This window comes from Doryrhamphus excisus, chromosome 15 (assembly GCF_030265055.1).
Source record: "Doryrhamphus excisus isolate RoL2022-K1 chromosome 15, RoL_Dexc_1.0, whole genome shotgun sequence".
NCBI lineage: Eukaryota > Metazoa > Chordata > Actinopteri > Syngnathiformes > Syngnathidae > Doryrhamphus > Doryrhamphus excisus.
This window is the reverse complement of record NC_080480.1, coordinates 10434463-10506551: the sequence shown is the minus strand read 5'-3', so window position 1 is coordinate 10506551 and position 72089 is coordinate 10434463. Positions and strand designations below refer to the sequence as shown.

The 72089-nt window shown below is 41.2% G+C and overlaps 2 protein-coding genes across 3 annotated transcripts; both read right to left on the bottom strand.

Moving 5' to 3' along the window:
- Positions 1–13387: 13387 nt before the first annotated feature.
- LOC131103686 (transmembrane protein 235-like) lies at positions 13388–26865 on the bottom strand. Its single transcript, XM_058050147.1, has 4 exons — positions 26496–26865; positions 25757–25834; positions 24410–24547; positions 13388–17476 (listed from the first exon to the last, which is right to left on the bottom strand). Exons 1-4 carry the CDS (start codon positions 26659–26661, stop codon positions 17232–17234), a joined length of 627 nt encoding a protein of 208 aa, XP_057906130.1. The 5' UTR covers positions 26662–26865; the 3' UTR covers positions 13388–17231.
- Positions 26866–37753: 10888 nt separating this feature from the next.
- LOC131103720 (fascin-2-like) lies at positions 37754–51383 on the bottom strand. 2 transcript variants are annotated; one of them, XM_058050207.1, is made up of 5 exons: positions 50262–51373; positions 45027–45183; positions 41592–41713; positions 41346–41513; positions 37757–41259 (listed from the first exon to the last, which is right to left on the bottom strand). In XM_058050207.1, the coding sequence occupies exons 1-5, from the start codon at positions 51082–51084 to the stop codon at positions 41054–41056; spliced, it is 1476 nt and encodes a 491-aa protein (XP_057906190.1). In that variant the 5' UTR covers positions 51085–51373; the 3' UTR covers positions 37757–41053. The 2 variants fall into 2 exon arrangements, with proteins under 2 accessions (XP_057906189.1, XP_057906190.1); XM_058050206.1 differs by having other exon boundaries at positions 37754–41259; positions 41346–41713; positions 50262–51383.
- Between the last annotated feature and the right edge of the window lie 20706 nt (positions 51384–72089).

The following is a 72089-nucleotide window of genomic DNA, read 5'->3' as shown; positions in this document are numbered from 1 at the left end:
CGGATATATCGGAAATTCGCTCACAACGGACAGATAAAAAAGAACCGATTTTTCTGTAATGCATTTCCAATAAAAATTCATTGCATATATCGGATTTTTTACAACGGATTTCGCCTATTTCGGACAAAATCTCCAGTCCCGTTCCAATGCATTTCCATTAAATTTCCCTCGCATATATCGGATGGCCGCATCGTGGCGCTCCGATTCGCCGAATCGTGACAGGCCGCTATACGACGTCATTTGCAGCGTTTGCAGCGTTTGCAGCGTTGCCTGCGCGTCCAGGTACATTGGAAACATAGTCAAGGAAGTGCCTTTTTATAACGGATAAAATCCGATTTACGCATATACCGGATATAAATCCGATATATGCGTAAAGCGGACATTTTCCGCTATACGCATATAACGGATTTCGCTTATATCGGACAAAACCAGTGGGAACAATTGAATCCGATATATCCGAGGTTTACTGTATAAGAGTTCACGGGTTCCATTTTTCCTAGTCCAGTCAGCTACAACTTTTACACAATTAATTATTACAATTAATAATAAAATATTCTTATCCTTGATTATAATATAATAAATATTATCCTTCACAAGTGGCTGTTAGCACACAGGCCACACAGCTGTTCGATTCCTCCTCCTCTCTGTGTGGAGGTTGCATGTTCTCCCCGTGCATGCGTGGGTTTTCTCCGGGTACTCCGGTTTCCTCCCACATTCCAAAAACATGCTAGGTTAATTGGCGACTCCAAATTGTCCATAGGTATGAATGTGAGTGTGAATGGTTGTTTGTCTATATGTGCCCTGTGATTGGCTGGCCACCAGTCCAGGGTGTACCCCGCCTCTCGCCCGAAGACAACTGGAATAGGCTCCAACATGCCCGCGACCCTCATGAAGATGAGCAGTAGAAAATGAATGAATGAATGAAGTTTTTTTTCCTCAGAAGAGGAAGATAAAAAAATCCCTGCTTATGAAAGTTACCTTAAAGAGGCGTTGTGTAGTCTTCTGTGAAATTATAGCAGCTCAGCTTTACTAATGAATTTCACAGGAACCTCGGACACCTGCCAGCAAATGTTTCCTCTTTCCTAATAAGCGGATATGAGCGACACACTCTGATGGTTGGCTTGAATAACCAGATGACGGTACGAAGGTTGATCATTAACTTTCGGCCTGTAGTAGCTAGTAGCTGAGATCACTGGGTGGTGAGTCAGTGGGTGAGTTATATGTTCAAACTAGCACCTCACGTAACATCATGACGGTGCTATGGCGTCATGGTTTGTCGGGCACCGTTCTCTTCTCTTTGATGCCACCTCCACTGCAGTCGTTGTTTCATGTGTTAAAATAAGGTTGTTCAGCTTTATTTCCTTTCCTTTATTTCTCAGTAACAGGAGAAAGTTAAACATAGAATGCTCTCTGCAGTGTGAAATCCGAGTTTCCAGCTGTCACGTTGAGGGCACATGGTATAACTCTGACACATGTTGTTGTTTACTCCTTGCTACAAATAGTCTATTAGTTTTGTTGACATCCACCTGTTCTGTGGAAAGTATATACTGTACGTGGGAATCTTCATCACACATTGCTTATCCACTATAGCAATGTTGCATTGTTTGTTTGTTTGTTTATAGGCCTTAATCATTGGCGATTCTAACAAAAAAAGTATTGTTTACGATTGATGCACCTGAGAAAGGACAGTGACACACATCAAGAGGACACTGAAGTTTTTTTCATCAAATTCATTCATTCATTCATTTTCTACCGCCTTTCCGCATGAGGGTCGCGGCCGTGCTGGAGCCTATCCCAGCTGTCTTCGGGCGAGAGGTGGGGTACACCCTGGACTGGTCACCAGCCAATCACAGGGCACATATAGACAAACAACCATTCACACTCACATTCTGTCACGTTCGGGCTTGCGGGCTATGCGATGTGACCCCAGGATGCAGAAAGCAGGACCAAACGTGCAGATAAAGGGTTGAGTTTAATGCAAATACGGCAGCAGCAGGATAACACAACAGCCATTACAAACCAAAGACAATTCGTAATGAAGCCACAACAGAAAGAGCACGCACCTGAACTAAATAGGGATAATGAAATAAGAAGCAGGTGCGTGAAAAAAGCAGGAGCAAGGAAAACGGAAGGGAACAACAAAGGAAGTGGTTACCAAAATAAGGGCATGGAAACCGGAACAGAGGCAAAGAAGGAAACTAAGAGAGCACATTCATACCTATGGACAATTGGAGTCGCCAATTAACCTAGCATGAATGTGGGAGGAAACCGGAGTCACCAGTTATTAGTCATAACCTCTACCTTACGTAACAGAAATAAACAAAATGTCTCATAAAAACGCTCACACACAAACACATGCACTTGCATAACATAGGCCAATTATATTATATAATTAATGCCATCGCTCCTCTGACTGGCTATTAGTGATAACCACCATCGTGCTCATTCACAGCACATGGCATATAATTCATAACATTGCCCTTCCAATTATTTATGAATGATAAAGGAGCAGTTATGATGCCTTGTTTAATGAACTGATGCATGCGGGGCAGCGTGAGTGCACCCCAAGAAACCGATTGAGGAACCACCAATGTTGAATCCAGTGCTTGAGATGTCACTGTGGGTTTTCAGTTCAGTTTTTTCACAAAGTGTAAAAATAGAGATGACTCATGTCATGATAATATTTTGTGAACCGGGCTATCCATAGCTTGTGGATGTGCTAGGAGGAAGCTTCATGTCAATCAACTGTTGCCGCTAATTCAGAATGTTTTGCTTTAAGTGTCTTATTGTTGTGCGCGGCATGTTATCAGCCAGACATGGAGAGGTATCGGGGGGGGGGGGGGGTCAGGCAGCATGTGTAGCAGTGACGCCAATAATGACCTCACGTTGGCTCTTCCCGTCTTCGCTTCAAATATGCTTCATCTCCTTTGCTCTGCTAGTACAAACTCGCCACGGGGGGCTGGGATCTTGCCTGTGGATCAAGTCTGCAAAGGGCACATAGTGAACATTCTTCTCCACTGTTTGTTTTGACAGCAGGAGTCACATCAGCACTGGTTTGGAGTCAGAGCACATATTACATGTGTCCATGGAAACATTGCTAGCGCCATTGTTTGGTTACATCAAGTCTGAGCCTACATAAGCCAAGGTTACATTTGCTGAAATTAAACGGGCAGTTCAATTCACTTGAGAGATATTTTGAAAGTGGCTGCATCTGCTCGGCATTTTATGCAAATTAAACTTAAATTTCATTCTCACTTGAGACCTTACTTACTGTAATAGAAAGACAACAGGAGGAAATAAGACTCAGGGTCTTACTGGAAGTCACCTTGTGGAAAGTAACTGTACATTTACTGCTAATAAATGCCATTTTGACAGCCTTTTTTTTGAAAAGGGGCCAATATTTCTTACGGTATATATTATGAGCATGTACAGTGGTGTGAAAAATGTTTGCCCCCCTCTTTTTTGCACATTTTTCACACAATATGTATCAGATCATCAAAAAAATTTAAATATTAGCCAATGACAACGCAACTGAACACAAAATGCAGTTTTTGAATGAATCTTTTTATTGTTAAGGGAGACAGAAAAATCTAAATCTCCCTGTTACAACATAACATACCTGATCTATCAGTCTGGAAAAGGTTATAAAGCAATAAAGCTTTGGGACTCCAGCAAGCCACAGTGAGAGCCATTATCGACAAATGGCAAAAACATGGAACAGTGGTGAAACTTCCCAGGAGTAGCCAACCAAAATGACCCCAAGAGCGCAGCGACAACTTTTTCAAGAGGTCACAAAAGACGCCACAACAACATCCTCACTTGCCTCAGTTAAGGTCAGTGTTCATGACTCCACCATAAGAAAGACACTGGGCAAAAATGGCCTGCACGGCAGAGTTCCTGAATTAAAAGAACATTAAGGCTCATCTAAATTTAGCCAGAAAACATCCTGATGATCCCCAAGACCTTTGGGAAAATACTGACGAGAAAATTGTCTGACGAGACAAAAGTTGAACTTTTTGGAAGATGTGTGTCTGCCATTAAAGTAATGCCACATTTCAGAAAAAGAACATCATACCAACAGTAAAATATGGTGGTGGTAGTGTGATGGTCTGGGGATGTTTTGCTGCTTCAGGACCTGGAAAACTTGCAACCATGCAACACACCAGCAAGTCCGAATGGCTGAAGAAAAACTTTGGACTTTGGAGTGACCTTAAAAAGGCGCTTCATGCTGGAAAAGCCTCCAATGTGGCTGAATGACAGCAATTCTGCAAAGATGAGAGGGCCAAAATTCCTCCACAGCGCTGAAGGAGACTCATTGCAAGTTATGACGCTTGATTGCAGTTGTTGCTGCTAAGGGTGGTCCATCAAATTATCTCGTATATCAACAACAGTCTATCTGTTCTGCACCCCATCGCCAACAATAGCTATACTTGCATCGTCTCATGTTAGTACAAGAGCTGAGTCAAAACTACCTTCACATTGATGTACAGCTACTGCACTGGATTTCATGTGCAGATGATGAGTGTTTTTGCTGGAAAACTGTAAAGTAAAGTAAGCAGTCTACAGTTCGGACATGCTGACGAAGGGCATCCAAACTTTTGTCTGGTACTGTATAGTGCAGTACATTGAGAAACTGAGAAAAACAAATCTGAAATTCTTACAGTACATATTTTCTGTAAAAGTAGCTTGTGTTAGTGTAATAGTGTACAGTACTAGTCAAATGTTTGGGCACAATTTATAATGCAGTTAATGAGGAAGCGGAGCCAAACGTTTGTCTGATACTTGTCTCCAATTGGTCTACAGTAGCAGTCAAATGTTTGGACACAATTTCTCATGCAAGTGAATGAGGAAGTGTCTCCAAACATTTGTCTGGTGGTGTATAGTCACACAAGTTTCTCATGCATAACAAATAAGCATATTTCTAATTAAAAGTTGTGTAATGGCTTATATAAATTATGCAAAACTGAAAAAAAACATTTGTGCATTTTTACTTTATTCTACGGCCCGAAAGGCGTGCAAATTTTCTTTAAAAGTATTCCTAAAAAAATAAAACACATGACATTTCAGCAAATCTTCTGAGACTTTTGGTCACTTAGCATTTAAAGAATTAGTACTTCAACAAGTGTTTTTTTGTGTGTGATGTCCACACAGAAAACTGTAGAAGATTATTATTGACATTCCTTGTTTGTACCTTTCAATCTAAAAATAGAAAAGTACAGGCATGCCGAACCTTGCCAGCAATACCAGGTAATCTGTGTACTCTAGATGGAGGACAAAAGCAGATCCTGTGTGATGTGTGATTGAACCACAAACAATACGAGCTCCCATGACTGTACTTACACACAGGATACAAAGATGAATAGGTGGGTGAAAGGGCCTTGACTGAACAAATACATCATGTTAAGGCCGGTGACACCCTATAAATAAGAGAGGCCATGTCGTACGGTGAGAGGATGATTGGATGCTGACACCTAGTGGATTATGGGATCCCTGGTAAAAGAGAGTCAGCAGATCAATGTGATTGCTGAAGCGTGGCCAACTGGCTGATTAATTACTGGCTTGCAGGCTTTCATAATGATGTCGTGATACGGTTTGTGTAATCTCCCGCTCATGAGAAACGAACCAGGCGATTAATCTTTACAACAGTGTTAATTGTTAATGTGGTTGTTTATAGTCCAAGCTTTGCCTTGGTGTGTAAAATGTCATCAAGTGTGAGTTTACAATACGTACGTATGCCAACAGTGCCCAGTTTGACTCCACCCGCAGGCTCAAAATATCCACTTAACTTCTCTGAGATATACTATACGGTCATGGAAGCTGCCACGGTATTTTATGACTTGATCATCCAAGTTCCTTAATTTGAATTCATGATATTCTCTCCTGCATAAAAAAAACAAACATCCCCAGACACCAGCAGAGACCTAAACTGGCAGTAATTCATTTTAACTACACTTGTCCCCCAACCTCTAAGGTTTATTGCTTTACCACAAAGTTTCCCCTGAACCTCAATATTTTTTTTCAACATCCATCATATCAGCATGTCATTGTTACAGTTCCGAATCCAAATAAACACTTGACACACTTGAGGTATTATTTTTTTGCTAGAACAGCACACTGTGTGTTTTTTAGAGTCCTTTGGCATATTCTAAAATTATATTCAAGCCGGCTGCACGGTGACCGAGTGGTTAGTGTGCACGCCTCACAGCTAGGAAAACGGAGTTGGATCTCTGTGTGGAGTTTGCATGTTCTCCCCGTGCATGCGTGGGTTTTCTCCAGGTACTCCGGTTTCCTCCCACATTCCAAAAACATGCTAGGTTAATTGGCGACTCCAAATTGTCCATAGGTATGAATGTGAGTGTGAATGGTTGTTTGTCTACGTATATGTGCCCTGTGATTGGCTGGCGACCCCGCCTCTCGCCCGCAGACAGCTGGGATAGGCTCCAGCACACCCGCGACCCTGGGATAAGTGGTAGAAAATGAATGAATATATATATATGGTTTATTTTTTGTGTGACTTGAATACATTCAAGTATATATATATATATATATATATATATATATATATATATATATATATATATATATATATATATGTTAGCAAAAAAAGCTCCTCAGTCGTCCCTCGCCACTTCAGGCTTCAAAGTTTGCTGCTTCAGTCTATCACAGGTTTTCAAAAATACTATGTTAATTAATAAGTCATGCTATTTTGTGGTTGAATATGGCTTATCATTCAAAATATTCTTGATCAAGTTAATTTTTTGCCTAAATTAAGCACTTTCAAGCATAAAGATTTCTTCTTTCTTTTTGGGCTTTTCCCTTCAGGGGTCGCCACAGCAAATCAATCTCCTCCATCCAACCCTGTCTTCTGCATGTGTCTCTCTGACACCAACTACCCTCATGTCCTCCTTCACTACATCCATAAACCTCCTCTTTGGTCTTCCTCTACGCCTCCTACCTGGCAGCCCAAAACGCAGCATCCTTCTACCAATATATTCACTATTTCTCCTCTGGACATGTCCCAACCATCTCAGTCTGACCTCTCTGACTTTATCTCCATGACCTCTAACATGTAATGTCCCTCTGATGTACTCCTTCCTGATCCTATCCATCCTGGTCACTCCCAATGAGAACCTCAGCATCCTCATCTCTGCTACCTCCAGTTCTGCTTCCTGTCTTTTCCTCAGTGGCACTGTCTCTAGACCAAACAACATGGCTGGTCTCTCCACAGTTTTGTATCATGCATAAAAATTGTAAAAAAGTAAAATACAAATACAATATATATGCTGTGAACGATATGTACTCTTCTACACTGGTCACTAGGTGTCCCTAATGCTACAGTAATGTTTGGTGAGACACAAAGTTTGGAATTATTGCACAAAAGGTACAATAAACCTTAAAAAAATCACTACTAATAACCCATGGCAAGCTGAACTCAACCTGAACCCCCGACATCACTTCCTGTCCACCGACCACTTTGCTCTCTAAACATTTATAGCAACTAGGGGTGTCACGAGACACCCAACTCATGAGACGAGACGATGCATGAAATTGGGTCCATGATCACAAGACAATATTTTTAAAATTAATTAAAACAAATCGTCCATATTGGCTTGTTTGTCTTGACGGGATCACTTTGCTAATTATCAATATTCCCATACCAGGCTGTGGCATTTGACTTTGCAATCATCTTTTGTTCCTCCTAGTACATTACCTTGCATTGCTCCTCATGGTAGCAGCCTCCACATCCCAGACAGAGAAAAAGCAACTGTATAACTGACGTTTTAAATATTCATTCATTCATTTTCTACCGCTTTTTCCTCACGAGGGTCGCGGTGGGTGCTGGAGCCTATCCCAGCAGTCTTTGGGCGAGAGGCGGGGTACACCCTGAACTGGTGGCCAGCCAATCACAGGGCACATATAGACAAACAACCATTCACACTCACATTCATACCTATGGACAATTTGGAGTGGCCAATTAACCTAGCATGTTTTTGGAATGTGTTTTTGGAAACCGGAGTACCCGGAGAAAACCCACGCATGCAAGGGGAGAACATGCAAACTCCACACAGAGTTGGCCGAGGGTGGAATTGAACCCTGGTCTCCTAGCTGTGCTAACCACTTGTCCACCGTGCCGTCCCATTTTTAAACAACATTATTTAAAATAAATAACAAAAATACCCGAATTATTTCTAAATAAATAATCAAAAATTAAATTCCTAGTGTCTCAAGAAGGTCACAACATAAATCATTTACAAAATGTGTTATTTCACATTCAGCATTGTGAAGGTGCAGGTCACAACTTGAGTGTTTTGGCGTTATTGGATTTAGTATTTGCTGAGTTTTTATTAATCTGTTTATGTGGTGACCCTTGTCTATACTTGCCCTGCGATTGACTGGTGACCCGTCCAGGGTGTAACCCGCCTCTCACCCACAGACAACTGGTAATAGGCTCCAGCATACCCGCAACCCTAGTGAGGATAAGCGGCCTAGAAAATGGATGGATGGATGTGGTGACCCAAGACATTCACCAAGCTTCTCTTCCATTTGCACGTCATGTGACTGTTGTGGCAATTAAGCTGTTGCTTGTTTGTATGCAAGACAGCAAGGTACTTCCTGGTTCATGAAGATGCTAATAATTGCAGTCAAGTAGTCATTCATTTGAAAGTAGGTCTACATGTGTAACGGTGGTCATCCCTGCCGTCCAGCCCCGTACACGACAGGTTTGAATGAATGGCCACCTAAGTCCACTGATTGATGGGATCCACAGACAGGAGGTCGAGTCCATTCATTCTTAATGGAACCTGCATGACAGGTCCATTATTGCGAGTCTCTGCAAAAGTCTTGCGTGTTAAATTCGATGGTCATGCATGTCATTGTGCACAAGCTGGCTTGTGAAGCCATCTCAGAAAGTTGAAAAAATGTCTGTTTTTCATCTCTGTTGCCCAAACAAGAACCAATGAGCAGGAGCTCAGAATGCAATTTAGTATGTTTGCGCAAGTAAACACAAAATAATAGTTGCCGTGTCAGATTTTTCGGAAGTATTTTACATTTCTAAAAATGACTGTGGAGATATAACGAAAAAAAAAAAAACTAGAGTGAACTAGACTAAACAGATCAGGTACGTTTACATTAGTTGACATGGACCTTTAAGTAAAAGGTCTGAAAGTTGCCAGCGAGCTAAAAGAAACAGGCTGTCAATTCACTGTTCTGCACATTTCTTCAGGTGTCAGGTAGTGAGGTTTAACCAAGATGATACTGATGATCACAACCCTACTAGTTGGCATCTGTTACACACGCACACTGCACTTCTACTTCATTTAAATCCTATGTTCCCATACGGGTATGCAGATTGCAGTTGTGGGTATGTGAATAAAAATTAAAAACAGCTTGATTACATTAACGCCAAATGCAACGATTTACATAATGCACTTGAACGCCTCATGTGAACAGCCACAGCAGATGAGTACAGTGCAGATGAAAGCTGACAGCACAATTATTACGTTTACGTGTAGCATTAGTTGGATGATTATTTCCATGTTGTTGCAGACCAAAGCACAGCAAAAGAGCATAAAGATCACAGGTTACCACATCTTGTCACCACTTGAAATCACCTAATGTCTCATACTAAATGGCTGTGACCTGTGGTGTTCCCCAAGGGTCAATCCCGGGGCCGCAATTTTTCAATATGTACATGCTTCCTTGAGGCCAGCTAATAAGCAGCTGCATTATGGCCTATCACAACTACGTAGATGACACTCAGATCTGCAGGTTTCCTTTGTCACTGGGTCAAACAGATCAGAGTGCGTATGCAAAATGAACACATACACAAATGCATTCACTTTTTGGTGTTTTGTTTATGTTAATACAGGTTTCTCAACAAGAAAAATAATATAATTGTGTTTAAAAAAAAGTAAAACACTTCTTAGTCCCATTTCTTTATTTGTTTCATTAACTGAAAAACATTTGGGATTGATCATGTTTTGTGTATGTGCCCGACAGCAGCTCCTGTATCCTGTGTCACTGCATATGTTTTCTCAGCTTTTTAATAAAGCGAATGAAGTGCATGTTGAGTATCTCCTTGACCACAAGCATCAACATTACAGTAGGATTCTACACTGGCCACGATGTGTCAGTCATGTTACATGTATGAGACATCAGTGTGAGTCTATGTCATCTCTTATTCATGTCTAAAAGGTCTTGTCTATTATTATTTGTACTATATTGCGTACTACACATGTCAAAGTGATTATTTTATGTCTAAAACCAGTATTTAGAAGGTTGTGAACCAGATTGAAAGATGAAATTTCTATGCTCTAACTATGAAAATAGGGTAAATAGGGCTGCACGGCATACGAGTGGTTAGCACACAGGCCTCACAGCTAGGGCACAGAGTTCAATTCCACCCTCGGCCATCTCTTTGTTCTCCCCGTGCATGCGTGGGTTTTCTCCGGGTACTCCGGTTTCCTCCCACATTCCAAAAACATGCTAGGTTAATTGGTGGCTCCAAATTGTCCATAGGTATGAATGTGAGTGTGAATGGTTGTTTGTCTATATGTGCCCTGTGATTGGCTGGCCACCAGTCCAGGGTGTACCCCGCCTCTCGCCCGAAGACAGCTGGGTTGGGCTCCAGCACCCCCTGCGACCCTCGTGAGGATAAGCGGTAGAAAATGAATGAATGAATGAATGAAGAAAGAATCCTACTTTGCGGGATTCACTTACCACAGTCGGATCTGGAGCCAATTAACCGTGATAAATGAGGGATTACTGTATTAAAAAATGAAACGACACCATGCTGGGCTCATCAGACTGCCAGAACCTGAACCCTCTAAGAATGCTAATGAAGCTGTAAGGCAGCTAACAAGCTCAGCTCTTCAAAAGAAAGGTGAAATGTCATTGTTTTTTCACGGTGAGAAACAGCTCCAAATGGGTTTGTGCTTCACAGCAGGTGGTGTCTGTCATCCAAATGTGATCATGCATTGTTGGTTTACATGTATGGCCACGCTGTCAATCCTGCAGCTACCTTTTTGTGCAGTTAAAACGAAAATACGCTTCATTTAGCAGCCTCACATGGACTCTTGGTAATGGTGCTCGGTTATGAGACCACTACTGCACCGGTGAGATAAGAGTGAGTTCTGAAAAGAAAGCAATACAGTATTTCACTGAAAATGAAAGCTGGAGAAGGACAGGTTCACAAGAGTGACAATGGTGGAGGCGGTTGGTGTGGCCCTGCAATTTCATCATACAGAAAATTGTGCTGCTTCCATTAATAGTCAGAAGGAGATGCCACCCATCACACTGTACAGTATATTGTTAGCACACAGAACACAATGTAAAGGCTATATGTTAGTAATAGACACACAGCTAATGCATTTGGACTACATAGAATTTTCCATCAAAGTCATCTCGAGGGATGAGTATAAACAAGTATCTGTTAAAGACAGATACAAGTACAAAACAAGTACATTTCATCATTAAATGTATTCGTGTTTAAAGAAAATGCTCATTATGGAGGCACTGTTTGTGCTCTGTGATTGGCCAGTGACACACAGAGACCACTGCAGCCACAGAGGAGCTCAGCGGTGCCTCATTCACGTACATGGTGCAATTGGGAAGTTCCAAATGTTTGTCACAATGCCTCCACTTTACTAGGTTTTCTTCAGCTCGCCACTATTTTGATTATTATCTAAAGTTACTTGGTAAACTTATTCAGTAACGTGCGCTGTGCAGACACTCAAAAACTCATTTTCGGGTAGCATGACCGCTTTTTTCTTTTTCGTCTTATTCCATGAAGTCATCATAAAACAGGCATGCTACCTACAATATAAGAATTTTGTTAAATTTCAGTTAGAAGTACACAGTCAGTGGTAACGTTAACCTGCATTGACTGGCCACAACATTAGGTACACTTGCAGAGTAGAGAGCGGCATCAAGCATCCTGCAAGTATTGCTGACATAGGCGAGCTCAAATTTTACACCCCACTCGATACGTTGCAGTGTGCACCTTGCAATCTTAAACTTGTTTCATAATGTACACGGTGCATTTTTTTCCAAGACAGCGGGCACGACCGGGCATCAGTCAATGTGGGTTTTTTTTTTGTCTGTTTCGCTTTGGGTGGTTTGGCTGGTGATATAAAGTCAGTTGTAGTATTGAATGAGTGCTTTTGAGAAAAATACAGTCAACTGTCAAGGCTGACAGATTATTTCCCTGTTTGCCATGTTTGCATGAATCACCGAGTTCACACAGCTCATTAAAAACAATTAAAGAATAAAGTCTCAAGGACCACTTACAAACATACATAGTACACATATAGCTGAATAATAAACAATACATATAGCAACTTACGATCCAAGTCAATTTCAGACTTCAAATAATGTACAGAAGAATCCCAGTTAAACCACACCCACTTCCAGTGTAAGCTCCACCCACTCCGAGTATGGCTACCGGATACAGATAGTTTAGATGGACAAACAGATACAGATAGTGGTGAACTCAATGATCCCTATTTATTTTATTTAGCAATGCGTCACAGCCAGTAACACACTTGGTTGAAGTTCTTCAAGCCAGCTTACACTGGAACATTTAGCTGCTTGAAAATAGGTCCTATTTAACAGCCCACAAAAATGTAACTTGAAATTTCATCCACCGTGTTTCACGGGGGTCTGTCCTCTGACCACAATTGTGGTTTTATTGTCTCATCTGTGTGACTTTGCCTTGAGTTTCTATTTACTTACTTAGGTCAAACTATTTTCTATTTTCTTCTCAATTCATCCAAAGATTCAGAGAAACTAATCTGCTTTTCTGACTTTGAGGCTTATGCAATTCATTTTAAATAATTCACCCAACTCTGGCTTCAAACTTCCTGTCGGGAAAGGCGTGTGCCAGTTCTGGAACCCAAGATGCAGAGTTACAATCCACATAACAAACATCTTTATTGAACAAAAGGTGTCCTTGACAGAGGTAAAAGTACAAAGAAAGAAAATGCATGATGTGGGAGTCCAAACAGAAATAGGACAAAGCCACACACAAAAATACAAAAACCCAAAAATCACTACTTGGAAAAAAAAACTAGTAGGCAGGGAAACAGGCACAAGAAAAAAAACAGAAAACAATGCTAGAAAAACCAAGCAGAAAAACCAACATTAACAAAATCAAAAACACCACTGAATAAGTCAAGCAGGCAGGTACTTACAACACAAGACAGGTTAAAAGCCAGAGAGCAGGTACACAATGCCGAGCTGAGCAGGGGGCATGAAAAGCATAAGGGACAATCTGGCAACAGGTGAGTCTTGCTGCCATGCTTAGGAAGTGCAGGAATTAGCCACAGGTGCTATTGGGAAACACATATTATATAAAATTTAATATTTACAATTGAAGATGTATTGAGGAATGAAGAGGAACATGTTAATTTTTACAAAACAAAACTATGTAGGTGCTCATATTCAAAAATGTCAAATTGTACTTCCACAGGGCTCTGTCCTTTGACCATTGCTATTGTTGGAGTTTAAATCTTCTTTTGGAAAAGAAACACAGAACACTTCATTTTCATCGACAGCTTTATTTTTAGGATGAAATTCAGTTGGATGAAAGCCAGTTCACCAAACAACAAAACAAACACTGTACATATTCCACTTCAAATTAGAAGTTATTGTAATTGGCATCAAACACCCCAGAAAGATTTAGTTTTGCACTACCTGCTTAGTGCTGCCTTTAACCGTATTCTCTAGTAAAAATGACCTGCCATTGTGTTAAAACAAAGAAATTCCCTAAACAATAATTTTGTAAACTTGAAATTTGATGACTTTTCCTAGATTGAACCCAACATGAGACAAAGTGAATTGTTGCTTTTATTGACATTTCCATCTAAGCTGTACAATGGTACAAAGGTACAAAGATCGTCTTCTGGTCAAAATGACCAGTCAAACTGAAGTGAAATCACAGTCACAGAGTTAGTTACACACCACAAAATAGGACAATGTTTTGGTTCTGTCACGGATTAATCAGCAGCAAACGTAAACAAGACAAGACAGACGGTCTCCTCCTTGATCTGGACCAAATGTAACAATAAGTAACAAAAAAACATTGAACGCTAAGTTCTATGGACAAGGAACAAACTTCCGCAAGATTTTCAACGGGACCAAGCACTAGCGAGTCCCAAGCACGGGACTCGCTACGACTTTCTGCAGTTTTGCATGATTTTTTGTATGAACCGTTCTAAACCGGTCTGAAGATTAGAAAAAGCGTTTTTGGGAAATATCTCCCAAACGCTACGTCCTATTGACTTGGAACCAATTACCACCTGCATAATTGGGGCCAGCGCAGCTCAGGTGGAAGAGTGGTCGTCTCCCAACCTGAAGGTTGTGGGTTCACTCTTCCCTCCTGCCGTGATTATGTCAAAGTATCCTTGAGCAAGAAACTGAACCCTCAGTTGTTCCTCATGCTGCGTCATCAGTAGGTTAATGTACTGACAGTGTCAAAACGCTGTGAGCACCATGGAGGTGGTAAAGCGCTATACAAGTGAAAAACCAAAGACCATTTACCACCTGCATATTTATCCGCAAGCTTTCCAACAGTACAAAGCAGGACTCTTTACGACCTTCAGCTACCAATAAAAATGCAATCAAAACTCCTCTTTGTCATTCAATGTCTTTGCACAAAGTTTGGCAGATTAACAGAATAACAGTGCATCCCTTTGAAATAATGTGACCTAACTGTGTGAATGTGCATGGTGTGTTGCAGAAAGACACCAAATAGTTGAAAACAAGGCGATCAAACAGTGGTAAATATCAGCAGCAATAAACAGCAGCATTTTCGGCGTCAGACATATCGTGACCATGATAATGAACATAGCAAATGAAAATAGTGCTTCTAACATGTTTATCTGCGTTCTTACACAAAGTCATTCTGCATGAATACATTCTTCGATGTGTCCTTCAATGAGTCTCTGTTTGACCATGGATGTTTAGCATATGAATTTGCTTGGTAATTCATTTGTTGTAAAAAACACATTTGTTATGTTGCTTCCTAGTAGCCCACAGTTGACATGGGCAGTCCATATTTGCTAGAACGCTAGTTTATTTCGAGAAATATTAGTTTTAAACAGATTTAGGCATGTGTGGTCGTACCTTAGTCGGTGTGAATATGTGGTGTGGACTTTTTTCATCTGATTTTCTTGGAGGCTTTGTAGTATATTTCGTTGGGCACTTATACTGATGAAGCATTGAGATGAAGTGGTACTAGGAAATGACGCATCTGTACTTTTCTGTTATGAGGCAATTATTTCTGGAATTATTATTTTTAGGAGCATTTTCGAGTTCCAACAATATTTTAACCTTGGTTTCAGTATAAACACGTGTGTTCAGACTCAGCTCCACTTAACGGGAGAGACAGGGTCAGCAGCCATCCTTCTATGTGTTATTTTCCCTTTAGGATGGGCTATTTACAAATGACCTTTTAAGAAATTTCCATTTGAACAATTGCACACATTTTCATTCAGACTTCACATTCCACAGTCCACAAGGGTCTGTCCAAGTCGTCACGGTAACCAGTGTTCCAGCTTTAATCCAGTAGGTAAGACACAATCTTGAAATTTAAGACCAAAGTTACTATTAATATTCAGTACATTTCCTTAAGCATATGTGATGTGTGACTCATGCTGGGGTATTTCTCCATGTGGCATTGAGTTTCTCCCTGCCATCTGTTCATATTTATATTCATTTAATGCATGTGTCAATGTGTGTGGATGCAGAACTATTTTCTCCAAGCTAAACTAAGATAAAACTGAAATCATTGCCTGTGGCCCCCCGATAAAAATTGTATTAGTTACCTCAAAACTCTCTAAAAACGTAATATTTTGCTCAGTAACATCAGCAGTTTCACCTCCTAAGAAAAGTGCCTGAGCCAGATTTAGAGAGACTAATCCATGCCTTCATCTCAAACATGCTAGACGAGGGGTCAGCAACCTGCTACTCCAGAGCCGCATGTGGCTCTTCAGTCTCTTTGTTGTGGCTCCCTTTGCAGTGCTCGAATATTTTTTTTAATCACCTGAGTGGGGGAAATGCACGTCTTTGTAATGAGTAAAAAGAATACATGGCTGAGTTCTAATTGGACGTGATTGGATGAGCACGAGGAAGGCGAGGGAAGCCAGTGTTTGGCTTATATCAATAAATTAGAGATAATTTAAACAGCAGAATGGGAACTTGTTTGCGGCAGAGGAAACAAATCACTTAGGTTTACAGTAATTTATACATACATTATGTAAGTTTATTTTCAATACTAGCAAGAGTACTCAACACATCAACTCGTCTATCTGAACTCCTTTGATACCCCAGAATTCCGGCCAAATTTGACAGCCAAAACCGTGAGAGACTCATAATTGGCTCCGCATGTGAACTCATCATAGCTGTTGGTCGCCAGCTAAAAGAAACAGACTGTCAATTCACTGTGCTATACTTTTCTTCAGGCGGTCAGGTAGTGAGGTTCAACCAAGATGATACCTTGGTAACCCTACTAGTTGGCATCCGTTACACATGCACACTCACTGCACTTCTATTTGTCATATTCTCTTGCTAGAGTTTATAATGTGTTTTATAATATGTTTTGCAGTTCCAGGCTATTTTTCTTTAGGAGGCAAGAGGGTAAAATGGCTCTTTTCATAGTAAAGGTTGCCGACCCCTGGGCTACTGTGACAGCTTTCTCAGTGGGCTATAAACAAGCTGTAAAGCAGCTCCAGTACATGCAGAATGCTGCTGGAAACATAACAACATTAGTCCAGTGCTCAGCTCTTGTTTCTAAGAGAACTGAGTTTTAAACAGCTTTTCATGGTCTCGCACCACAGTACATCTGTGACATGCCTCTGAGAACTTCAGGGAGCGGTCTCCTGTGGATACCCAGAGTCTGGACTAAACTTTGGCACTGTTCAAATCCTTATATTTTTTATAGAATGGGTTTCATGAAGTGATGTTAGACTTCTTTTCTGTAAAGCACTTTGAATTCCCTTGTTACCAGTTTCCTTCCTCTATAAATAAACTTGCCTTGCTTTGCCTCACACACCCTCTGTCCTCTGACAGGTATAGTTTAAGTACGAGTGCAAATGCCTTGTCTAATAACGATAAATAATTCTGAATTGGATGTACAACATATTTATGTACAACAAGATTTTTCTTAATCTCGTTTTGCTTAAGGATACAATTCTCTTTTATGGTATTCTTTTTTTAAGATGGATTCCGGACATTCACAAAGTGGCGACAGCAACACCACAGTCGTAACGTCCTTTCATTTGGGTGATTTTGGCAGCGAGCAGAAGCAGTAGGCCGGTGGCCAATTCCAAAGAGTAAGAGAGCCACGCCATGGCAAAGGACCAGCCGAATGACACGTCCACGTAGGCCAGGTCCTCCGGGGATACATTGCGCTGGAACTCCTCCATGGCCTTGTTGTGGTACTCGATGTAGAGGCTGACCCCAGTCAGGGTGAAGAGACCTGGTGATGAAAAAGAACATACAGAAAAGCAACTGAAGAATCCTTGACTACAAACAGCGGCATTATCTCCATGGTATCTATGTAGTGTTCTCCACTGGTCACTTGGCTAGTCCTATATGAATTTTTGTTTTTTCATGTGAGCATGTGCTTTAGAGACGAGCGAGTACACCAATATCTGTATCTGTACTTGTTCACCCATCTAAATGATCTGTATCCGTATCTTTACTCGGAGTGGGTGGGGCATAAACTATATTTATTATTATTCCGCTACATGTGTACTGCGTATGTGTGCCAGTGATCTCTAAGACTTATTATTCGTTTGTTTTTTTAATGATCTGTGTGAAGTTGGTGATTCACGCAAACATGGAAATAATCTGTCAGCCTAGTTCACTGTATTTTTCTCAAAAAAACAGCATTCAGTACTTGAAGCAAAGTTTTCCAAGTGACTATCTATCCACGGGAAGTGGCACAACGAGCCGTATACATCGCCTATGGAACAAGTTTAAGATTGCAAAGTGCATACTGCAACATATCGAGATGGGGTGTAATATTTGACCACAGGGGTGTAATAGTGTTTGATACAGCTACTGTGCAGGTGTACCTAATGTTGTGGCCAGTCAATGCAGCAGTCAACGGGTTCATGTTATCACTGTGTACTGCCAACTGAAAATCAACATAATTCTTATATTGTAGGTAGAACGCCTGTTTTATGATGACTTCATGGAATAAGACAAAAATACATTTCAAGGAAATATCGCTCATGCTACCCCTGATGCACAAGTGACGTCACAAGCCTGCATACAAGTTACGTGACAAGTTTACCAAGTAACTGATACAAACCCAAATAGAGGCGAGCTGAAGGTGAATAGAAAGAGTGAATACATAATGAGCATTTACTTTTAACACGAATACGGATAATGACCAAATGTACTCGTTTCATACTCATACCTGGAAAAAATGCATTATGTGTAACGGAGTATTACATGAGTATCATATGATTCCTGTGTCTGAACACTGACTTCTATGCACGTGTGGAAGAATTGCACGATATACAATTTCTCTAAAAATACCAGTGTTTGCGGTGAAAGGTACATACACAATAATAATAATAATACATTTTATTTGTATAGCGCTTTTCAAGATACTCAAAGACACTTTACAAAAGAATGAAGTTGAATAGAGCAAGTAAACAGAAAAAAAGACACACCAAAATACAACATTCATTGGTTAATACACAGTTAAAAAAGTGGGGCGGGGCACAGCAGTCAGATATAAAAGGTTAGACATTAAAAACAGATTTAAAGAGGTGGGTTTTGAGTTGTTTTTTGAAGGTGGGAAGGTCAGGGCAAGCACGGAATGAGAGTTCCAGAGAGTGGGGGCAGCGATGGAGAAGGCTCTGTCTCCCCAGGTTCGGAGCTTGGTCTTACAGGGGAGTGCCAGGAGGTTTGAGTCTGAGGAGCGAAGTGGACGCGGGGGATTATGTGGACCGAGGAGGTCTGTGATATATGGGGGGGTCAGATCGTGGAGGGCTTTGTAGGTGATGAGAAGAACTTTGAAGTGAATGCGTTGGGGGACGGGAAGCCAGTAGAGGTTTTGGAGGAGGAGGCGGGCAGCGGAGTTCTGAATATATTATAGTTTGTTGAGGGTTTTGGATGGTGTACCGTAGAGAATACTGTTGCAGTAGTCGATTCTGGAGGTGATGAATGCATGGATTAGAGATTCAGCGGCAGAGAATGTAAGTGATGGACGGAGTCGGGCTATGTTCTTAAGATGGAAGAATGCAGTCCGGGTTAACTGTTTGATGTGGGGTTCAAATGAAAGGGTGGGGTCTAGGAGGATACCAAGGTTGCGGATGAGCGGGGACGGAGTGAGGGTGGCGCTGTCAAATTGAAGATGGAAATTATGGGTGGGCGCTGTGGTGTTTTTGGGACCGATGATGATAATATCTGTTTTGTCACTATTAAGTTTGAGAAAATTTTGTTTTGATATCAGCTAAGCAGTTGGTGAGGGTGGAGTAGATATTGGAGGTGATAGAGGTGGTACAAATGTATAGTTGAATGTCATCGGCGTAGCTGTGGAAATTGAGGCCATGTCGACGGATGATATTGCCAAGTGGAAGGATGTAGAGGATGAAGAGAAGAGGACCAAGCACCGAACCTTGGGGAACACCTTGAGGTAAAGGGGCTATGGAGGAGGAGCAGCTATTTATGTGCACAAACTGTTGACGGTTGGTGAGGTATGATTGGAGCCAGGACAGAGCAGAATCGGTGATATTGAGGCTGGTTTTGAGGCGGGACAGGAGGATAGAGTGGCTAATGGTGTCAAAGGCTGCGGTGAGGTCTAGGAGGATGAGGATGGTAAGATGGCCGGAATCGGAGGAGAGAAGATCATTGGTGATTTTAAGAAGAGCTGTTTCAGTACTGTGTTTGGGACGGAAACCGGACTGGAAGGATTCAAACAGGCTGTTGGAGTTGAGGTGAGATTGAAGTTGAGCAGCTATGACACGTTCAAGGATTTTGGACAGAAAGGGGAGGTTGGATATGGGACGGAAATTGGAGAGGTTATTGGGATCGAGACCAGACTTTTTGAGTGTGGGGGTGATTGAGTCTGAGCGGGTTAACGAAAGACAAGAAACTGTGAGTCCTGATGAAGCACTACTCAACCATCTCTATTGCAGTAGACAACAAATGAAGGCCCCACAACCTTAGTGAGGATACGCAAAATAGGAAAAGGATGGATGGCCATGTGAAGGTAGCCACAATCCCCACGTCGTAACCTGCTCATTAAATGAGAAATTTATCACCAGTCAGCTTTTTCTAAAAGAACTGAAATCATCTGTCCTTCAGCCTTGAGCTTTTGTTGCAGATTAGTGACACAGAATAAATTGACAGAGGCAGATCCATTTGGCTTGGCATTTATCAGCATATTGCCCCTGACTTCCTCAGTCAGCACAACCGGGGTTCACGAGTTGTGAATAAATACTCAAAGCTAACTAAATAAATAAAGCTTATTTCAAGCCAAACAAAGCAAATATGCTTGTTTTACCAGAACATGAACAAAATGCTGGTATCCACAACTCACGTTTTGTATTTCACAATGCATTTATTTCTAGTCTTCTCACGTTATTAATTGAAAACCTGAATGAAAAGCAGGTTTATCCACCTCTGCTGGTCCCTCCAGCCGTATATGCTGCCTTCTTAACCGGAGATGCAGCCAACTTCCTCTTCTGTGCCCAATATCAGTGTGATATCGGTGCGCACACTGGCTGTTTCAAGCGCGGTGCAAACGCTCACTCACTCACATGTTACACTCGTTGTGCATCACGCATCTATGGAGTCCGACGCAGCCCCGCACACAGCGAAAGTTCCTCCTGCACTAAAAGTGCTACATAGTGTCCGCATGCTCCCAAATCCGTACTGAGGCGGGTTGGGACGGGGTTTAGCTGCTGCCTGACGGAAGATCACATTGCAAACCTCAAACTCGCAACACCCTGCCTTCTTTTTAAGGCCTGTTTTGGAGGATGCAGAGCTTATATCACTCTCACAAACACAGGAAGTCCCACACACGGCAGACATGCTTGAAGTGGGGGCAGAACTGATCGGTGGAAGAGATCGGCATGTTAAAACAAGTATTGTATTGATATCAATACCATCCTTTTCACTGATATCGACCAATACTAATCGATGAGAGCATCTCTGGTAAATACAATTACATAAAATTTACATAGTGTTACATTTCGAGACCATCCACTACTAGCAAATAAATAAAAAGTAATTAAAACATAAAAATGTCTATTTTTGACACACTAATGAAGTCTGCTGCCTCAAGGCGCAACCTTATGCTAGGCTGGCTTGCTCCTACCCCTTCCAGACCCTTCTGCTAACTTGATTTGATACAAATATATATACATTCATTCTGTTTATTAACATACGTTCGCTGCGTTTTTGCTGCTTATGTTTTGGGACTAAACTAATAAACTTGACTGATACAGATCTTGCACTGATGCAAAAAAGGTCAGAGCAGACTGTACCTGCTCAGGAGGCTAAGGCTAAGGCTAAGGCTAAGGCTAAGGCTAAGGCTAAGGCTAAGGCTAAGGCTAAGGCTAAGGCTAAGGCTAAGGCTAAGGCTAAGGCTAAGAAAGGAATGACAGGCAAGGTGTCCTCCATAATGAACAAAGACTCCCACCCCCTCCAACACACAGCTCCATTAGTGACAGGATGATACATCCAAAGTGTTTAAAGGTGATATCTGAGGTCTTTCCTTCCTGAGGTTGTCAGACCCTACAATAGAAACTGCTCCAAAAATTCTGTACAATAACCGTGTAATTAACCATTCAATAAACGAAATTAAACTGTATGCTATATTATTATACTGTCCGCTATATGCTTTGTATTCAGATATTTATAAATTATTACATACTTGGGATGAATGAGATTTATTTTTAGGAGCAGGAACAGAAAATCATGCCCTTGATGTAGACTGAATTTTGTCATTTAATCGTAACGAATAGCAGTAGTTGTCGTCAATGATATAGACATAGAGTCAATTATGAGGCAATTGCTTCTTTTTATAGGAAGCACTTCCTCTGAAAAATACATTCATGCATTCATGCATACGTTCACGATAAAAACTGCATTGAAAAAGAACAGCATGCAGTGGTGGTGCTTTCAAATACCATATTGACCCAACAGCCAAATGTTTTCATTATAAGGGTATAAGGGTCTGAAATAAAGAGATGAGATATAAACTGTAATTGTACCTTTTAAAAGAGACAACATCAGTGCAAAGCATCACCTCATCCTCATATTAGAGCCTATCTTTTGATGTGGACGGGAAAATTGTTGCTATGCATGAAATGAAGTGCCTCTGCTCTGCTGTGTGACATTGTGGAGGCTGAAAAGCGTCAGGTAGGCAAAGTGCGAACCCTCTCTGTGACAGATTTGTGCATTAGGGGCTGAAGCCATGGCCTCTCTCGAGCCAAACAGCCTTTCCTCATGACTTAGTTTATGCACAGTGTATTTTACTCATTTCCAAAAAATGGCAGATTGCTAACAAAAACTTGTTATGATATGACCCATTTAGCAGCATGTCATCTCTTACCTATAATGAGTCTTCCAATCATTCATGACAATGGAGGGAAACAGCTATTCCTTGATATGGCCTCTCTTTTACAGCGGCAACTCATTTCATTGCTTGTATACTACTTGGAACGGAACGTGTATTTGTAATCTGATTTTTCAGTACACAACATTCGGTACGGGCTGCACAGCGAACGAGTGGTTAGCATGCAGGCTAGGAGACCCAAGTTCTATTCCACCCTCGGCCATCTTTGTGTGGAGTTTGCATGTTTTCCCCGTGCATGCGTGGGTACTCCGGTTTCCTCCCACATTCCAAAAACATGCTAGGTTGATTGGCGACTCCAAATTGTCCATAGGCATGAATGTGAATGTTTGTTTGTATATATGCGTAACCTCCCTCGCGTACACAGCTCGAAGCCTTTTCACTTTTCACTCTTTTACAAGGTCAAGATGCAGGCTGTGTGTTGCATCATCGTATAAATACGTCTTAGGTAGGGGTGTAATGACTCATCTACTCCATGGATGTATCAATTTATATTCCGATGATCCAACTACATCAATCTGTGTTCGGCAAGTTGCAATTCCAGACAACATATATTTATATACAGCATGTTTCAATCAATTGTTTGCATCAATACCAGGAAATAAAGCATTGGATTTAAGCACAGTAGGCTTTACATGGATGTGTGTTATTGTTTTTTTTTTCACTTTTAATGCAAAAAATGTTAAACGTTACCTGAGTCAGTCTGTGACGTCATCGCAGACAAAAACACTTTGTAAAGAGGGAGATGTTAGTAAGTTGGTCACTGTTTATAAAGGTCAAGTAAAATACCACGGCAACACAACAAATCTGTGCCACCACCCACGGAGGCGCCATGAGATTTCACACAACGCTGACCGTCCAGGCACCTAGCAAACAGCAGGTAAACCTCAAGAGGGATCGGGGGGACAGTATTGTTCTAAATGAACCAATATCATCCTTCAATCCTATCAACAACCACCAATCATGAATCGAATTGTTATTAAAATGAATCATTACACCCCAAATCTGGATCGGTGATATCTTTGACAACAAATGGACTTCCATTAACCGTTGATGCTCCAAGCGCTTTGTAGCGTTCCCTGCTTCCTTCCTAATGTGGGGTGGGATGGAAGTCACTGATTGCATGAGACAGGATGTTCTCCCTAAAGTAGGCTGCCCCCCAACAGTTCAAAAAGGGCTTGAAGGGTGCTTCAATTTCTGAGGCCTGGGGATATTTCGACGACGCACATAATAATAATCTACTATGAGAAACTGCTAATATCGTAATTTATCTATACTGTACAGACTGGACTCAAATCTGAAAACAGTGAAATGCAACAAGGGAGAACAATGACACATTTTAAGAAGTAGGAATCACGTTGTCCAGACAACAACCACAAGTGTGAGTCCTTCTTATCCTGTTTTTATAGGTATGTAACTGTGACTCTAACAATGGAAAAACCTGTATTGAGGAGACCACCAGCCAACCGTTTTCCTTTGTCACACACTTCCATAATATATCTTCTTTAACTGTTTCGTGTGTAATTCCTCATCCAACTGTACAATGCTACACCTGTTCTCATCACTTTGCCACACTGTGCATTAGCAGAGTATCGACAAGGCTGATATGAGGCCCTTGCCAAGCCAAAGGCAAAAAATAAAAAAGGTGAATTGTATTCTCCACGTGTACACACTCATACTAATCCACTCGGGCGGCTTTTTCTTCATACAAAAGCCTCTTCAACCCACACACCACACAATTGACCCAAAGGATATTAAAATAATTTCTATGTGTGTGTCTGTGTGTATGCGTGTGTGTGTGTTTGCACATACTGCAGACGAAAAAGTAGAATGCAGTCCCAGTCAGCAATTTGGGGCTGCAGGCCAACGAACTGACGAGTCCAAAAATCCACCCAAACACCAGCAGCACCAGGCTGAGGGGCAATACGATGACCACCGCCCTGTGCAGCTCTGTAAACATAAACCACAATGACGGTATAGGATTCCTATTTGTCACCCTGGAGCCCGACATCGGACTAAACACACTTACAAATTGCCCTAATACACATGCTGCATGCAGAAAATGTGACTGTAATTGTATTGTATTAATCATTGCTTGCTAATTGTCCATTCTAGGGTTGGGTGATATGGACCTTAGCATAAATCATATATATTTTTGGGGATGTATCTCAATATGACCATATAAAAAGATCTAAAATTTAAGCTACAAAACTTAAACCATATAATGAAATACACTTTTTGTATTGTTTATTTATTATAATGGGATGCATACATTGCAAAGATGTATTAATTGTGAAGATGTAGTCACCCATGCAATTCCTACTGCATTCGTCCATCCATTTTCTGTACCGCTTATCCTCATGAGGGTTGCTGGAGCCTATACCACCTGTCTTCAAGCGAGACAGTACACACTGGACTGGTTGCCAGCCAATCACAAGGCATTTTCATTAATTTTCTTAGCTTATTTCAAGCCAAACAAAGCTTTTTCTTTTTACCAGAACATGAACAAAATGCATTCCACCCTCGGCCATCTCTGTGTGGAGTTTGCATGTTCTCCCCGTGCATGCGTGGGTTTTCTCCGGGTACTCCGGTTTCCTCCCACATTCCAAAAACATGCTAGGTTAATTGGCGACTCCAAATTGTCCATAGGTATGAATGTGAGTGTGAATGGTTGTTTGTATGTTGTATGTGCCCTGTGATTGGCTGGCGACCAGTCCAGGGTGTACCCCCCCCTCGCCTGAAGACAGCTGGGATAGGCTCCAGCACCCCCGTGACCGTCGTGAGGATAAGCAGTAGAAAATGAATGAATGAATGAATGAATGAACAAAATGCTGGTAGCCACAACTCACCTTTTGTATTTCACTATGCATTTATTTCTAGTCTTCTCCCATTATTAACTGAAAAACGGAATGAAAAACAGGTTTGCCGGTCTTCGCTGTGCACCCACCACCGAGTCAGAAGACGTTGCAGATGACACGCACGTCACACCTCATCTGTAGCCCGAGGCAGCCCCGGACTTTTACATCAGAGTTCATTCATTCATTCGTGCTGGAGCCTATCCTAGTTACCCCAGTTCAGGATTATTTGCTTGACGTTTTTTAATGTCTTTTCTTGCCAGCAACAAAAAATCTGTGACTGCTGATGAAAACAAACACTCACCAAGAAGGTGCCGCTCAACCTCGGACAGGGCGGACATGTTGGCAGTGAAAGAAGGGATGACGGAACTCCTGTTTGTTCCTGGAAATGTCAGGAGATAATGTTAAAAGGAGAATGCACTTTGAGAATAAAATACATCAACCAATCAGCCTGTGGATGTCTTGAAGAGAGCTAAATCTGGCATGGATGAAAAGGTTGCTGTGTGGTATGTTCATGAACTCATTTGACATGAAAAGGTTACATATGATGGAAAATGTCTGCAATCAAGATTTGATTGACATTACCTTCATGGCGATGGTATAGCCCATATTTGCAAGGATCATGCTATAAGCACTGTGTCTCTGATACAGCTACCATCCTACTTAATATGATCCTTCCGGATAATTTCATACAGACAATTGTCCTGCAGGATTCCTCTTCATCCCCTCAGCAGACTAGCACTTGGAGGGGAAATTAGATTTTCAATTGCAGATTTAAGTCTTGCTCACTCTCTGCAGTCTAAACTCATTATGCTTTATTTTTATTGAAAAGAAAATGATCTTCTGATCCCATATACAACATATATAACATATATAACAGCCTAAAAAGCAAACCAAACAGGACTTGGGAGATGATACACGGCTAGTGTTAGGTTATTTAAATAAACATGCATAGGGTGGCTGTCTTAATGGAAAATATGCACAGTGTCATGCATCGGTCTTCTCTTTAGGACACATGAAGAACTTTCATTAAACACACAAACCTTCATTAATCGTCCACAGACCGGAGTATGAACTCAGGTCCTCGGAGTTGGGCTTATTCACATCGATGATGTACCAATAATCGGTTCCGATTGATACTGCCAGGAGGGAAAAGCTGAGCAAACCTGTAAAGCCCGCCGACAGAACCACCAAGCCGTACCTCATCATGCAAATCACTCTAGTTCCTGTAATATCCCGCACATTTCATCACAACAAAAAAGAAATCCAATTACGCTGGAATCCGCACCGACGCTCAAAAGCTCTGTTTAAACCACTCCCTTAAAACACTCGAGTTCAATTATGAATTAAAAAAGCACACTTTCCGGTCACTTTCCCCCTCAAACAACAAAAATGATATGCTGCTGCGCTGTAGGTCCCTGACAGGTGATACAGAAAAGGATGAACAGTGCCGAAAGAAGAGGAGTGTCAAGCTTAACAAAAGAAACAGCTTCGTTTCCGGTTGCACACTTCAAAATAAAAGTAATTGCATTACGTGGAATGTATTTAGTAAATCACGCTTCCGGGCATTATGTCGCTAGGTGACAATCATTTCAAGTGATTAGTAGTCGTCACGTAGTGTTTCCAAAGTGTGTGCGTTGCGAACGATTATTGGTTACTTCTATTAGCTACTTTTATGTAGTTTAATTTAATTTATTCTTCCTGTGTACGATTAACCATGCTGCAGCTTATGGGGTACTATGTGCATATCGTCAAAAATCAGACATAGGCTGCAGAAAATGAATTCAGGAAGACACATTATATATTATGCAGCAGCATGCCTTAAGGCACCAAGAAAGTGGCACTCTATAATGTAACCAGAACTACATCCCAATCAGCACAAGAAGACAAGGATCAATAAACACAGGAATCTCAATAGACTAGAGCAGGGTGCCCTGAAGACGCTTTATTTGGAAATAAAGATGTTTATTTTGCTAAACATTGTGTATGTGGTCATATTTTCTCACATTTTACATTGTAATCTAAAAATATAATACATTGGTATGCTATTAGGGCAATTATTGGTGTTTCTGTTTCCACATCAATCATATGAGGGGACTTGGGGGGCGTAGGAAGTGAGGGGGGTGGAGGATCGAGTGCATAAGGAGCTGACAGGCAGAGAGAAATAGACAGGATGGAAATACACTGTCTGCATACTCGACTCGACTGTCAATAAAGGCTACAATTCATCAAGTACAGGTGCACCGAGCTTTCTATTTTTAAATTGCATTCAAGATTAGTGGCATCAACGATGCATTCAGTTCACAAGACGAGACGGTACATAGAATTGGGCCTGTTGAAGCTAATGAAGCTAAACTCATAACCTGGACTTTCAGCTAACTCATTTGGTGATGCTGTCACCAAGTATTGAGGTGGGAGAAAGAACAATTCGGGCAGCACTGCAGCAGGAGTGGTTATTTTCAGATCACACTGATTCGCTAGCATTCCCTGATTCAATTCTCTATAAGAGATTTGGATTTTCCGCCGAGAAAATACACTACATTTGCTCACTCGTTGAACCTTGCTTCAGGAATAAAATGCAATATGAAATATTAACTTGGTGTGTCGGCAGTGTTGGCAGAGTGTGAAAAGGTGATTTGTTTTTTTTGTTTTTTGTTTTTTTTTGCATGTTTCACCAAATGTATCACCAAAAAAATTAAATGACAACAATATTCATCCATTCATTCATTTTCCACCGCTTATCCTCACGAGGGTCGCGGGGGTGCTGGAGCCTATCCCAGCTGTCTTTGGGCGAGAGGCGGGGTACACCCTGGACTGGTCGCCAGCCAATCACGGGGCACATATAGACAAACAACCATTCACACTCACATTCATACCTATGGACAATTTGGAGTCGCCAATTAACCTAGCATGTTTTTGGAATGTGGGAGGAAACCGGAGTTCCCGGAGAAAACACGCATGCACGGGGAGAACATGCAAACTCCACACAGAGATGGCCGAGGGTGGGATTGAACTCGGGTCTCCTAGCTATGACAACAATATTGAACACAAAATGTAGTTTTTAAATGAAGCATTTTATTATTAAGGTGCTGGTTCAGGACCTGGAAGACTTGCTGTGATAAAAGGAACCATGAATTCTATTGTTTAGCAAAAAATCCCAAAAGAGTATGTCCGGCCATCTGTTGGTGACCTCAAGCTGAAACCAGCTTGAGTTCTGCAGCAGGACAATGATCCAAAACACACCAGCAAGTCCACCTCTGAATGGATGAAGAAAAACAAAATGAAGACTTTGGAGTGGCCTAGTCAAAGTCCTTACCTGAATCCTATTGAGATGCTTTGGCATGACCTTAAAAAAAGCGCTTCATGCTGGAAAACCCTCCAATGTGACTGAACTGCAACAATTCTGTAAAGATGAGTGGGTCAAAATCCCCCAGTACTGTTAGAGACTCATTGCAAGTTATTGCAAACACAGTTGGTGCTGCTAAGAGTGGCCCAACAAGTTATTAGGTTTAGGGGGAAATCACTTTTTCACACAGGTGCATTGATTACTGTACCCACACCTAACAGTACAACAACTGTATTTTCCACCACATGAATTGTGCTCCAAAAAATCCTGAGCCGTCATTAAAATATTTGCCAAAGGAATACACATTCTGGGGCATCAACTACAACAAAACACTTTATTGTCAACACTGCCAACACTGTCAACACTGCCACCTAGAGGTCATAATAGGATACAACATTTTTTAAATTTATCGACCACAGATTTACAGTAGGGGGCAAGAGAGCCCAGATTAGGGACGGCACCACAGAGCAAAATTGATCGAAATGAGAGAGGCGGGGTACACCGTGGACTGGTCGCCAGCCAATTACAGGGCACATAAAGACAAACAACCATTCACACTCACATTCATACCTATAGACAATTTGGAGTCGCCAATTAACCTAGCATGTTTTTGGAATGTGGGAGGAAACCGGAGTACCCAGAGAAAACTGACGCATGCACGGGGAGAACATGCAAACTCCACACAGAGATGGCCGAGGGTGGAATTGAACCCTTGTCTCCGAGCTGTGAGGTCTGCGCGCTAACCACCTGACCGCCGTGCCGCCCGTTTCCAAATCATTTAAATATAAAAAACTATGTGAGAGACATTTCTTGATGTCTCCGATGTAGTTGCCACCCAGTGAGTTAGCATTGTTTGGAAAAAGTAGAGTTGGAGGTCTTTGGTATGAAAATTAAAGAAAAGGTTGCATTTGTCAAAAACTGTACTGAGAGGTAACAGATACAAGGAACTGTAAACCACTGGTCCAAGAATGGATCCCTGTGGCACACCAGAGGACAGTGGAGCAGCGGAAGACACAAAATCCGACCAATGAGCCAAACATTGGAAGTGGATAGAATAGGTATGAAATGAATAATGTATGATAAATGTATGATAAAATATGTGTTTAATATGAAGTGGGAACTTCACAAGGAAGTATCATAAGTCCTGTATTATTTTTACTAATGATGAATGAAGCTTATGGTGAAGTAGAATGTTCTGTGGATGTTGACCTTATTGGAGATGATGGAGTCATGTGTAAAAGTGTAAATACAAGAAGGTGTAATTTGAGTCCAAGAATGGGCAAGAGAGGATTAAGTATTTCTGTTGGGAAAACTAAAGTAATTAATTTTTTGTGAAGGCAAGTTCAAAAGAATTTGAGACTGCAAAGATGAATATATGTCAGATTAGCTTGAAGATATTTCTTCTACAGGTTTGGTGGAGGAAACCTGGAGACGTGAAGCTCATGATGATATGGAGGAACAGACTGGACATCGAGGGAGGTCGTGTTTGTTTTGCTTGTCTGTGTAATGAGTAGTGGAAGCATCGATGGAGACAGAAGCCTTTGTGTGCATGATTTGAACACCTGATTTCCCTTTCACTATTAGAGCCATTTCCAAACAACTGCACCACCAATTTGGGATATTTTGAAATGATTCCCGTGTAGTTTTATGTATTTGTTGATGCTGCCCTAAGGGAATATGGACATTTTCAAGTTCTTTTTCAGACGACAGCTCTCAAAATTCTCCCTACAGCTCATAAAGCTGACTTTTAAGAAAAATATCTCTGTTCAATATCTAGTGAGTAAATCTAGAAACTGACATTTTACAGTGTTGGTCTGACAGCAAATTGATTTTCCTCACTCCTCTCAGAGTCAGCCAGTTTGCCTCAGTTCAAGCGGCTGCATCTTGATTCCCAAGTGTGTTTTGTTTACTTTGCCAGTGGAGAAGTCGGAGGTCAGATGATGATTACAGCTGCATCAGCAACGTGTGTCCAATCACTCAAACGTGATCTCGTAAATGTGAGGGAAATGTGCTGCGAGCTGCTGGAAAGAAAAAAAAAGGATATCCATGCCGCTATAAAGCAATCTGCGGTGAACACAGAAACTACAGTGAAGAGACAGGATTTGGCTTTCATCCTGACCCAAACCGATCATCTGAAAATAAATTAGCACCATCTTAGCAGGCCAGGTCACGGAGAAGTCTGTCAAAGCCAAGGCAAACAACAACAACAATGTTTAATTTGGGAGTAACACATGGCTTATACGCCATTTTGAACCAACTCCTGAACTCTTGGGTTTGGCTGAGCTTTCAATGCTTTAAGACTTCTGCAAAATCACATGGTTGGTTTCGCTGTTTTAGCTATCCGACAGAAGAGCCAAACAGGCCGCTGAAGATGCACTGGACATGTACTGCATGTTGAAGAGCATAAAAACCTCACATTTTGCAAGACAACCTAACACAATCCGTTCTGGGTTGCTTTAAAATTGTTCTCTGTCATAAAAGTGTACAAAAAGTGAAACATAAAATGAAGTCTCGAATGACAAGTGATGGACAGGTAGTATTTAGGCAAGTGGCAGGCAAGTCGACGTCATGCATCTTTCTTGTCTTCAAGGGGACCTATTATGCTCCTTTTCCGGCCCTTTGTATTGAGTTGAGGACTCCAATAGAACAGCTACACACAATAACCAGCACAAAGCTTTATAATTCTTCCAGAATCTGCACCTATTCAGCTGTATTTCTTTGGATTTCGATTTTCTGACACTTCTTCTCCATAGCTGCAACGTCCTGGTAGAATTGTTCCTTTGGAATTGTTCCTTGGAATTGTTGCTCATCACTTACTTCTCCACAGTTCAATGGAAAGAAATCTTAGATGGCAATGCAAAAACCGTATCTTCAGTATCTTCAATGACATGTTGCAGTCAAGGGCTTTGTGGGAGGTCTGCCATCAGCTGCTTATAATTATCTTCAAGAAACTCTTATGCAGGCTGCACGGTAACCAAGTGGTTAGCGCGCAGGCCACCGGAATGGAGTTTGCATGTTCTTCCCGTGTGTGCGTGGGTACTCTGGTTTCCTCCCACATTCCAAAAACATGCTAGGTTAATTGGCGACTCCAAATTGTCCATAGGTATGAATGCGAGTGTGAATAGGTGTACCCCGCCTCTCGCCCGAAGACAGCTGGGATAGGTTCCAACACAAATGAATGAATGAACTCTGATGCAAAAGTCCGGGGCTGCCTCGGGCTGCAGATGAGGTGTGATGTGCATGTCAGCTGCAACGTTTTCTGACTCCGTGGTGGGTGCACATCGGTCTCAGCACTTCCCCAGTTGGAACGTGACGAGTGAACTTTTGTGCTGCACTGAAAACACCCGTTGTGCACAGAAGAGGGAGTCGACTTCAGAAGGCAGCAGATGCACCTGGAGGGGCCCAGCAGAGACGGGCAAACTTGCTTTTCATTCAGGTTTTCCAGTTAATAATGTGAGAAGACTAGAAATAAATGCATTGTGAAATACAAAAGGTGAGTTGTGGATACCAGCATGTTGTTCATTCATTCAGCCGAAGACAGCTGGGATCGTAATTTATCTGTACTGTACAGACTGGACTCAAATCTGAAACCAGTGAAATGCAACAAGGGAGAACAATGACACATTTTAAGAAGTAGGAATTAGGAAGTAGGAACAACAACCACAAGTGTGAGTCCATCTTATCCTGTTTTTATAGGTATGTAACTGTGACTCTAACAATGGAAAAACCTGTATTGAGGAGACCACCAGCCAACCTTTGTCACACACTTCCATAATATATCTTCTTTAACGGTTTTGTGTGTAATTCCTCATCCAACTGTACAATGCTACACCTGTTCTCATCACTTTGCCACACTGTGCATTAGCAGAGTATCGACAAGGCTGATATGAGGCCCTTGCCAAGCCGCCTCAAGGCAAAAAATAAAAAAGGTGAATTGTATTCTCCACGTGTACACACTCATACTAATCCACTCGGGCGGCTTTTTCTTCAAACAAAAGCCTCTCCAACCCACACACCACATAACTGATCCAAGGGGTATTAAAATAAATTATGTGTGTCTCTGTGCATACGTGTGTGTGTTTGTACATACTGCAGACGAAAAAGTAGAATGCAGTCCCAGTCAGCAATTTGGGGCTTACTGGGACTGCCAGGCCAACGAACTGACGAGTCCAAAAATCCACCCAAACACCAGCAGCACCAGGCTGAGGGGCAATACGATGACCACCGCCCTGTGCAGCTCTGTAAACATAAACCACAATGATGCTATAGGATTCCTATTTGTCACCCTGGAGCCCGACATCGGACTAAACACACTTACAAATTGCCCTAATACACATGCTGCATGCAGAAAATGTGACTGTAATTGTATTGTATTGATCATTTGTTTGCTAATTGTCCATTCTAGGGTTGGGTGATATGGACCTTAGCATAAATCATATATATTTTTGGGCATGTATCTCAATATGACCATATAAAAAGATCTAAAATTTAAGCTATAAGCCTTAAACCATATAATGAAATACACTTTTTGTATTGTTTATTTATTATAATGGGATGCATACATTGCAAAGATGTATTAATTGTGAAGATGTAGTCACCCATGCAGTTCCTACTGCATTCATCCATCCATTTTCTGCAACTTTTCTCTTCATGTGGGAACTGGGCACGCCTGTGTACTGTACCGAATGGTCATTCATTCATTCTTTTTCTACCGCTTATTCTCACGAGGGTCGTGGCCATGCTGGAGCCTCTATCCCAGCTGTCTTCGGGCGACAGGACACCCTGGACTGGTTGCCAGCTAATCACAGGGCACATATAGACAAACAACCATTCACACTCACATCCATACCTATGGACAATTTGGAGTCGCCAATTAACCTAGCATGTTTTTGGAATGTGGGAGGAAACTGGAGTACCCGGGGAAAACCCACGCATGCAGAGATGGCCGAGGGTGGAATGCAGTTTGTTCATGTTCTGGTAAAAAAAAAAAGCTTTGTTTGGCTTCAAATAAGTTAAGAAAATAAATGTCTTGGTCATTTTTATTTTGTAAAAGTAGTTCTCAAGAAAAAACCTAGGTGACGCCTAATATAGCCAGTAGTACATTTAGACATTTACACTGCATGTATGTGATCGGTATTGGTATCGGCCATGGGTTATCAGGATCAGTATTGGCAGCATAAAACCCTGATCGGAACATCTCTAATTTCGAGGCATATTTTTCCCCCAGATTCACACCAGTTTCACACCAAGCTTGAGTTGTGTGTCTCCCTTTCTGTTCATTTTCTTCACCTTGGTGCTTTGGCTAGATCATTTGGGAGTGTACTAAAGTCCAAATTGTCTGTACTGAGACCCAAGCCTTTTTAATGGACTTGATCCTTTCGATCAGCTGCATGAGGGGGTCCATTCAGTGACGGACCCACTGGCCTTAACGCTGTTTGGCTCCAAATTGGAAAAGGGAATAAGGGTATTTCTCCATCATGTTGTTTATGTGTTGCGCTTTTTAGGACACGGACCTTGATATTTATCCCATCCAGTGTTTTCCTATCCTTCATGTAGTAAAACATTTACTGTTGGAAATGCCACTCTCTGTGTCCTTTTATGAGCATCTAAAACATTAACTCCACAGGTTATGGCGATTTTTTCTGGGCATTTTCTTTCCATTTGTGTTGTTTGTGATGCCACTATTACAGGGTACAGGCAACAGCATAGAACACGGGTGTCAAAAAGCATGGCCTAAATTTAATTGAATTTGACCTGCATCAAAATATTATGAATTAGGGCCTCACTGAAAACAAAGCAGCGACGGAACCACAGTCGTTGCATCGCAGTACGAATATTGCTTCCTCATTCTGTCATGGTTTTCCAAAATTTAATCAATTATTGCTGTTTTGTTGTTGATTATGGCCCATTATTAGTCAAAAAATATTGAAAAAGAAAGACAAATCATATGTAGCATTCTGGTCACTGGGCATTGATGGGATAGATTACATTACCTTAACAGTGCATTGAGTCAGTCATGGCATGTCCGACAAAAGAGTGAAACAAAAGTTTTCCTCTCATTCTGTGTGGAAGTGGTATGTTTTGGGGGCTCTAAATGGTAAAAAAAAAAACTGCATTTAGAAAGTCATAAACAGGTTTTTTATGCTCTAAACGCAAAAGATCTTGGTTATTGAATCCTACTTATTGTAACCATGTCCGGAACCAATTAACTACGATCAACGAGGGACGATTGTACAAAGTGGTAAGTTTAGGTTTTTAAAAATCACGTCTATTTAATTGCTTAATTGCTACCAAAGATGTATTTATATGTTTTTTTCAACTTGCCACTCAAGCCCAAATACGTACATATTTTAATGTATTTTACGTAGTTTTTTTTTTTTTGCCTGAGAGGCAAAAGGAGGGGATGACACAACTGCACAATAGAAGACATCATGTTCAGTCTCGTTTAACCATAAAAATGTCAACAAGGTGGCATGCATGCATCATTGCCTTGTGAAAGAGCTCTGCAGCAACCAGGAAGTGAAAAGATTCGGATCCTCGCATTTTTGTCATAACAGACTTGCTCTTACAGCGCTGTGGATGCATTTTGGCCCACTCATCTTTACAGAATTGTTGTCATTCAGCCACACTGGAGGGTGGACTTGCTGGTATGTTTTGGATCATTGTCCTGCTGTCAAACCCAAGTTGGTTTCAGCTTGAGGTCACCAACATTCAGGATTTTATGGTAGACAGCAGAATTTATGATTCTAACAAGTTACCTATTATCGTTGCAGGGAGTCTGTGGGAATTACAAAAAAGAAAAATATTTTTGTCAACTCCAAATTGTCCATAGGTATGAATGTGAGTATGAATGTTTTTTTGTCTATATGTGCCCTGTGATTGGCTGGCGATCAGTCCAGGTTGTACCCCGCCTCTCGCCCACAGACTGACAGCTAGGATAGGCTCCAGCACTCCGCGCAACCCTTGTGAGGATAAGCGGTAGAAAATGAAGAATGACTGAATGACTGTAAGACAGTGAGACAATTCTCCATACATATAAATGGATGCATGACTTATCATCACTCTTACTTCTTTGAAGACCAGCATACAGAGATGGACGGAGGAAGGAAACATATATATATATATATATATAACACAATTGGATGGACAAATATGTATGTTTGCCTCCCCTGCCTCCCCTGGCTGCACATTACGAGCATTAATATCATCGACCTGCTGATAGAACGTACTTCAGAGCGACATTTCCATTTTTGGCACATGCTTATTACTGCACATGCATGATGATTTCTGTAATTAGCAATGGAATTCAGCTGGGGCATGCAGTGTGGTGCAAATATATTCCACAGTAACAGTGACGCGTTCTCAGAGGAGGCATCATGAAAAATAATAATTAAATCAAATAAAAGTCAATATTGGTCGATTGAGCTGCTATAAATGCATTTGCTGTATGTTTCCAGTTATGTTTAACGATTTCTTCAGTCAAAATCAATCCCTGAATGTGTGCATTTCCTGATCAAACCACAAGACAGAAACCAGAAATCCAGCAAAATGTAACACAATAATTAAATTCTTTACCCCCCCAAAGGAGATGATGCCTCGCTAGTCCTGAACCTCTCCACACGTCCCTGCTAAGTAACCATTGAAATCTGGCATTGTCGCGGTTCCAAGGACATTAAAATCTTCTGAGCATGTCTGCTTAAAAGCTTTCATTGATTGCTATCTTTGTCAAAGTTTTAAAAGTTCTCACATAAACCAATTTGCAGACAAGATTATCCTTGCCTGTCCTTGCCACAATGAATGTTTACACCTAGTCATCCATTCTTTTCAGATCCATCCACGATATAAAACGTGGCTCAGTATAAAGTCAGCCTATCAACCATTGTGACATCAAGGAGGGATGCAGGGATACAGCCTCTACCAGAAGTGAGTACTTAGCTCGCATTCAGTAAAAGTGTATTTACTTTGAGATTTACTATCACTTGAGAAAAAGTCACACAGTCATTATTGTCAAATTAGTAGTATTCACCCCACTCCTCTTTTAAACCAATCGTCGTCTCTGTCGAAAATGAGTACATTTTTGTCCTGAAAATTGGTGCATAGCTCACTGCACTGGCGACTCAAAAACAATATGCGTTCAAAAGCATAATACATTTTCATCACAAAAATGCCTACTAGAAAAAAAAATTGACCTCACAAATCACTTATTTTCTCTGCTGTCGTATCACTTCACGCACCCGCCTGTCCATTGTTATGCACATTTGCAGTGTTTACTGCTGGGATAGGGAAAGTAAACATGTCTGACTACGAAACAAGTGATGACAATGTCAATGTCATCTTCATGTCCAAAAAATCCAAACTATCCCTTTAAGTGGCCACACCAACTAACCAGAAATATTTTCTCATGACCAAAATCCGACCAGGACTTGGCTCAATGGATGAAATGGGGAGTAAATCATAGTTGATGCACGACGCTGATGGCAATGTCATGCAATGCAAAAATCAGAACTATCCCTTTAATATAGCGGAACATTGTAAGGCACAGCAATAAATAAACGGCCATTCATTGGTCCAATTTTGTAGGTCCCATTGGGAAGACTCCTGATGGCCACTTAACTGAATAAGGCTTAAATAGGGAGGAACAAAATCAGTCATGCACAGGCATATGCCTGTTGTGTACACGTACACGGAAGCTCACGCCACTCCTGTGTGTCAGTTAATATATCTTTATGCTCTAAGGCTGAGTCTCAAACCAAAATATTGATACTTTAATATTAACGTAATTTGAGGTCATGTTAATGATATACATAATGATATACTAAATGAAAACAGTGGAGAGTAGCTAATAAATGGATTGGATCCATGTCAAGTGGTGGATGTTTAATGACATGATATGTATTCCACTTGAAATGGGGGCCAAACTGCCATGCATCCTTTCCTGATGAGCAGCCATGACAGACGGCACCTGTAATGCAAAGCTGGGGTGAGTTGAAAGCGTCAACAGATGTCAGGGCAGGATCAGGCAGCGAGCATGCTGGGAATCTAAAAGGCTGACTTGATTGCCGAGCAGGGTGCCTCAAGCACTTGGAACCTGGCTGTGTATGCAAATAGACACATTGCCACCTAGTGTAGGCAATGGGAATGTTCATTCATTCATTTTCTACCGCTTATCCTCACGAGGGTCGCAGCTGCGTGCTAACCACTCGTCCACCGTGCAGCCCGCAATGGGAACATTTGGTACAAAATTCAGTTTGACACCACAATTTCCTGACTAAAAGATGCACCAGATCAGAAAACCAATTATCATGTAGGGAAATAAATCAAAGCCACATCGGTTTCATACATTTGTCATTTATGGTGTCATAGAATTCAATAAAAATGCTTTGCAATTACATGGACAGTAAGTTATTGTGTATATTTGCAAAGCTTAACAAGTCATTCATCATCACTGAATGCACACTTTTCAACAGTGATGCATTTTTTCTTGCCATTGTCAGACTCATTCTCACCACTTTCAGTGGAATTCATCCATATTTTAGATTGACAGTTTTGGAGCCAACCAACCAGCTGTGAATGTGTGCATGTGCTGCTATAATTTGGAATAGATCAGAAATTATGGCTGACGTTGTGTGAGTTTTGGATCATTCACAATCCTTATTCGAAACATGAACACATATTTCGTTTTTTCTGTGCATTGTAACTCCAGAAAATGGGTTATTATGAGGTAGCTAAAAAAGCACGTCATTGGGACCCACCTATTTGGACCACAAAGCCCTCTAAAAAAATCCTCTAACAAGGTTTTTTCATTTTATATACATGCTGTGATCACGCAAGAACAAGTACATTGATGATACCATGTAATACTTACAGTATTTTGAACGTCTTTCGTCGGTGCATTGATTTCACAGACCAATTGATCGGAACTTACACTACTTCCGTCAACAAGGTAAGACGCCTCCTCCCCCAGACAGAGAATAATGTTGCTTTGTGCAAGGCAGATCAGGCTATTGTGAGTACTTACAAGATATGCTCTCAATGGGATGCCAACTGAATAGCTGTATCTTCCAGCACATGACGTGTTTACCCTGTTGAGATGGTAAGCTCAAAGTAGTTCTCAGGTTTAAAAAAAAGAAAAAGACCATATTGCTGAGTCTTTGTAGCAATGTCGTCAGGTGTAAGTTGAGAGCTGGTATCCACTGCTTCGGTGTGTTCGGTGGTTTTGTTGACAGCATGTGGAATCTTAAAGTTGACCAACTTTTCGGCTTAATGCAAGCACTTTCCTTAATACACATGCAAAGCATAATTTATAAATTAGCGTTAACACATTCTCAGCACCAGTAGGTAGTGTTACCAGGGAGTAGCTTGAGGCGTTATGATGCTAAGATGTCACTATGCCAGAAATATAGTACTTCATGTTAGCTACTAAAATAACAACATCACGGTAGCTCGGTTAATATACAGGTCAGTTAAATAAACACTGTTGGCAGTTTTTGGAAGTTTTTTGTTAGGGCTGAAGCGTCAAAATAGTTGTGTCGGTGTGTGCATTGTTAGCTAGCTCATATGAAGTTGTTTTCTTGCGTTATAATGCATAGAAAATGTGTTTATGTTTCACATAAGGATTGTGAATGATGGGCAAAATTCTCCTAATGTGCAGTTCCCCTTTAACCATGATCTGCAACAAGGACTAGTTTTTTGATTTAAAGCATGAAAGTCCATCAGGGCAAAGTTTACCTCAAAATTAACAACTTATTTATATTTATAGATTTCTTTCTCATTTGAATGTTGTGAACTCCTGTTTCAATGACAATAGGTATTTAGCAGAATAATGCTGCCCAAGGTCGGCATAGATCTACCTCCCTTAGTTGCTATCATGTCGTCGTCTTTAGCTATTTGAATCAACAGCGCCTCTGCTGGTTGCAACCAGTAGTGTACTCTGTTTTGCTTCAAGCCAATCAATCAACGAAATGATTATTCTGCCAATCACTACTAAACAACAGTACTTCCCTGACTCGCTACAATAAGTATTCAAATCACTCATGCATCCCTGAATTGGTGTACTGTATTGTTCATTAAGGCCCCAAGTTAGAATTTTTAATAAATTCCCACCTGGTTCACACAGGGATGATAAATACCTTAACAAATGCTTCTTTAATTTGGTTTACGCTTGATGTCAATATTGATGTCTCGTCTCTCCTTTACAAACACACGTTTAATATTCATCACAAGTAGTTTATTTCAGTGATACTGCCACGTTGTCTTTGGATATATTCTACTATTGCTCAGCATCACAACTACACAGTCCATTTGTGCAAGTCCACTTCATATGCTTCATTCTGTGTTTTATAGAAAGCTGTAAAGGGTCCATTAAAATAGATGAAAACACCATTGGCAATAACCGCTCTTTGTTTTTTTAAAGACCGGTGCCGTGATAGTGATATTTCAGGGCACAGAAGCTCATGAGCATGTACTGTAATTAAATAAAGAGCTGTAAATTTTAGGGTGCGTTCACACTTGCAATATTTAGTTGGGTTCAATTTTGGTTCATTTGATCAAATGTAAACGTGAGCATCTGAACCCTGGTGTGCACCAAACCAATCAATCGGTGAGGTTTAGTTCCAAGTTTAACCCAGCAAGACACGAACCAGTGTTAAAAGCATGCAGAAAATGGCCTTAGATTTTCAGAAATATCCTTTTTTGTTTTGCCAGTGGAATGATCAGAAATACAGAATGTGGCTAGTCCCACTCATGGCATTGATTTGAAAGGCATTTCAACTTAATAGGCCGCAACACTTGATTTGTTCAGGTACTTCTGAGACATCATATTGTCCCTGTCATAGATGTATTTCTTTCGGACAGGCTTAAACATTACATGTTTATACTTGTACAATTCAACCTGTCCTAAAAGGAGTGAAAAACAGTCATCCTATTCTTTTGCATGTTTCAGCAATTATCGATAGTTTACTGATCATGATTTGAAACTTGACTTTATAGATCAAGGTTTTTCATTCATTCTGATTAGCTGTGAATTTTCCGAGCTTGGCAATGACATGGTCACCCAAAAAACAAAAAAAAGAATAAGAAACAATACTTCTTTCCTAAACCTTAAAATAAAAAAAAACAGGATTGGATATCTGGTCGCTGGTATAAAAACAGGCATGAAAATGTTAGCCAGCCAATCCTTGTGTTGGTGAGCTGATAGCAGCAGCTCCTTCACCTCATCAATCATCTTCTTGGACCATTCTTTGGGGTAAATAGGTTTTAGTACTCCCAAAGAGAGGACGCATCAACAGAAGTGCGATCACCCATCACAGTGCCTCCCTGGTCTCCTCGAAGGTACTTGCCATTAGAACACTTAATGGCAATGCGCCCGTGTTCCAGGAACTCCAAGAAAAAATCTTCTGGCTTTTCTCCATCTGAGCACACAAGGCCGCTGCTGGAGACGTACCAGAACCTTCCATTCACACCTGCGGAAGCATGTCAAACATGGAAATGGTAGCTTAGATGAAAACGTAGAAATTGCAAATTGTGTGCATTGCGTACAAACACTGACTCTTAACATTGTAGGCGCCGTCGTTGAAGATCAATGAGAAAATATCGTAGACAGATCGGTTGGCGTCTAGAGTGTTGGAGTTTTTGTGGTGACACACAAAGCCATTCTCTCCACGGAGGATCAGCATCGGACGGTTGATGAGCTTCATCAGGAATAATTCATCTTCTCCTTCAGGGTATAAAACGTTACTGTCATAGCCGTATCTTCCAGCAATCATGTCAAATCGCCTTCCGTATAAGCACTCACCTACAGCATCACTCACGGCTGAGAGCTGCCCGTTTTTCTTTGTGCACACGTACTTCCCATTGCATGCTTTCAAGGCCACCCTTTGCCCCCGCCACTCGATGTCAAACATTGTATTGATCTCTCTGGAATGGAAATATGGATTCAGATGAAGATGAAAACCTTCTGGCAAGATATTAGTAGAAAATAGACTCTTGACTTCCTGGTTCCTACACAGGATGTATGTATGTAGGTTTATACCTTCTCCACAGGGGTGTAAAATGTGTTATTTGAGTGTAAAAGATGTTATGTCCTTGAGAAATCCAATTACCTTCCGTTTGAAGCACGGCAAAATTGATTCATAACTGTCAACGTTTGCGTTTGAAAATATGAGAAATTCCTCTGAACAATACAGGCAAGAGAACACCCCCTCTGGTGGTGGTTTGTTTTGCTTGTTTCTTTCAGCTTTTTCCTGATTACGGAATCGCCACAGCGGATCTTTTTTTTCTTTTTGATCCGATACTGATTTTTGACTTGAGCCCATCTTAAAAAAATATTTGATTTAATGAGTTACATTAGCCATATAACTCCAAATTGTCCATAGGTATGAATGTGAGTGTGAATGGTTGTTTGTCTATATGTGCCCTTTGATTGGCTGGCGACCAGTCCAGGGTGTACCCCGCCTGGACATTTATGGTGACCAGAGGCATAAGCACCTGCTTAGGGCCCCGTAAACACTAAGGGCCCCCCACGAGCAATTGAGACTAAAAATGACACTGTTATATCACCAGAGTGTAGTTTCCCTACTGCCTCTCTGCTCTAAATGTCAGAGCTCCACTATAGTAGGTAATAGAGGGCCCCAAAAATCAAATTTTGCTGAGGGCTGTCCCTTAGGGGGGCACGACAGAAAATAATTGAGAAGCACTGGGGTAATTGGAGACTCTAAATTGTCCATAGGTGTGAATTTGAGTCTGAACGGTTGTTTAGGCGCCTGTGACTGGGTGTTTACTGCCCACAAAATGTATGAAATGACAGAATTTCTGATTTTGGACGAGATCTCACAACGTACCTTATTTAAAAGGAAGGAGAGCCTGTGGGAGATCGACTGTCGATTTGTCTTAGTGAGCACCAATTAGCTCACTTAAAAATTCTTACGACCAGTCAACACGACAGCTCATCAACATCTCCGATATGTGATCATACATAGACAGGACATGTTAGCATGCCGAATGTGGAAATGCAGGGAAGCAGTCTGAATTTGCTTTTACTGCACTTATTGTCAGTAACTTACTCAAATGTAGTTTTTTTTTTATTGTTTATTGTGTATTGCTTGTACAGTGTTTATTGTTATTTGTCATTACCTGCCGGGGGACTACAGATGAAAACGAGCAGTTGAGATGTAATCTGGCATATTTACATCTGTATTGCTTGCAGATATTCATCAACATGCATTATCCCTAATAAATACATAAATCTGAATATAAAATAAGGGGCCGCATGATGGTCGAGTGGTTAGCATGTAGCCCACACAGTCAGGAGATCAGGGTTCGATTCTTGGTGTGGAGTTTGCATATTCTCGCCAAAAACATGCATGCTAGGTTAATTGGCGACTCCAAATTGTCCATAGGTATGAATGTGAATGGTTGTTTGTCTATATGTGCCCTGTGATTGGCTGGCGACCAGTCCAGGGTGTACCCCACCTCTCGCCCGAAGACAGCTGGTATAGGCTCCAGCATATGGACGGTAGAAAATGGATGGATAAATGGAAATAAAAAATAAATACACTTGAAATTGAGTATCTCCAGCCAACAGTGGTGCTGTTCGAGAGTTGGTTGTTCAACATAAAATGTCAGGGGTGGGGGGTGGGGGGGGGTCCATAAGATTATATTTCCTCATGTTTTGTTTTTTCTCCAAATGAAAAAATAATAAATAACAACTGCTACAACTTTTCTTTGTTCACGTCGGCAACTCTCGTGTTGACGCTCGATGATGTACAAGCTAGCTTGTGAGGCTGAGAGAGCGCTGCTGCCCTCACTGTCGTAGAGCTAACTAAGTACTGTAAAAATACTTGTATGCATCGTAACTCTGGTCCAAATTCCCGTGCAGCACGCATTAAAAAAAGGAAGCGGCAAAGTGATTCTTTCATCATGCATCTAATCATCAACAAGCAGGGGCTGGAGCGCACCTCCACAAGACCGGTGTGTGCGCATGCTGTGTAAACCTACAGTCAGCCTCCGACTGATAGTGTTCAAGAAAACAATTAAATAAACAGAAAATGACAGTTTTTACCCAAGTTGCGGGGGTAAGGTTTTTTTTTTGAGCAAAAGGAAACAATAATACTCGTTTTGTGTGCAAAACCAAGCTGTGAAAATAACAAAATAACCCTGACCTGTAAAGGCCTGAAAACATACTATACCAAAATATTTCATAAAACTTTACAGGTAAACAAGTTTTTAATAAGTCACACTTCAGCTCAATATGGCAGTAAAGATTACATTACACAATTCATTCATATTTCTGTTCATTGATTCAACCAACTTACGTAGCATCCAGTATACACAGTGAATGTTCTACTACTGGTTAGCATGGAGTTTAGCAACCATTAAATATACATTAAACAGAGAAATTTATTTAAAAACAAAAACCAAAGTAACGAAACCAAAGTAACGCAATGAAAACATAAGCCAAAGACACCACGAGTCATTTAGTAACGCAATAAAAAAAAATTGGCAAGTAAATGAGTAAAAATACTCTGCAATGGAGTTCATGGCGGGATTGGCGCAATCAAACAAGTAACATTTCCACACAACCTACACAACATAGCGACTTAAAATACCATAGGTGGCCATTGTGAAAGGTGTGTGCACCTAACCACAGAATTGTTTTATCCGTCAGCTGTCAGCCACAGCAGCAACTAGTGGTTTCCTTCACGATGGGACTCCATTGTTACCATTTAACCACATCCTCTTTCTGTCTTTTTTTACATTTCGTTTTCCATCCATCCATTTTTGGCTTATCCCGATGAGGCTCACGGGCATGCTGGAGCCTATACCAGCTGTCTTCGGGCAAGAGGCGAGGTACAGCCTGGACTGGTCCCAGCCAATCACAGGGCACATATAGACAAACAACCATTCATACTCACATTCATACCTATGGACAATTTGGAGTCGCCAATTAACCTAGCATGTTTTTGGAATGTGGGAGGAAACCGGAGTGGGGGAATGGGGGAGCATGGGGAGAACATGCAAACTCCACACAGAGATGCCCGAGCCGGGAATCGAACCCTCTGTGTGGCCTGTGTGCTAACCACTTGTTTTTTTTTTTTCAGTGTAGGAGCGGATCCGACACCAGCTGAACGAACAGTATATGTGAAACACGTGGCGGCTCAATGTTCTTTCTTATTATCTATTTTGAATGTAGTATTTTCTTCTGAAAAGGACCTGTGGATATGCTACTCACACTTCTGATGCAGTGGACTGAATCTCTCCGTGAGTCACAAGTGTCCAGTAGGACCCCCCGTTGGTTCTGAACATGGACTTTTTGCTCTTCTTGTCAATCTCCATCTGGAACGTCTCCATGTCCGTCTCCACATCCTGATTGGCTGAAATACTCACACCTGCACCCAAGACAGAGAAAATGGGTCAGTTTGTCTCTGTGTTGTAGGGAAGAGGCATTGCGTTGTCATTGGCTTTCTTCCTTTCCTTACTCATTGGACTCATCACATTAGGTTGGGATTTGTTGTCCATAGATTAACAGTGTGTTAACTTTAGATTGAAGAGGAATCCAAATAAATCAAACAGTCTTTTGCTTCAAGTGACAATATTTTCTCATTGATTTTGCAAGTGACAGCTCCACTGACTCGTCATGGGGTGCAGAAACCAAGCTGTTAAGATTAACACCATATCTTATCAGGTGTGGAAGCATGTCACTTGTGCTTTTCAGAAGGACATCTAATTTGAGAACTCCATCTCTATGTGAACCACGTGTGACATGATATGACGATCATGGCTGTTACTGAGATACGCAGTAGGGGTAGGATTAAGGTCTTCTTCACAGTGTAACCCGTCAAGCATATCTGAAACAAATCAAATCATTACCATAATAATTACTGTACAACATCAACTTGAACTTTGCTGTCAGTCAGCCAGTATCCTGGGGGGAGCACCTCACTTGCAGCCAATCCAATGTTATATACTTAATCCACATGAATTAGTGCTGTCTGGTTGGGTGTGTCAGGTGGTGGGGAATACACTCGCAGACACATATAACCCAACCGTGTCTGCTGCAGGTCACATTAGATGCCACAGAAATATCCTCCAACCTCTCTCTTAAGCCTGTTACAACCCTAATCTCCCTGCAGTCACCCCTCCACCCTTCCTGTTCATTCGCTTGCTGTAATTCCCTGAGTGGTGAAATGCAAATCTTCACTGCAGGGCCCACTAAGCAGCTTTCGGTGCACTGTTCTTAAAAACATGAAACTGCCACGAGGCCCAAACACACTGCACTTTAAAACGCTATTCCTCACCCCACGGATCAGGGTTGTAGAAACACGAAGCGGTATCTGCTACAGTTGTGATGCTCTTCAGCGACGCTTGTTGCAATTGACCTTGCGCAAGAGCGTGCCTTTGCGTATTACTTGCGTGAGTAAGTATTACATATTTCACAAGGCCCAGCTTTAATTATTTGTCGCTGTGAGCTTTGCCGGTCCAAATTGGAGAACAGAGAACCATACCCTACTCAAGACCTACAGACTAGAGTCGTTTTCTTGCCATGTAATCTTAAATGAGGATGCAGTTGAAATGCCAAAGCCCATTATCACAATTACCTCCACAGTAGGACCTGATGACCATTCAGGCACAAGAGCACGAGAGAAACTGAGCTGCTTCTCATTGCAATCTGCCTTGCTTTTCAAATTACTTCATTCGACTGTAAAAAATCCCCCAAATATATCATATTTACCGCTTTACCGCCTGGGCTGCGCTGCTGTCATCGAACAAAAACTCACTATATTCCAATATAGTATACTGTAAAACAGCTCAATGGAAGCAGAGTGCAAAACTGAATGTGGCCTTAATTACAAAGCTTTTAACTACCGGTAATAAAAAGGAATCTTTAACAATGAATGGAAGAAAAATAGCGAGAGAGACCGCTAAGTAGTCATTGTGACACATTTTTCTTTTAACCTTTGTACTGGAACTATTAGAGTAATTGCGTGGGCTTAGCATTATAATTAATGCAATGGACCCAAGTTGTGGTGGCCCCCTGCCCCACTTTGTTCTGACTTTGAAACAAGTTTTCCCTGTAACTGAATCCATTTTTCACCTTTATATAACATTTAATCTGTAAGTCTTTCCAGTGTGAAAGAAGTTTAAGCACCATCGATGCAAAGACTCAGAAATGATAAATCACTGTATAAGCGGTAGAAAATGAATGAATGAATGAATGTCTTAAAACATCTTAAAACGTCTTAAAATGTGAAAACACCAAAAACACACAGTTTAGTGATTGCAGGATTATTACTCGCAATAAAATAAGATATATTCACTACTTCTAATGTGTCTTACAAGCATTTGCATCCATTAATTCTCCTTTTAGTTCAGCTTAGCTTCACACGGGTTATGTTTTAATACATTTTTATGTGTCACGTGTGAGCAATAAGAGTATTTCTAAATAATCCCCTTGATGTCTTAACATACACAAACTCAAACCAACATATGCAGTTATCCATTGTGATACATTTTCAGGAGACCTGTGGGAGCACCATTCCAAGAACATATTGGTTTCCTCGGAAGACCTCTGCTGTGTATTTCAAGGCACCGATCAATCCTTGTTTGTCTTTGTACATCCGCAGTGGATGGACTGTATAGTGGGGGTGTGCAAGCCACTAGTGATCAATGCTGAAATATTGATACTTCGATAACAACTCTTGTATCTCAATATTTTCAATGAAAATATTGATGCTTTTGATACTTGATACACTCATTGGGGTTTGTCATTTGTTTGTCTGAAGCGTTTCAAATGATGACTAATCGCAAACAAAGCCATGTGTGATTGTGAATAGCATTCATTCTTATTGTAGTTCTAAATGATTCATAATTAGGGCTGTCAATCGATTAAAATATTTGATCATGATTAATCACATTCCATCCATAGTTAACTCAGAATTAATCACATTTAATCACAGATAGAAAGAAGTTTTTTATTTATAATAAGTAGAGGAAATCTCTTTGTGGTAAACTAAAACGATACTTACATCAAATTTTATGTAAAAGGATATCAATTTCGGAACGATGGGCCATTATTTGAAACAATGCAGTCAGCAAGCATATTTTCATATTACTATTTTTTTTGTTATTGGCATATTAGCTCTTAAACCCAACCACAAACAAATCAGCAAATACAAAATGTGTGCGAGTGAGACGTCTCACACTGACAAAATAAATGTTTTTGTTTATTTGTGTCAGCTCAAAATGAGATTTGTAAGTTAAAAAAAGCCCATTTAAGAACATTCAGAAACTATTATTATTAAAGATTTGCCTCAATGTACCTTTCCTTCATGAAATGTACAAATGAAAATACCTAAAACACAGGGCAATAGTCATAAAACATTTCATACAAATTGCAAATTTGATATAAATTAATTTATATCAACACTATTTAAACACTACAATACATAGAAATTAACACTATTTAAACACTACAATACATAGAAATTAACTTTACGTTAACTTTGACAACCCTATTTATAACCTATTTCAATGTTTTCAATATTTTTTTATATTGTTTAATTTTCACATCGCTGTTTTTTCTGTTGTATATTAGCTTTGTTATATTGTAAATCACCCTGCTACCTTATTATACTTTAGGACTTTAAATAAATAAATACATGATTAAATGATTATTCATTCATTCATTCATTTTTTACCGCTTTTCCTCACAAGGGTCACGGGGGTTGCTGGAGCCTATCCCAGCTGTCTTCAGGCGAGAGGGGGGGAACACCCTGGACTGGTCGCCAGCCAATCACAAGGCACATATAGACAAACAACCATTCACACTCACATTCATACCTATGGACAATTTGGAGTCGCCAATTAACCTAGCATGTTTTTGGAATGTGGGAGGAAACCGGAGTACCCGGAGAAAACCCACGCATGCACGGGGAGAACATGCAAACTCCACACAGAGATGGCCAAGGATGGAATTGAACCCTGGTCTCCTAGCTGTGAGGTCTGCGCTCTGATTAAATTATTAATTTATTGAAATTAATTATTAATTTAATCAATACATTAATTAATGTCTCATATTCTATATGTCCTAGGTTCCCAAAGTACAAAGTGGGGTACCCGTACTTCCAGGGGTTCACAAATTTCCATCGGGAGTATGTGACTAAAAATGAAAAACAATTACAACCCAACACTCAAAATTGCGAATTGCGCCTGAAAGCCTCACTGTGCAAAAAGAACAGAGCAGAAATGTGATAGAGCATGAAGTTGGTCAATGCTCTGTGGGCATTATATGAACAAATGAGTAGGTTTGATGATTATTTGGTGTTACATCTTGAGGATTTCATTTATAGTGATGGTCCAATCCCCACACGGCACACTTTAATTACTATAAATTCACTAATATGTTCAATATTTGAAGTTAAAGGGATATTTCGTATTGTTGACATGAAGTTTTACGACATCCCCATCAGCAGTGTAGTGCCCCATGACTTACCCCCACCTTCTCAAACAATGTATGTTCTAAAGAGTCAAACATTTGCATGACAATAATGCCTTCTTGAAAAAATCCGACCTCACAAATGGCTCAGGTTTACTTTCTCTGGCGTATTAATCCATTATAAACCCAGTGATGTCCATTGTTGTGTATGTGATGAATGTTTATCCGCTGTGGAACACGTACCTAAACAAGATGGCTAAACAAGGAGGCTGTTTTATCAAAATGTTTTGGCAAAATGCGTTATTCTTTAAAACGAATATTGTTTTGAGAAGTCAAACTGTTGACTTAAGTAACCCCAGCAACTAATCGAAACTACTAAAGGGCTCACTGGACCAAGTGAAGGGTAAGGAAAGTCACCGTTGAGCTTTAGGATGAAAAGCAACATGTATGAAAACGCAAATTTTTAGGTGAATTTGCAGTATCATTAAAAGTATCATTATCAGATAAAGTTTGTGGATACCAGGCTGAATTTTACTCGGTATTGGACCAGAAACAAAATCATTGATATTGCACATCACCACAAGACACAGCATGGCGGTATTGTGGGCTTTTTTTGTAGAAACGTCCGAGTTCGTTTATCCATCCATGGTCAGGCGGACACACTTTCCTGTCTTTTCAATCACACACACATACATAGCAAGCAGCAGGAAGTCTGGAAACTAGGAGGTGGCTTCTCAGGGATGTTATTCCATCTTGATTATGTGTTAGCATTTAACTGTTTTAACTGGTTCCAACTTCTGTCAATCAAAGGTGTGTGTGTGTGTTGGGGGGGTTCTAGTGTCTAGTCTGTAAGCTGACTTGGTAAGGTTGCCTGGCAAAATTCAAGTAAAAAGTTGAGTGAACTATTCTGCTCTCATAACAATATTTCTGTTTTTTTGTTTAGAGTAATGCACCCCGTTATTGCTGCTCATGTAAGTTTCATGTCCAAGTATCGTGTACCAGAAAGAGATGTCATGTTTTGTGTTACTTTACCTTGCTTGACAGAGACAAATCTTTTATTGGCTGCTTGAAAAACTACTTGTGGATGACTTTCCTCAAGGTCAAAGAGCTCATCTTTTCCCGGCTTGGAGCACCGTCCCGAGCGCAGCGTACCCGTTGGACCCACCGGGGTCAGATATTTGCCGTCACAGTCCTTGAAGGCCAGCTTGCCCGATTTCAGCTCGAGTGTGAAGCTGGTGGTGTTGGTGTTCTCCTTCACTAGTTTACCGTCGTTGCTGAGGAAGCGGCTGTCGCAGGTTTTCAAGCTGTACTTGCCATCCTGGTACACCAAGGTGACTAAAGAGTCCACCCCCCAAGGGATGTTGCTGTCCACTGAGATCTCCCCGTCGGAAGCGGACAGGTGGGCATATCGTTTCCGCGCCACGCTGAGCAGACTGGCTTGTGGGTGCAGAGCCAAATGTACAGCCCACAGCTCTTGTTCTGCAATCACCTGGGCAAAGCAAGACAGGTAGTCAGCCGAGCCTCCAAAGTAACGCAGGTAAGGCTCCGACTGCAGCGCCCAGCGACCATCGGACTGGGGAACGATCAAGAAGCGGCACTCTGGATCAGGACTTTCGGCCCCGCATGTGATCTTCCCGTCTTTGTCGGAAGCCAGGTAGCGCCCCAGGTGGCTGCGAAGGAACACCACCTGGCCATCGTGCTCGTCCTGTTCCAAGGTCCAGATCTGCTTCTTCTTCATGCTGGTGCCTGAGGCGTTCACCTTGAAGCCGAAGGCCTCCGCCGTTAGGTAGCGGTTCTCATAGTTGATGAGGCCAAACTGGAGCTTCAGAGCTCTGTTGATTCCGTTTGTGGGCATGCTTGACCAAGCCACACGATTCAAGAAAAAGGAAAGAAGTTTAGGACCAAGAATGTAAAAAATAAAGCCTGCAAGCTCCGAGAAAGAAGAATAAAAGACTCCTTCTTGTGTCTTCAAGTCATAAATAAGCTCCACTTATCTCCCTTGATGGAACGTTTTATGCTCTTTCCGTCTTCTGTCACTTTCTCTCCCCCGGAGCGCTTTTGCAGACACTTGCTCGCAGTTCCTTAATGAGTTGGGATTAAATCAGCAGGACAAAGCACCTCAATCCAACAAGCCGCTGACGTCACATACTGGTGCACCAACTGCAAATCTCCCCTCCTTGTTCCTCCACCCCGGGACAGGACACTTCTAGCAGCGTACCTTTCATCCACTAGCATCGCATCTCTCTTTTGTCCTTGTCTTTCATCCACTTTAGCTCTCTCTCTGACACGCTTCATTGCAGTCCTCTGCTTCTGTAGGGTCTTTCTGGCATTGTCGCTCCTCCAACGGTGTAACCCCTCGGATTATCCTTGCTTAGATCTGCCAGTTAGCAACAGCCTAATTGGGAAATGTCCAGTGAGGAGAGGTGCTTCTCCTGCAACCGCGATCGCCTCAGATATACTCCTTTTTGATTGTTTGATATATTTACTTGACTGATACGTCTTAAAGACCCAAATGCACACTACAAAGGTTTCTTTATACGGGTTGCAACAAGCTGTATAGCAACATGTGAATGCCAAGTCTTGGGTGTGTGAGCTTAGCCATGAAGAATTTGCACACATTTGAATGAAAGAGCTTTGCCCATTTGCCTTCGCTTTGCTTCGCTTTCACCTTGGTGCATTGTCAACTTTATTTGACAAATCCTCCCGAATCCCGTCCGTCTCTGCTGTTCTGTCAGCCTAAAGTTGATAATAAAGGATGCGACTCCATGCAGGATGACCTTTGTAAAAGTGCACACCAAGGACAGCCTGTGTAAGAGCATTATCAGCCTCTATTCCTCTTTGCCCGTTCTTCACAGTCCTTACAGTCTAAATATCTAAAGTACAAGTTAAAGGTCTCCTATTATGCAAAAGTGACATTTAAATTAGGTTCTAACAGCAGTAAGTGTCTCTTGAGCCTTTTTATGAGAAAAAATGTTTTCTCCTATCCTTATTTTTATGGATGTCCGATAATTATCAGTACCATATCAGTATCAGATTTTTTTTCCCTATCATGAAAACTGATATTTTAAAAATGCTGTATACAACACATATGTGTTCATTCCATCACAGGAAATATGTCATGTTACACATATTGGTATCAGCCAGCTGATATCGGTATCAGAAAATGACAGTTAGACAATATCGGCATATAATTTTTAAAAGCCAATATCGGACAGCCATAATTATTTGTATTATTTATAGGAAAACCCATAAATTAGGCTGTTTATATGGGAGAAAAGCCAACACATTTTTACCTAAATTGGTGATGATTTCTAAAGATGTGGTAATGAATAATTGATTCTAAGCAAAGTACATTACTCCATTGACAAGGAGCACACTGTCTTGACTTGCACAGCAAGTAGCCAGAGGCAAACCTCAGCTTGCTTGAGGAGGTGTTATTCATCTGCGGTGAATCAGCCCGACATTTACACCCCCAAGAACAACATACACCAACAAGACTTCGTCAAATGAAGCGCCTTCCTCACTCATGGTCCAACCAAAAATCAGACAAGTAACACATGTAACACACACTGTAACTGTACACTGTGTTTTCCATTATTATGTCGACTATATTTGGTAATTTAGTCATATACTATGTATATGGTTAGCCGAGTGGTTAGCGCGCAGGCCTCACAGCTAGTTCAATTCCACCCTCTGCCATCTCTGTGTGGAGTTTGCATGTTCTCCCCGTGCATGCGTGCGTGTTCTCCAGGCACTCCGGTTTCCTCCCACATTCCAAAAACATGCTAGGTTAATTGGCGACTCCAAATTGTCCATAGGTATGAATGTGAGTGTGAATGGTTGTTTGTCTATATGTGCCCTGTGACTGGCTGGCGACCAGTCCAGGGTGTACCCCGCCTCTCACCCAAAGACAGCTGGGATAGGCTCCAGCACCCCCGACGCCCTCGTGAGGATAAGCAGTAGAAAATGAATGAATGTATAAATATATTTTGTATGTTTATAGATAGAGGTACATTTTTCAGACATCATAATCGTATAATGTATAATACATACATATACTGTAGTGTGTAATTCATGTAATTAACTCTACTGTCATTCAAATCGCATTCTTTAATTACTTCAATATGATTGGTTGACCACCAAAAGCACAAACTACATGTACTGACTACATGTACAGTACAGTAAAATCCCTCCTGTTGGCACTTGGGGGCAGCATTGCACACATGGTACATTTTAGGTAGCCTTGGAATTGTACAGTTCCAAAAGCTATATTTGCCATAAAACCACTTGCAACATATATTTTTTGTCGTTTTGTCATACTTTGCAAAAATAAAGTTAAAAAGTTTTGATGTTTTGCAAGACACAACTTGTGTATTTCTCTTGGTTTTAACTTGGTTTTGGAGATCAATGATTTAGATAAATACATTAAGCATTAATCTTAAATTGCTAGATTAATATCAAATTGATGCAATGGTACTTATAATTATAATTAATTATAATAATTAATTATAATTATAATTCATATATAGTAAAATTGGGCCTGCATTTTAAGTCTTAATAAACAGGACAAACATATTACCTTCAAAACGTAATGTTTTAATCTGAAATGATGGAACTATCCAAGCTCAGCAGGTGGCAGTGTTGCTCAACAAATGTAAAAATAGAGTGTTTTCACGGTTGTGTGTTGTCCTCCGTCCTAGGTAAACTGCTGACAAATGAAAAACAATATTTCCTAAGATGAATGTCTTTCATTTTCTCATTCGTCTTCAGGGAATTCCTTTACCTGGTTAAAAACAAAACCTGTTTTTTTTGCATTAAGAAACACAGTCAGTTGATCTATGAGTATAATATTTAAGAATGTTGTCCTGACCACAGATGGACAAAAAACATTGAGAGAGTTGTGGTCGTGCCAGATTATCTCCAATGAGGATGACGTTAATGTCCGGCTAATGAGGCCAGTCTTTTCTCTTGTCCTTCTGGTGCCCCCACTTCCTCGCACATCTAGGTTGCCTGGCACTCCAGCAACCTTCCCAGCGATAACACTTCATCACTTTTACAGTGGTGGTCAGCGGCCATTAGATGCCAGATTGCCAAATGTGACTCTTTAAAGGTCCTATCCCTCCTTGGCTTCAAATTACACTTTTTTCACCCAAAGAGAACAACACCACCACTGGCTAGCATACAGTATGATACTGCTTAGGGAACAGATTGTACAAAAATGTTTATATTCCTCACAATTATGAGCCAAACTGTGTGATATTATTATTGTGGCAGCTAACATGAAAAATTATTTTTATCTGGTGGACTAACATGACGCATCGCTAACCGCTAGTCTCAGTATCATTCACAAATGGAAGAGTTGATACCGAGCAATACCTCAATTTTGCTGCAAAGACTCAACAAGATGCTTGTTTGCTGTCAGCATTTTGTACCTGAGGACTGGAGCACACATCTTGTGCTGGAAGACACAGCCATCCCAATGATAGCGGACATAGTGAGTGTTGTCTCTGCTGTTGTTGTTGTCGGAAAGTATGTGTATCAATGCACCGAGAAAATAAGTTTTGGTAGTGTTTTAAATCATCAAAATAGGGCAAGATACTACCCTATTTATCAGTGTACGTGTTAATGCATGATCATAGCATGTATATCAAACCATGCAACATTGTTGGAGGTTTTTTAGAGGGTTTCAAAGTCGAAATAGGTTTATCCCAATGACAGCATTGTTAGCTAGATCATATTAACTTGTTTTCTCTTGTTATAATGCACAGAAAAGGGAAAGAAATATGTGTTCATGTTTCACATAAGGATTGGGAATGATGGGCAAAATGTTTTTAAAAGTGCAGTTCACCTTTAAATTACGTGATGTCTTTGAACGCAACCTTTCATTGTTCATAATAGCTAGCATAATAGTTTTAAGTGTGATTCAAATGTTCTGCTATTCTTTAGAGACTAGTGTTAAACAAATAGATTTGTGTGGTTCATCGACATAGTATTCACTTCCTTCTAAGCTGTTAATGTACACAAATATACATAATCCTAGCCTGTCATTTAACTTTCTGTTAATTAAATGCAGTTAAACTGGGTATATGGCAGACATACTTGCTAATGGTGATTAATCATGATTAATTAATAAAAAATGTGATTATTTAATTATTTGACAGCCCTAATAAAAAAACATGTTTTTTTTGTTAGCATTCTTGGCTTTCTGTGACATATCAATTGGATTTACAATATTTCTTATAAGAAAAATGTCTTAAAGTCGAACCTTCTGGATTGGATTAATGGTGCTACCCAAGGTTCCACTGTACTTTGTGCGCACTTTGGTGCGGTTCTCTTAGCATTCACACTGGTATTTAATGATAATAATGATAATTAATGATAAATTAATATTACATGACAAGATGCCGTCTGCTAAGTTGAATACTTTACTGGACTTACCAGCTGAGATTTCACAAAAAGCTTCAAAAATATACTTTTAAAGAGCGCATTAGTCACACACTTGGGATGATGGTGTTCACACTTGACACTAGCAGAGCAAACGCACCGCCGTTCCATTTAACCCAACCAAACACGTCAAGTGTGAACGCACCTGAAGTGTCTTTTTCCCCTTCTTCCTTTCTGGAACTAAACCCTCTGTGTTTGCTGTCAAACACAATGATTGAAGGTGAGGCAAACGGGAAGAAAAGGGTATTGGTCACTTGCAAACACTCACAGAGACGTATTATGTACACGCTGTGTATACATGCACTCACACAAAGCCCAGGTCTCCCCAGAGGGGCGTGAGCATGGATTAATGTGCCGAGAACGATTTTTTCATTTATAACTGTCCTGCACCTTTCTCTGATAAGACCATTTTTCAGCTTGCCATCCATTTAGCACCTTTTCTGCAGCTTCTAGAGCTCCATTTTAAAGGGCCAGAAACCACCTTATTGCTACGCTATCGGCATGTTGAATGTGACGGAATGGCAGGAGACTGAGGTGCACGTTTTTTAAATAATTACAAAATCAACGATGCATGTTATGGCATGACATCACACTCATTACAAACTGTGCATTTGCCAACTTTGATGGCCTCATTTCCAGGCTGAAACCAATTAAATATAATAGCTGTTTAGAAATGATTGCATTGGAGAACATAAAAGGAAGCTTGTTTCCCCAAAATGGTTTCAAGAAATCACAGCGGGGCAAAATAATGGGCACCCCATTGTCCCACATTCAAAAGGCCTCTCTTTGGTCTCCTGTGGTCTATTTGTGGACCCTCCTGCTGCCCACCCCCTACTAAAGCCAGCTAGTCCATGAGATATGTAGTAAAAATAAAACATAAAATGGCAACATTGGCCGGGAATCTCCTTCCTCAGCAGCTTGCCGCTCACTGACCCCATTAATCCAGGTGCTCATTCATCTACAGGATGAACCTTCCTCGGACCGTTAACTGTGTTTGCACGCTCCAATCCCAACCCAGACCAGCCCGAGCACAGCAATGTCGACTCTCTCACCGCCGCTCTAGCCGCCGTAATTGGGACTTTACCAATAAGCCATGCATGCTCTACCATATAAATGAGCCTTGGTAAATGTCAAGCCTTTTAATTCTCACTTGTAATGGCGTATTTGTCATTTGTTTTTCAAAGCAGCCAAACTTGTTAAACGCCCTCCTTTGTGGCCTCCTTTTCCTTTGCCAGTGATGGCACAGCAATGGCCACCCAGACAGAAAGTGGCACACTACAAAGTTCTATTTCTTACTGTAGACAAGTGGAAAGTACCCAGGCTATTGTTCGATAGTGTCAGATTTTAGCTGAGATAGCTGCCATCTAAGTTGTTGTTGTAAATGTCCATTGTAGAAATTCTGACAATGAATTGTGTAGTCAATTTACCTTTGCACACAACCATACTAGTTTAGCTTATTTTGTATATGCTTAACAAAGTTGAAGTACTGTAAATTCCGATGTAAACTAAAGTTCTAATCGTGTGACGTCTCCTTTACTTCTTTACTAATCATTTAAATACTGGTTAAATAATGCATTGTGTCTGAGCAAAGCACACACTGATGCCTGCCGGGGCGCTGCAATGATGTCAGCCTCCCTCTGGGCTCCTCTGGCTCAGTCTGGTGGACAGGGGCAGCATTGTAGTGCCAAGTATCCATCCATTTTCTATGCCGCTTGTACTCCAATTAAATACTTTGTTCAGATGCAATGCATAATGGGAAAAGTTTAAAATATGAATTTTTCTTTCAAACTCATATTGCTACTTGTTTCTCTATGTCTTCGGCAGACATTTTGCGTGTCAAGTTGCTGTGTGATGAGTTAAGCCTTCTTTGGAAGACGACACCTTGAGTCAAGACTGTTATATTGAGTAAAGGCGTTTTACAATTCCTGAGTTTTATCATGTCAAATAAAAAACTGCCTAGTCCACATAGACTCGTGTGCACCTCAATTTTAGGATGTGGACATGTGCGATCTGGGGTGACTTATACTATACAATCTCAACACACAACACACTTGTAGGCTTCAAAATCAGAGCGCTGTGCGCACCATCCGGTCTAACTATGCAAACAAAATAAAAGTGTCATTAAAAAGCTTATATTAATAAAGCAGCTGCAATTGCATTGGTGACTACGTCTTTGTCACAAACACAACCATTTGTTGAGGATTTTGGAGCAACTTAATCACTGAAATACTGGACAAAATTGTCTAATGACCATGAATGTCTGATGTCTTAACAACATAACTTTTATCCTATACGCCGCACCCGGTCAGTAATAAATACATTGAAAAATGTACAGTTAATTCATGTGACTGGCATCACCCAATTTCGCTCATGGATGATGGGTATGGAGTCGGAACATCCCTGGTCCTCCTGGTCGCAGTTTAGAGATTTATGCATGCTGGCCAACAGGAGGCGCCAAATAACTTCTCCACCAAGTGAGTAAGAGATATTTTTCATGTCTTTCTCTCTCTCTCTCTCTCACACACACACACGCACACACACACACACACACACACACACACACTCCAACCAGTGACATGGAGCTCTGACACAAAGACTGGCTGGGAAAAAGGTTCTCAAAGGTCGTTAGCGAGTTAGCAAATAACAGAAGTTATGATGCAAATTTTTATACAACCATCAGTATTATTTTGTGTGTTTTTTCTGTCTTAAACATTTAATGACAAGACTTTGAGCATATTACTTAATGATTGAATGTATAATCATAATGTAAATAAAAGATAATAGGGCTGCATAGTAGTGAGTGGTTAGCGCGGAAGCCTCACAGCTAGGAGACCGCAGTTCAATTCCACCCTCAGCCATCTCTGTGTGGAGTTTGCATGTTCTCCCCGTGCATGCGTGGGTTTTCTCTGTCGACTCCGGTTTCCTCCCACATTCCAAAAACATGCTAGGTTAATTGGCGACTCCAAATTGTCCATAGGTATGAATGTGAGTGTGAATGGTTGTTTGTCTATATGTGCCCTGTGATTGGCTGGCCACCAGTCCAGGGTGTACTCCGCCTCTCGCCAGCTGGGATAGGCTCCAGCACCCCCGCGACCCTCATGAGGATAAGCGGTAGAAATGCATGAATGAATGAATGAATGAAAATATCTAGCATTGCAATATGTAGCATTATATTTCAGCTTGTATGGAGCTCAACTACCCATAGCAGAGGTCATGTTGTTCATCTATTGACAACAATTAAGACAATTAATCAACACCTCTGCTGGTTATAGTCAAGTACTGCCATCTATTTTACATCATCGTCTTCAAGTCACAATTGACAATCAATTCCATTCATCACATTTTAGATGGTCGGCCCTACACTACCATTTACAGACATGGTGAAGTTTAGAGGACAAGAGAGCTGACGTTAGCGTCACCCTTTGCAGAATGCTTGTCACCGCCGGGTGCTTGACCAGCTTCGGCGTTTCTGACAATCATCTCTCTGTGTCCAGCAAGGGGAATGATGGCGTAAATCATGATGAGGAGTGTGCAGGTAAAATAAAGAAGTCTGTTCCAAAGTCTAGGCATTATGTATGCATTACAAAGTAATTTATGTGCAAACACATACAGTACACTCCAGTGTCTACATGTCCACTCAATGGTTACACACAAGCACTGCCGCATACTTTTTGCATTTCCCCTCCCTCACTTTTTACTGCATTCCCACATGAAGAAATTGTAAAAGTGAGTGATTTACACATGCACCAGTGAATGAATACAGGGAGCTGGTGATTCAGTCAGTCGGCCACCACCCCGCCTGTTGTGATTTCAGAGCTTCAGCTGGTCTTGGGTTCTGTCAGACGGGGTCATAAGGGCATGTTTGTTTAGAATCCCTGCAAAATGGGTTGAAACAATAGCCAGTGGGAAACCAAACTCAGTCATTGAGGTGTAGATGTGTGGAAACACATGACCACCCCTCAGCATTGTATTTTGGAAATCTGTAGAAAGCTGTGGATGCTCACTGAGTTGATTCTGTGGAAAACACTGCCTATTGCATTTTGGCAAATCAAGTACTCAACCCCAAAGAAGAGCTATAAAACAATCAAGACATCATCCGGGGGGACGGCTTAGTGACTTTGCAGAAGCATAATCCAAACTTTAGTATGATTACACTGGAACGTTCCAGGCCACTGGTCAATTTACCAAAGAAACAGAAAAATGGAAGTAGAAATAATCAGGTCCGTAATGGCCAGCATAAGACCTATATTAACTGCAATGATTTTTTTTTTTTATTTAAATTAGGGCTGTCAATCGATTAAAGTATTTATTCATGATTAATCACATGCTGTCTATGCTAACTTGTAATTAATCACAGATATAACTCTTTTTATCTATAATATTAATTCATTCATTTCCTACCGCTTATCCTCATGAGGGTTGCATGGGTATGCTGGAGCCTATCCCAGCTGTCTTCGGCAGAGAGGTGGGGTACATCACAGGGCACATATAGACAAACAACCATTCACACTCACATTCATACCTATGGACAATTTGGAGTCGCCAATTAACCTAGCATGTTTTTGGAATGTGGGAGAAAACCGGAGCACCCGGAGAAAACCCATGCATGCTCGGGGAGAACAAACTCCACACAGATGCCTGAGGGTGGAATCGAACTTGGATCTCCTAGCTGTGTGGCCTGTGCACTAACCACTCGTCCAATAATAAGCAAATAATTTCCCGAAATATAATTGTGACGAAAATGACGGTTTGCACCCACCAAGAACTACCGTAAATGAAACGAAAACAGGTGTAACAAATAAATATTGGCAACTTACAAAAAACAGTGCTCAAGAACAGTTTACAGAAGTATACTGTATACTACTATATGCTACTACACTCATATATTTCCTTGTGAGCCTTTACTGCTATCTCATTCAGCGCTGCGTGTGTGTTTGTTCACTTCATCTTTGTCACATTGACACAAGCCTCCCAATTAGCTGTCCTCGGCTATGCCTGCCGGTAACTAGCAGCTTGTAACCCAAATTTTAGTTTGCAGTTCAAATCAGGAAATCAGCCAAGAGACAGCTCGCATCTAAAAAAAAACACTGGTTAGTTGGGACACTCGTATACCAAAACACCACTGTGTACAAATGACAATAAAAAAAAACTACCTGCAGTGCTCCTTCTCTCTTCTCTCTGGTTCTCCGGTGAAGACGCAACCTCCACAAATTTTACTCGAATTTGGAGTGTCAGCTTTGCCATAATAATAATAATATTAACCGCCGTCATATAAGCTAAAGTAAAATAGTCGTTTTGGCTACGTATTTCAACATTTGAGGTCAAACTTGGTGCTTAATGTCGCTAAAACCATCTAGTATGTGTAAGAACGACAGAAGAAATCATGCAGAATAATCCCAACTCTGCCAAGCTGTCTCCATGAACAAATACATAGTTAGTTGCCATTTGTCCCAACACCCATACTTATTCCCGCCAAGCGTACGACCGTTGGTTGTCAAACAAATCGAACCGCATTTGTTTCTCTGGGGGGAAATCTTCATCCAGCAGCTGTGGACATGTCTCTGTCCCCCTGTTGTCTCTCATTCCTAACTGTGGGTAGTGTTTACAACAAGAAGTGGGCTGGCATCGTTTCACTTGGCATTGGCGACTTGGCTGCCGCTGGAAGCGCAACATCATTCACAGTGTCTGCTTAATTCATGAGCTACTGGGAGACATCCTTATCGTAATAGTGAGCATTTTTGTTGATTATTTCCATCTGTTTTTGATTACATCCTGGCAGAGCAAGGGCCATCGGACAATTGAGCTGTAATTCCTATATTTGTTAATGGCCCCCCTGGCTGGAAGTTTATTCTGCAGGTTGGCAGGGACTCTCATGAATGCTGCTTCGACATATTGGTGTCATATAACAAATATGGCTGTCCGTGTTGCATTTAAACCCATATCACGAAAGCCTTTTGTTTGCCCAGCTCTGTCGTCAGGCACTGTAAAACAGTGGATATCACTATTTGAAAGACGCAATGTGCGCCCTTTGGCCCACGAGATGGAGGCTACACGATCCGAATAGTGCTAACTTCTGCGTAAGCGCTCCAATGGCTCTCTGTGGAAGTGCTAAGCCTGCCAGCCCCCCCGCGTTTGTACCGGATAAGCTTTTATTTCCTTGGGCATGCACCACCTGTCAGCAAGAAACACAAGTGCGTATGGATTTGTGTGTGTTTACACTTGGACGTTACAAGCGTGTCAAAAGCTTTGACCAGCGGTTCAAGTCCAAGCCATGTGTTGTGCAACTGAAAAGCAGTTGCAACCTCATATTAAGGCACTGCTCGATGCTGTAATTGTATTCCAAAAGCAGTAGCGGCCTGTATGTGCTCTTTGACAAGCATTTTTGCGCTAGATCCTTCTGTCATGTTGCTGAGATGTTTAACAAGTGTTTTTGCAGGACGTTCTTAAAAACAGCAAAACATTCCTGTCATATAGAGGATCTTCGACTCGCGTTTTTGGCATTTTCTTATGAGCGTGAACATGCAACATTCCCAAGGGGGCTACCTGATCCTATTACATTATCCGATGCACATCAAAAGGGCTAAAAGCTGTCTGCCTCTGTAGTCATTAAGCCCTCTCTTAGCCACGGTAAATCAACACCGGGTTGGCAGCAGCTGCTCTGATCACCTATTAAAACTTCCATAATGTGCCGTGCGTGTGTAGTGGGCCCCGTAAGATGGCCACTGAACCACAGATAAAGGCCAGCTTGGGCGTCTGATAGGGTTCCTGTGGTCTGGATATTGAAGGAAGTCAAGAGATGATAGAAAAGCCCTGTAAGTAATGATCTTGAACTGGGGCAGGGGGGATCCTTTACTCTGGAATTACTGTAGCTATATCTATAGGCACCGTGCCTTAAGATGATAGCAATTCAGTAGAAATGCAGTAGACATTTTTGAAAAAAGGTTCAAATATTTGATTTTCTGTAAGGCTGTGAATGCGTTATGGCTGAGTTCTGACTGGTTATTTGATGAGGAAGGGTGGGGAAGCCTGCCCCTGTTCTTTGCCTCCCTGGTAATCTAACCATTGATGTATCCCCCCCAAAAAGAAACATCTAAGAACAAAATAGTTTTTAAGCAACAATGGCTTAACCGTGTGCTTGATATGTGGTGTGAAAAAACAACAAAAAAGGTTCAAAAACAGAGCTGCAACAATGAATCAATGGTTAATCAATCACCCAATTAATCGACAACTATTTTGGTAATCGATTAATTGCTTTTTGAAAATTTACATTTTACAAAATTTACACATTGGGGGGGGGGGGGGGTACGTGTCTGTAACATCTCAACCCACAGGTAGCCAAACACTGGTTTCCCCCGCCTTTCTCGTGCTCATCCAATCACCAGTCAGAAATCAGCCAGGATGCATTCACGGTTTCACACAAAGTTTCATTTCGTAAACTCATTACAAAGACATACATTTTCCTCACTCAAGAGTTAAAAATTTTTTCGAGCGTTGCAAAGGGAGCCACAACAAAGAGGCTGAATGTAATGTAGTGTTGAATAATAAAAAATCTAAATGTTTGTCAAGTAGCTTCAGTAAAACAATAAATGTAAAAAAAAAATCCTGATAATTTTCACCCTATTTTTCTTTAGTGGGCAAAGCATAAAATGGTTCTTTTCATAGTAAAGGTTGCCGACCCCTGCTTTAACATTTTATTCAAGCAGCAACCTGGTGTTTGTGCACTTATTTGCTCTTTCAGTTCAAATCTTCTACTTCTGAATAAAGAGCCAGAAATTAAAAACGTGTTTTTTTAAAATCCCTTTCATGGATTAATCAAAAAAATAATTGACCAATTAATGGTTTATTAAGATAATCGTTAGTTGCAGCACCATAAGCACCCTTTTTGTCAAAAGTAGCAATTTATTTTAGAGTTAATCGACACGTGTAACCGTGGTCATCCCTGCAGTACAGCTCTGCAAGTCCACTGATGGATAGCAAGGTAAAAGGAAGAGGTTGTGCTGCACATTTCTTGAGGCATCAGTTTGTAAGAGGTAAGTTTAGGAAAGATTATAAACTTTAAAAGTTGTTACATTTTGCAGCTCCAGACAATCTTTCTTTAGAGAGCGAGGAGGCAAAATGCCTCTTTTGATTGTAAAGGTTGCCGACTGCTGGCCCGGGACTATGTACATGGCATCAATGTGCTTGCGATTGACATTTACACCCTTAATCATGCAACACAAATCAATAGGAGGTCATCAGCTCAAATGACAACCTCACTCATGGTGCTGCCAAAAATAATACACGTGAAACACATATAAAAAAAGGACAATTGCTCAAAAGGATCACAAGCCATGATATGAACGTGAGTCCTTTTCCCGTTTCATTCTCTGCAATCCACATTAGTTTAGTTTACAGCACAGGACTTGACCACAGGCTTCCTATTTGTCCACATTCAGTCAATGGACATCGTGTGGAAGTCAATGGCCAGGCAAGCTCGTTGGTCAACAGTGTGCACTCAGGAAGCCCTGTCTCCATGGAGATACAGTACAAACAGGGTATGAGACTGCCCTCAGGTGAATTCTCTGTGTGGCTCCGCCGACTCAATTGGTCCATTTAAGTTTCATTTTCTTTCTTGTCCACATCTTTTTTTTTTTACCTCTTTTTCTTTGCCTTTGACCTCCCTCCCCACTGTGCAGCCGCAGGCTGTGTAACATGGCTTTTCCTTCTCTGTCTTTCTCCTCTCCCACTGACAGGTTGGCATTGCTTGAATAGAGGAAAAAATGCAGTCTTTTTTGGTAACTGTTATTACAGGGGATGCTTTGGAATAGGCCTCTGGCAAGGTTGCAGAGGTGCATGTCAGCTGATCTCATAGTGTGTCCCCATGCATGCTGTGTTTATTCCTTGTTTTGTCCTCACTTCTCCTTGGCACTTCCAACTCTCTCTATCGAAGACACTACACATTTATATCGTCATCCTTGTTTGGATTTTAGCCCCAGTGCATTTGTTTGAAGAAATAGAATCATGTCTCCAAAATGTCTGATCAAAGCCATTCTTAGTGGCCTCAGGATTTCAGCTTAATAGTTTGTCCTACTGCCAGTCATGAGGCTGATGAACACCTCTTCACTCAGTGGATATTTTTAAAAGCAGCATCGAGTGAGCAACGTCAATCAGGGTTATTTTGGCAAGTGGTGCAATGTTGTTGTATTTTGGTAAAGCTGGTACACATATTCCAACAACATCTATGCTAGGTTAATTGGCGCCTCCAAATTGTCCATAGGTATGAATGTGAGTGTGAATGGTTGTTTGTCTATGTGTGCCCTGTGATTGGCTGGCGACCAGTCCAGAGTGTACCCCGCCTCTCAGCACTAGTGACCCTAGTGAGGATAGCACAAACCACAAACACACCACAACCTATGCTTACCAACCTATGCCTAAACAACGGTCTCATTTTAGTGGGTTAACTTTTCTTGGAGCAAGTCAGAGGGAATTGTCAAGTAATTTATGTAACGTCTTGGATCTTCCCTTTGAATTTCTGTTGATCATAATGCCTCCCACACTTCCATTTTTCTGCCGTATACCTCCTTCCAGCTCTTTGCGCACTCTCATTCTGCAGCTGAAAGATAATATACACTTACCTTTATCCTCTGCAATGCGAGTTCCTTCTCTTCATCTTGTAGATCCTTTGCAAATAGAGGAATTAATGAACCTCAGAGTGATGCCTGCTGTTGGCGATCAAATAATGCGATGACTGCTTTACAGATGCGGGAAGTCTTGGTGACATACCCATACCCATTTTTACTCAAAGAAGTGATCAACAATCTATCCCATGTTGTTCATGATCAGTTAAGCAATTATTATTCTCATATTTCTAATCATGGACACATTCATTCATTTTCTACTGCGTATCGTCACGAGGGTTGCTGGGGGTGCTGCAGCCTATCCCAGCTGTTTTCCGGCGAGAGGCAGGGTACACGCTGGACTGGTCGCCAGCCAATCACAGGGCACATATAGACAAACAACCATTCACACTCACATTCATACCTATGGGCAATTTGGAGTATCCGAGCATGTTTTTGGAATGTGGGCGAAAACCCACGCATGCACGGGGAAAACATGCAAACTTCACACAGAGATGGCTGAGGGTGGAATTGAACTTGGGTCACCTAGCTGTGAGGCCTGCACACTAACCACTCGTCCTCATGGACACAAGTGAGTCTTAATGCGTCTAATGTTGTGCAAGACCATTTTCTTCCTATATGCTGTGAAATTGGTGTGTTTACAATCAAACTGTATTTAAAAACATAAGAATACATGATGCACATGTATTTACATGGAGCAACATACAGTACTAAGTCTGATTACTGGGTCTAGTTGGTGGCTATTGTCTAGTGATTTATGAATCGTCTCCTGTCCTTGCAGCCGCCTCGGCTTGCAGCAGTCCACAGCGGGTGCCTGAGGCTGTTTGGTGGCCTTTTGCTCAGGTTCCCCCCCGACTCCTGAGTCAGCACCAGCTGTGCTCGCCAGCCGGAAGAACAAAGCTGTAAACTGTGTACAAAATTTGGTGATGATTTGACTAAACACCCTAAAGTTACAGTACGTGTTTTGTTGAGTAAATCTGATTATGGGGTCAAATTTGGGGGTTTAATAAAGTGCCGACATTTGGTGTACATGTCAGGAAAATAATAGCACTGGCAACACAATAGGGGTGCATGTTTCGACACATTTTTCACCCTTTTGCGTGCAGAGGTTCAGTTCAGGAATAGAAAGGTTTATACAACCAGCCTCTTTATCCAGAATTCACTATAGCGTTGCAGGACACTATAAGCTTCGTGGCAACACTTTTGCATCCACGCCAGCAAAAGGCAGGCAATCATCGTGGTGGGGAGTCGCGATGGCTGTCAACTAGAAGCTATGTGTGTGTGTGTTTGCATGTGGCAGGGATTTTTTTGTGCGTTGAAGCGCCCTACTCTTGCTATAATGGAACAGCTGTTTGGAGCACGGCGCACCAGAGCGAGTGAGCACAGAGTAAATAGCAGAGAAGAGCAATGTAAACAGACACGGGATGGTGAGAGATGCTTCCCTGCTTTTATGAAGGGCGGGGGTTGGAGGTTGCCAACAAGAGAATGCACAAAAGACTGGGTGGTATGGGGGAAAGGTGTATTAGTAATTGTTAACACCACCCTCGATTCCCTTACCTTAAATAAAGGTAAAATAAGGTAGAACGTAGTAAAATCTCGATTTAGTGATATTTAGAATGATCCATATCTGATGTGTTTACTGACCTTGACTGAGCTTTGGATTTCCGAAACGGTCTGTTTTAATTTATTCTATCCACGGCCTGCCTCTGGGCACACCCAATCAGCGGTGATTGGTCACACTACCAAACATTCCTGAGGACTTCCAGACTGCTGCCGAACCCCACTTTCTAATTTTGTCGGTATAGGAGTTGATAAAGGAATAAACCCTTTGGAGAGCTACTTGAAAAGTGGTTAGGACTTACTGGTAGCTCATGGACTACTAGTTTGAGACCTCGGACCTACTGTGTATAAACTCAAAGAGTGGTGACATAGGTTTTCTTCAACATAGGAAGTAGAAATTACACATTTTTTATGGGAAAAAAAACTCAGGTGTCCCACTGACTGTGGTGGAAATAGGCTATTAGCAACTCCAGACATCAGTGAACTTGTAATTTGCACTCCGCTTCCTGTATGCCATTAGCGGGGCTACACGAGTGCTAGCAGTTAGCAAGCAGACGCTAATATGAATGAAGGCACAAAGGCAATAGTTTGTAAGCTGAATGCCACATTTCCAGTATGGCTCTGCGGAGCAGCCTTCTACAACGGTCAACACTTACTGAGGCTTTTGATCAGTGGTGAAAATGAGCGTTCACAGTATTGTGCTCAGTGCAGTGGTGCAGCTTGTAATGCACAAGAAGCAGTGATGCGCTTGTTGTATTCAAGCACATGTTATGCCGTAAAGTATGACTTAAATATGACTCCCATGATAATTTAACAATACCTTACATAACTGTGTGTGTGTAGGTTTTATTCAAGTGTTTTTTTTCTTAACAGACAAGCTATATAATGCAGTGTTGCTGGGAGTACGTCCTGTTTCCCTGAGTGCTCATACAGTTTAAAAAAAGGTCTCAAAAGCGTATGGTTAGTGCGCAGTGCTCACATAGTAGTTGGTTAATATTCTACATTGTGCGTTGGTAGTGTATTGTCTGTTTTTATGCACTGATTGTGTTGATGTGTATGTGTGTAGCTCTTTTGACAGCTCTGTGATTTGTGGCTAATGGTATGACTCACACAGGTAGTACACTAGTACACTAGTGGCTCCAATGTGACATGACATGATGATGACTTTTCCTTCTTGTTCTTCTTTCTCTTTCGACTTTTCCCTTCAGCGGTCACCACGGCAAATCAATCTCCTCCATCCAACCCCTCTTCTGCTGTCTGAACCATCTCAGTCTGGCCTCTCTGACTTTATCTCCAAGGCCTCTAACATGTAATGTCCCTCTGATGTACTCCTTCCTGATCCTATCCATCCTGGTCACTACCAATGATAATCTTAATGATAATTAATCACACAATTATCGACCAGCAAAATATGTTGTCGTGACCGGTCTAGGACAAACACACTGTTTTATTTAACTGATTCACTAAATAATGCAGGTGCGTTTTGAAATGTTTATTGTCTCACAAATTGATGCAAGATATCATGGTCAACATTTTTTTTAGCTCAAATACACCACTGTTATGATATACGTATAATGACATATAATACATAATGGATCTCTGTGTGGAGTTTGCATGTTCTCCCTGTGCATGCGTGGGTTTTCTCTGGGTACTCCGGTTTCCTCTCATATTCCAAAAACATGCTAGGTTAATTGGCGACTCCAAATTGTCCATAGGTATGAATGTGAGTGTGAATGGTTGTTTGTCTATATGTGCCCTGTGATTGGCTGGTGACCAGTCCAGGGTGTACCCCGCCTCTCTCCCGAAGACAGCTGGTATAGACTCCAGCATACCCACGACCTTAGTAAGGATAAGCGGCATAGAAAATGGATGGAATATATAATGATATTCATACAGCTCTCTGTTTTTCACACACACACAAATAAAATCTAAAAAGTAAATTTATGTAGCAACATAAATAAATATAAATATATAAATATATGATATTCTTTCTATAATTCTAAAAGCTCACTCCTTTGACCAAACATTTTTCATTATTCATGAGATATATACACAGAGAGTTTGCAGCTGTCTGACCCCTTTTTATGGCCATAGCTATAACTTTACTCAGCCATTACTGTCTCATATTGGAGGACCGAGATAAGAACTGTGTGGCTGTTGGCATCGTATAGTTTTTATAACGAGATTGAATTGTACATATTACATCAAACCTAGACTTTAATAGGTAATAGAGGCCAATTGGCTCAAGCATTAATTATCTTATCTTTGAGCGTAAGAAGAAATACAGAAATGGACTATAGAGTAAATTCTGACATCAAACTGGTCAAATTTTGAATCAGTTTTATGTCCGATCCGATACTGACGTCCCAGCGTTGGTTAGAAAAGACGTAATAAAGGGACATTACTCAAACAGAGAACAAAAATCAGTAACAGTAGTATGAAAAAAAAACTGACACATTTACTTCTTTATGCATGTGGATGAAACCTGCACCATTTAAGTATTACATGAAAATTCCAATAAAATGTTGGAAGACAAACTGTACATTCTAGGTTCCAAGGGGTACGTCAACTGTCACAAGGGGTATTTGAATAAAAACGAAAACAACAAGTAGTGTTCAACATTCACAATTTCGAATGCGCCTGAACGCCTCACAGCAGAGGGGAACGGAGCCATTGCTCTGTGTACGTCATATCTACAAATAAGTAAGTTTCAATTATTATTTTGTGCATTAAGAATGTTTCATCAATATTTCATATACATTGGTGTTTCAATTAATTCCCTCACGGTACGGCGGTGAAAACATGTCACTCTTCGTGAAGATTCACCCCAATCTGAGGCTTTATTATTGTTTGTATGTATTTTTGTGTTTCAGATACTATTAAGAAGGGAATAGTGGTTCTTTTAGAGTCGGGACACCATGGAAAAATTTCAGTCAGAGAATGGATACTTTGTACACAACAAGCAGGATCAAAACTAGCAAACTGCTATCAGTGCTGAGCATCACATAACTCCTCAGGCACAGGTTGCCGCTGCATTCACGGACACTTGGAAATCACAGCAAAAACACCCACACACGCACATGATAGAATGAAAGTTGCTTTCCTTTTTGCACCAAATGACTGTTTAGTATGTTCTCAAGTGGTTGCGATATGCTGAGTCGGTTCATTGTATACTTGTTGTTTAATTGATATGCTTAACAATGAATAAGCTGTTATGCCCTTTCAGAAAGGGCAGTCGGTGTTTGATTGATATGTTTTTCCTGCTGAGAGAGCCAGCACCTTGTTAAGACCCGCAGCCTTACCTCAACTTGGCTTCTCCCACCCCCTCATTTTACCCTTGTACACAGACACTAATGCACACCAGGCTGCATGTTCCCTGCTCAACCTCAACCCCCTCACAGTCAGAGGCCAGACAGGGTCAAGCAGAGGGCGAGACATTTATGAGGTGCAGATATTTCTGCAGGAAAGTATTCCTCCTGTTGACACTGAACATCGCATGTTGGATGCTGAGCAAGCTGATCCAGGGGGGAGGCAGTAAAAAAAACACTGGTATGTTACGATAGGTAACTGTTTAGTGACCTTATGGCAACCTTAGCGTTCCCATGAACATTAGCCGTGTCTTCTCTAGCCCACATTTTCCACATTAGATCCCAGACTATCGTGACTGTGTATCTCAAAGTACGGGGTGCCTAATGAGGCAAGCCCTTCTCAAAACAGGAATGTTAACCTCATCGTCAGCCACTTTTAACCCTGTGCTAATCTCCGGTGATGCGGCGCGTCCCTCCCTGGCCCCGTATGTTGCTGAGACAGCAAAGGGGGGCCGTGACTCGGACACGGAGCAGTGGCCACAGTCAACACAAAAGAGGTTGTGGTAGCAAACAGGTCGTGTTTGTGTTCACTGGGCTGTTGTTGGAGATGACTGATGTCCCCATTAACCCCTCTTGAGCATGAGGAGGATAGGGGGATGGGTGGTGGTGGTGCTGGTGCTCCATGCAAGACAAAAACACCCGTGGGCTCGCAGAGAAAGTCATTGACCCATATTGTTTCTCCTTCAGGCCCTGTCACCCGTTCTATTAACAGAGATAAGCATTGACAAAGCTGATGAGGATGTATGCAAATGGACAGATGGCTAACACAGATATATTATGGTGTGCTATTTTAAGTGCTTTTCCTTCCATGCACCTTGATGCCAAATAGAAGCGTTTTTGGTGTAGCATTATTTGTGCTCCACTAGAGAGCACCCTCTGTTTAAAACTGCTTTATGTCTGCATTCACACGTTTGTGGTTCAGTATTGTGGTGTAGACCAAAAATGCACAGTTTTGTGTGGTTTGCTGAGTGTCCACGCTGGTATTTTTGTCATGAGACCCAAAGCTATATGTGATATGCTGTGATATGTTGAATGCATATGTAATTTTCATATGCTGCAACATTTACCGGCTTAGATTTCACAAAAAGCTTCTAAAATGTACTTTTAAAGAGTGCTGTTGTCACATAGAGGTGATACCAGGATAACTATTGTGAGTAGGGTAAAACTAACCGGTCACACTATCGCTTAGCGTTAATATTTAATCTCGGCTGCACCGCATCAGTGTTCACTTGCAAGCGAGACTTATTGTCTGAAACAATCTTTTTTTGGTGCACACCAGGTCTTGGATTTTTGTATTCAAATTTAACCAAACCCAGACCTGCCAACATGTATGCATTTTCTGTACTCCGCATGCGTTTTGATCCTTGAATATGCTTGACTGTTTTGCTGCTGTCCAGGTACACATTTTGTTGGCTTTTGCCGGTTTCAAGTTCTGGCTCTGAAACTGGATAATGTTTGTAGCATGACGTGCACTTCCCAAAAAATCCTTAGGCTATGACAAAGCAAAACACTGAGCTGTGTTTGGTCGGCTTGTAGTAAATTATTTCCTGTGTGTAGACGAGTCGTTCAGAGGGTCCAGCCTGTGGTTAAAAAACAAAAACAACAACAAATAACAGCAAAAACAGGGCAAAAGGCATTATATAACATGAAAAAGATTTCTTTTTTGCATGTTTGTCACACTTATACATGTACACATTTAAATATTAGTCAACAACAAAACAACTGACCACAAAATCCACACCTACATGGCCCTGTGTGACAAAGTGATTGCCCCTCTGTTAAAACAACTTTACTTTGGTTTATCATACCTGAGTTCAAGTGGAAAAGATTCTAAAGCCATTTCTAAATCTTTGGGACTCCAGTGTAACCAC

Excerpts from the sequence above, each read along its gene's own strand:
- LOC131103686 (XM_058050147.1), bottom strand. The coding sequence starts at position 26,661 with ATGATGAGGTACGGCTTGGTGGTTCTGTCGGCGGGCTTTACAGGTTTG. Across the intron at positions 24,548-25,756 it reads GGTTGAGCGGCACCTTCTTG|AGCTGCACAGGGCGGTGGTC; the intron begins GTGAGTGTTTGT and ends TTATGTTTACAG. Across the intron at positions 17,477-24,409 it reads ATTCTACTTTTTCGTCTGCA|GTCTCTTCACCCTGACTGGG; the intron begins GTATGTGCAAAC and ends TTTCATCACCAG.
- LOC131103720 (XM_058050206.1), bottom strand. The coding sequence starts at position 51,084 with ATGCCCACAAACGGAATCAACAGAGCTCTGAAGCTCCAGTTTGGCCTC. Across the intron at positions 45,184-50,261 it reads ATTTGTCTCTGTCAAGCAAG|GTGTGAGTATTTCAGCCAAT; the intron begins GTAAAGTAACAC and ends TCTTGGGTGCAG. Across the intron at positions 41,260-41,345 it reads CGGCGCCTACAATGTTAAGA|GTGTGAATGGAAGGTTCTGG; the intron begins GTCAGTGTTTGT and ends ATGCTTCCGCAG.